We start from the raw sequence: 72,089 nt of genomic DNA, 5'->3' as shown, positions 1-72,089 counted from the left end.
TCACTCCCCAAGTATAGGGTTGTGATGTAGTAATAAACTCGGTGAGACCGAGGTCGAATCCCAAGTGACTGATACCTGTACGTTATCTGAAACTAAGTAGAACGAGAACTAGATTAAGATGAAATCTAAATCGAATGATTTTTGAGGAATAATAGTGAAATACTAAGCTAAAACTTAAGGAATTCAGAGGAAGGAAACTAGGGATTCAGAGGATCCACTTATAGAGATCAGGGAGATCTTATGCCTGCATCAAGAATCATGAAAATTAAACTGAACTTACTTGATCTAGTTTTCACGAGATGAAAGGTATATGAATTAGAATGGATTCCATTACCAAACTATGCCCAGGAGACAAAGCAAACAACAAAATTAAACTAATTACCAACCAATCAACAATGCATGAAGGTTAGGAAGGGTATCGTCATCCGACCATGCCCATGAGACGATGGTGAACAACAGGGCTTCCTGACGTCATAAACATCAAAAGGAGGAAGAAATACTCAAAGCCATCGCAGATCTATTGTAATTTCAGTCACAACAAACCATAAAAAAACTGAAAGTATTCCTTTTAATTGAACTAAAATCAACATCAGTCAGTCTAAACAAGAGGCACAAGCAAAGTCTCTCCCATCAGACTACAAGCTTCACCTCTTAGCCTTAGCTAAGAGGTTCAGCTACTCATAGACATGATTAACTAAATCTTAAAAAAGAAAAGGAAATAAACAAAAATAGGAAAGAAATACTCTTCTTCAACGGCCTCCACACTGCTCGTCCAAAGCTTCGATCCAGAATAATCTGCTCTCTCTCTTTCTCTTACTTTTATAGGCAATGAAGGCAATAGCTGCGTCAGATCCTTCTGGAGTCGAAGAACTTCCTACATGTATTTTTTTACACAACGCAGTAGGCATGCGTTTTCCTTACACAAAGCAACGTGCGTAAGAGAACCTACGCTGGTTGTTTGGTGGGACCCATTCCTGATATCGGTGGAAGAATCCAAGTTGTCCATTAGATGAAGAATGAAACATTAGTTAGAAATGACGTGGTATGGCTTGCATTCGGTGTGGCCCACAGAGATTTTTCTTGCACCGTTCGTCTTCTTTTAGACGGTTTGAAAACTGATCTTCATTATCTTCTGAAATTCGGTCACCTAGGCTTGGATGAGAGGGCACGTAGGCTCCTGATAGACGGTCCAGATTAGATCGTTGGTGTACGGTGGTGGCCCACAAGATTCGTCCGCAGGCTCTGTTGCAAAACAGAGCCTGCGCATTCAGCGCTCACTACGCCAAAACTGTGAAAAAAGGACGGTCCAAAATCGTCTCAAATGACCAAAAAGGATGGTCATGGACCGTCGCAAGGGCCGTCAAATTTCGACGTGTCGTATTACTTAAAGGACGGTCAAAAATCGTCATTTTTATTGACGAAAAAAGGACGGTCATGAACCGTCCTTAAAAAGGATGGTCTCGGACCATCTCTTATGAGCCTTTAAAGGACGGCCATCGACCGTCCTTAAAAAAGACCGTCGTAGACCGTCGTAGACCGTCTTTGATAAGCCTTCAAAGGACGGTCATGGATCGTCCTTAAAAAGGACTGTCATGGACCGTCTCTTATAGGCCTTCAAAGGACGGCCATAGACTGTCCTTTAAAAGGACGGTCATGGACCGTCTCTTATAGGCCTTCAAAGGACGGCCATAAACCGTCCTTTATAAGAGGGTCAATATATATATTTCATCGTATTCTTCCTGATATACACCTGTTAAATAATATATTTCATCATATTCACATTCACATGCATCTAAACAACCCAAACTACGTAAATCCAACATAAACTACATTCATCCAAATATAAACTACATCCATCCAAACACAAGCAATCTTATCCACATTACAATCATCCACACATAAATATATATAAGTTTAACATCATAAATAAAAAAAGTAAAAAAATCAGCAACAATTTTCTTAGTGTGTCTTTCACCTGAAAAAAAATATTAAACCAACAAAACATTATAATTCAGAATCATGAAGAATTGCATAAACTTCTTCCAAAAAAGCAAGCACTTTTTAAAAATAAAACTGATCATTAAAATAGGTTTAGGTTTAGGTTTTAGGTTTAGGTTTAGGTTTAGGATTAGGTTTTAGGTTATAGGTTATAAGTTTAGGTTATAGGTTATAGGTTATAGGTTATAGGTTAAGGTTTAGGTTATAGGTTTTGGTTTAGGTTTAGGTTAAGGTTTAGGCTTAGGTTATAGGTTTAAGTTAAGGTTTAGGTTTTAGTTATAGGTTATAGTATATAGGTTATAGCTTGAGGGAATTGAGAATAGGTTAAGGTTAAGGTTTAGGTTTAGGAAATCGGGTCCAAGTTCGGGATCAGGTTTAGGTTTCGGTTATCAAGTTTAAGTTTAAGTTTAGGTTAGGGAGTTGAGATTAGGATTATGTGTAGGTTTAGGTTCAAGGATTTGAGAATACATTTCGATTTTGGGTTTAGGTTTAGGTTTTAGGCTTATGTTTAGGTTATAAGTGCAGGTAATAGGTTTAGGTTTATGTTAGGTTATAGGTTAAGGTTTAGGTTTAGGAAATCGGGTTCGGGTTCGGGATCGGGTTTAGGTTTGGGTTTTCAAGTTTAGGTTTAGGTTTAGGTTAGGGAGTTGAGATTAGGATTAGGTATAGGTTTAGGTTTAGGGATTTGAGAATACATTTCGATTTTAGGTTTAGGTTTAAGTTTTAGGCTTATGTTTAGGTTATACGTTTAGGTTTATGTTAGGTTATAGGTTAAGGTTTAGGTTTAGGAAATTGGGTTCGGGTTCGGGATCGGGTTTAGGTTTGGGTTTTCAAGTTTAGGTTTAGGTTTAGGTTAGGGAGTTGAGATTAGGATTAGGTGTAGGTTTAGGTTTAAGGATTTGAGAATACATTTAGGTTTTAGGTTTAGGTTTAGGTTATAGGTTATAGGTTTAGGTTTAGGTTTAGGTTAAGCTTTAGGTTTAGGTTTAGGTTTAGGTCATAAGCTATAGGTTTAGGGAATTAAGAATATGTTAATGTTTAGGTTTAGGAAATTGGGTACGGGTTCGGGATCGGGTTTAGGTTTGGGTTTTCAAGTTTAGGTTTAGGTTTAGGTTAAGGAGTTGAAATTAGGATTAGATGTAGGTTTAGGTTTAGGGATTTGAGAATACATTTAGGTTTTAGGTGTAGGTTTAAATTTAAGTTATAGGTTATTGGTTTAGGTTAAAGTTTAAGTTTAGGTTTAGGTTATAAGCTATAGGTTTAGGGAATTGAGAATAGGTTAAGGTTTAGGTTTAGGAAATCGGGTTCGGGTTCGGGATCGAGTTTAGGTTTAGGTTTAGGTTAGGGAGTTGAGATTAAGATTAGGTGTAGGTTTAGGTTTAGGGATTTGAGAATATATTAGGTTTTAGGTTTAGGTTTAGGTTATATGTTATATGTTATAGGTTTAGGTTTAGGTTTAGGTATAGGTTATAAGCTATAAGTTTAGGGAATTGAGAATAGGTTAAGATTTAGGTTTAGGAAATCGGGTTCGGGTTCGAGATCGGGTTTAGGTTTGGGTTTTCAAGTTTAGGTTTAGGTTAGGGAGTTAAGATTAGGATTAGGTGTAGGTTTAGGTTTAGGGATTTGAGAATACATTGAGGTTTTAGGTTTAGGTTTAGGTTATAGGTTACAGGTTTAGGTTTAGGTTTAGGTTAAGGTTATAGGTTATAACTTTAGGTTTAGGTTTAGGTTTAGGTTTAGGTTTAGGTTATAAGCTATTGGTTTAGGGAATTGAGAATAGGTTAAGGTTTAGGATTAGGAAATCGGGTTCGGGTTCGGGATCGGGTTTTGGTTTAGGTTTTCAAGTTTAAGTTTAGGTTTAGGTTAGGGAGTTGAGATTAGGATTAGGTGTTGGTTTAGGTTTAGGGATTTGAGAATACATTTAGGTTTAGGTTTAAGAAATTGGGTTCGGGTTCGGGATCGGGTTTAGGTTTGGGTTTTCAAGTTTAGGTTTAGGTTTATGTTAAGGAGTTGAGATTAGGATTATGTGTAGGTTTAGGTTTAGGGATTTGAGAATACATTTAAGTTTTAGGTTTATGTTTAAGTTATATGTTATAGGTTTAGGTTTAGGTTTAAGTTAAGGTATAGGTTTAGGTTTCGGTTTAGGTTATAAGCAATAGGTTTAGGGAATTGAGAATAGGTTAAGGTTTAGGTTTAGGAAATCGGGTTCGGGTTCGGGATCGGGTTTAGGTTTAGGTTAGGGAGTTGAGATTAGGATTAGGTGTAGGTTTAGGTTTAGGGATTTGAGAATACATTTAGGTTTTATGTTTAGATTACAGGTTTAGGTTTTGGATTAGGTTTAGGTTAAGGTTTAGGTTTAGGTTATAAGCTATAGGTTTAGGGAATTGAGAAAAGGTTAAGGTATAGGTTTAGGAAATCGGGTTGGGGTTCGGGATCGGGTTTAGGTTTTGGTTTTCAAGTTTAGGTTTAGGTTTAGGTTTAGGTTAGGGAGTTAAGATTAGGATTAGGTGTAGGTTTAGGTTTAGGGATTTTAGAATACATTTAGGTTATAGGTTTAGGTTTAGGTTATAGGTTACAGGTTACAGGTTTAGGTTTAGGTGTAGGTTAAGGTTTAGGTTTAGGCTTAGGTTTAAGTTATAAGATATAGGTTAGGGAATTGAGAAAAGGTTAAGGTTTAAGTTTGGGAAATCGGGTTCGGGTTCGGGATCGGGTTTAGGTTTGGGTTTTCAAGTTTAAGTTTAGGTTTAAGTTAGGGAGTTGAGATTAGGATTAGGTATAGGTTTAGGTTTAAAGATTTGAGAATACATTTAGGTTTTAGGTTTAGGTTTAGGTTATAGGTTACAGGTTTAGGTTTAGGTTTAGGTTAAAGTTATAGGTTATAGGTTTAGGTTTAGGTTTAGGTTTAGGTTTAGGTTCAGGTTATAAGATATAGGTTAAGGGAATTGAGAATAGGTTAATGTTTAGGTTTAGAAAATTGGGTTCGGGTTCAGGATCGGGTTTAGGTTTGGGTTTTCAAGTTTAGGTTTAGGTTTAGGTTAGGGAGTTGAGATTAGGATTAGGTGTAGGTTTAGGTTTAAGGATTTGAGAATACACTTAGGTTTTAGGTTTAGGTTTAGGTTATAGATTTAGGTATAGGTTAGGTTATAGGTTAAGGTTTAGGGAATTGAGAATAGGTTAAGGTTTAGGTTTAGGAAATCGGGTTCGGGTTCAGGATCGGGTTTAGGTTTGGGTTATCAAGTTTAGGTTTATGTTTAGGTTAGGGAGTTGAGATTAGGATTAGGTGTAGGTTTAGGTTTAGGGATTTGAGAATATATTTAGGTTTTAGGTTTATGTTTAGGTTATAGGTTATAGGTTTAGGTTTAGGTTTAGGTATAGGTTTAGGTTTCGGTTTAGGTTATAAGCTATAGGTTTAGGGAATTGAGAACAGGTTAAGGTTTAGGTATAGGAAATCGGGTTCGGGATCGGGTTTAGGTTTTGGTTTTCAAGTTTAGGTTTAGGTTTAGGTTAGGGAGTTGAGATTAGGATTAGGTGTAGGTTTAGGTTTAGAGATTTGAGAATACATTTAGGTTTTAGGTTTAGGTTTAGGTTATCGGTTACAGGTTTAGGTCAAGGTTATAGGTTATAGGTTTAGGTTTAGGTTTCGGTTTAGGTTATAAGCTATAGGTTTAGGGAATTGAGAATAGGTTAAGGTTTAGGTTTAGGAAATCGGGTTCAGGTTCGGGATCGGGTTTAGGTTTGGGTTTTCAAGTTTAGGTTTAGGTTTAGGTTAGGGAGTTGAGATTAGGATTAGGTGTAGGTTTAGGTTTAGGAATTTGAGAATACATTTAGGTTTTAAGTTTAGGTTTAGGTTATAGGTTACAGGTTTAGGTTTAGGTTTAGGTTATGGTTTAGGTTTAGGTTTAGATTATAAGATATAGGTTTAGGGAATTGAGAATAGGTTAATGTTTAGGTTTAGGAAATTGGGATCGGGTTCGGGATTAGGTTTAGGTTTAGGTTAAAGAGTTGAGATTAGGATTAGGTGTAAGTTTAGGTCTAAGGATTTGAGAATACACTTAGGTTATAGGTTTAGGTTTAGGTTATAGATTTAGGTTTAGGTTAGGTTATAGGTTAAGGTTTCGGGAATTGAGAATAAGTTGTGGTTTAGGTTTAGGAAATCGGGTTCGGGTTCAGGATTAGGTTTAGGTTTGGGTTTTCAAGTTTAGGTTTAGGTTTAGGTTAGGGAGTTGAGATTATGATTAGGTGTAGGTTTAGGTTTAAGGATTTGAGAATACATTTAGGTTTTAAGTTTATGTTTAGGTTATAGGTTTAGGTTAAGGTATAGGTTTAGGTTATAAGCTATAGGTTTAGCGAATTGAGAATGGGTTAAGGTTTAGGTTTAGGAAATCGGGTTCGGGATTTGAGAATAGGTTTAGGTTATAGGTTTTGGTTAAAGTTATATGTTAAGGTTAAGGTTATAGGTTTAGGTTTATGTTAAGGTTATATGTTTAGGTTTAGGTTAGGTTATAGGTTTTTGGTTAAGGTTTAGGTTATAGTTATAGGTTTTGGGATTTGAGAATAGGTTTAGGTTATAAGTATAGGTTTAGGTTAGGTTATAGGTTAAGGTTTAGGTTTAGGAAATCGGGTTCGGGTTCAGGATCGGGTTTAGGTTTGGGTTTTCAAGTTTAGGTTTAAGTTTAGGTTAGGGAGTTGAGATTATGATTATGTGTAGGTTTAGGTTTAGGGATTTTAGAATACATTAGGTTTTAGGTTTAGGTTTAGGTTATAGGTTATAGGTTTAGGTTTAGGTTTAGGTTTGGTTTTGGTTTTGATTTAGGTTATAGGTTATAGGTTTAGGTTAAAGTTTAGGGAAAGGTAATAGGTTTTGCTTTAGGTTATAGGTTATAGGCTTAGGTTTTAGGTTTAGGTTTAGGTTTTGATTTATGTTATAGGTTATAGGTTTAGGTTAAGGTTTAGGTTTAGGTTATAGGTTTTGGGATTTGAGAATGGGTTCGGGTTTAGGTTATAGGTTTTGGTTATAGGTTATAGGTTTAGGTTAAGATTTATGTTTAGGTTATAGGTTTTGGGATTTGAGAATGGGTTCGGGTTTAGGTTATAGGTTTTGGTTTTAGTTTAGGTTATAGGTTTTGGGATTTGAGAATGGGTTCGGGTTTAGGTTATAAGTTTTGGTTTTGGTTTTGGTTTTGGTTATAGGTTTTTGGATTTGCGAAAGGGTTATGGTTTAGGTTTAGGAAATCGGGTTCAGGTTCGGGATTGGGTTTAAGTTTGAGTTTTCAAGTTTATGTTTAGGTTTAGGTTAGGGAGTTGAGATTAGGATTAGGTGTAGATTTTACTTTAGGGAATTGAGTTTAGCTTATAGGTTTAGGGAAAGCTTAGGTTTAAGTTATAGGTTTTGGGATTTGGGAATAGTTTTAGGTTATAAGTATAGGTTTAGGTTAGGTTATAGGTTGAGGTTTAGGGATTTGAGTTTAGGCTATAGGTTTTGGTTTAGGTCTAGGTTTAGGTTTAGGGAATTGAGTTTAGGTTATAGGTTTAGGGAAAGGTTAGGTTTAGGTTATAGGTTTTGGGATTTGAGAATAGTTTTAGGTTATAAGTATAGGTTTAGGTTAGGTTATAAGTTAAGGTTTAGGGATTTGAGTTTAAGTTATAGGATTAGGTTTAGGTTTGGGTTTAGATATTGGAGTTTAGGTATAGGTTTAGGTTTAGGTTTTAGGTTTAGGTTTAGGTTTAGGTTTAGGTTTAGGTTTTGGAATTTGGTTTTGATTATATGTTTTGATTTAGGTTATAGATTATAGGTTTATGTTTTAAGTTTTGGTTTTAGGTTTAGGTTTGGTTTAGGTTATAAGTTTTGATTTAGGTTATAGGTTAACGGTTTAGGTTATAGGTTTTTGGATTTGAGAATGGGTTCGGGTTTAGGCTATAGGTTTTGGCTTTGGTTTAGGTTATAGGTTTTGGTTTAGGTTATAGGTTTTGGTTTAGGTTTAGGTTTAGATTTAGATTATGGGTTATAAGATTTGAGAATGTGTTCGGGTTTAGGATATAGGTTTTGGTTTTGGTTTTGGTTATATGTTTTGATTTAGGTTTAGGTTATAGGTTTAGGTTTTAGGTTAAGGTTATAGGTTTAGGTTAAGGTTTAGGTTTAGGTTAAGGTTATAGGTATAGGTTAAGGTTTAGGTTTAGGTTATAAGATATAGGTTTAGGGAATTGAGAATAGGTTAAGGTTAAGGTTTAGGTTCGGGTTCTGGATTGGGTTTATGTTTGGGTTTTCAAGTTTAGGTATAAGTTTAGGCTAGGGAGTTAAGATTAGGATTAAGTGTAGGTTTAGGTTTAGGGATTTGAGAATACATTTAGGTTTTAGGTTTTAGGTTAAGGTTTAGGTTTAGGTTAAGGTTGAGGTTTAGGTTATAGGTTAAGGTTTTAGGTCATAGGTTTTGGTTTAGGTTAAGGGTATGGTCCCTGCAAATACAGATATAAACACGGCCATTCGGCGCAAATGGCCAGGCCCTTCCAATGCTGTCCATAAAAAACGGATAGCTTCATCATGGTCATAATAGCGGTTTCCTCTTTCCAGGAAACCCCGCTCTTTCGAATAGCTCCGACGCACATCCGAGTCTGATCCATTAATTTTGATCAAATACATAAACACGGCATGTCCAAATGGCCAGGCCCCTCCAATATTGTTCATAGAAAATAGACAGCTTCATCATGGTCATAACAGCGGTTCCTACCTTCCAGGGACCCCCGCTCAACATCCGGATTGTTCCGACGCACATCCGGGTCTGCTCCATCAATTTCGAGTTAATACATAAACATGGCCTGTCCAAATGGTCAGGCCACTCCAATGTTGTCCATAGGAAATGGATAGCTTCATCATAGTCATAACAGTGGTTCCCACCTTCCAGGGACCCCCGCTCAATATCCGAATAGCTCCGACGCACATCCGGGTCTGCTCCATCAATTTTGATCTAATATATTTAAAAACAACATAATTATATCTAAAAGCATTTGGATACCTGGGGAAGGCCTCCCATATTCGTATTGTTGGTTACTCATCCCTTTGTCTATAAGCCACAATCGACCAACACTTTCTATTGTTACCTGTACTCTGAAATCAACACAAATATAACTGGGAAACAATATAAGGAATAAAAAAATGAATTTACCTATACACATCATTAAATGTTTCCCTATAAGGAGGTGATATTATATCTTTAATAGCCACAACCTGTATGACACATCATTAAATGTTTCCCTATAATGCAACCTATATATAGATCCATGCAACCAATACATGGATCTATATATATATATCCGCAAATATATGCACATGATTAGGTGTAGGTTTTAGGTTATAGGTTATAGCTTTAGGGAATTGAGGATAAGTTAAGGTTTAGGTTTAGGAAACCGGGTTCGGGTTTGGGGTCGGGTTTAGGTTTGGGATCATGCATACATACATACATGCATACAAACATGCATGATGATACATCCATTCATCCATGCATGCATACATACATAAACACATACATGATGATCCATCCATCCATGATCTAACAATCCATCCATCTATCCATAAATGCATACACACATACACCCACATGCGTGATGATCCATCCATCCAGTCTTCCATCCATGCATGCATACATACATACATACACACACACATACATACATCCATGCATGTATGCATACACACATGCATAATCTGTCCATCCATGCATGCATGCATACGTTTCATCCATCCATGTGTGCATGTATACATATACATACATACATACATGTGTTTTATCATAAAACCATGCATGATGCATCCATACAAAAAAAATCAAATGAATCATTTTTTTTACAAAAAGATTTTTTTAATATTATTATAAACAAAAACAGATTTTTTTCATATTATTATAAACAACTATAAATGATTTATAGTTAACCCCAACAAAGAGTTTGAATTTCATTTGATAATACAATTGATGGTAAAGATGTAAATGATTTATAAAATGATCTGTAAAAATGTTTAAGATGTAATAAATTGCAGTCCAACTGGTTGGACTTGAGACTTCTTAATTCTAAATATTTAAGACGCATTAGATACTTTAGTATCTTTGGTTTTGGGATTTGAGAATAGGTTTAGGTTATAAGTATAGGTTTAGGTTATGTTATAGGTTAAGGTTTAGGGAATTGAGTTTAGGTTATAGGTTTAGGTTATTGGTTATAGGTTTAGGTTAAGGTTTAGGTTTAGATTATAAGTTTTGGGATTTGAGAATAGGCTTAGGTTATAAGTATAGGTTTAGGTTAGGTTGTAAGTTAGAATTTAGGGAATTGAGTTTAAGTTATAGGTTTAGGTTATAGGTTATAGGTTTAGGTTTAGGTTATAGGTTTTGGGATTTGAGAATAGGTTTAGGTTTTAAGTATAGGTTTAGGTTAGGTTGTAGGTTAGTGTTTAGGGAATTGAGTTTAGGTTATAGGTTTAGGTTATAGGTTATAGGTTTAGGTTAAGGTTTAGGTTGTAGTTATAGGTTCGGGTTCAGGATCGGGTTTAGGTTTGGGTTTTTAAGTTTAGGTTTAGGTTTAGGTTAAGGAGTTGAGATTAGGATTAGGTGTTCGTTTAGGTTTAGGGATTTGAGAATACATCTAGGTTTTAGGTTTACGTTTAGCTAGGTTTTAGGTTAAGATTAAGGTTATAGGTTTTATCTTCCAAGAATAAAAAAAACATAATAGTCCACAAAGCACTACATCAATACATTATTCTTGCCTATAAACCAAGAAAGCCTATATATAGCATCTGCCGAGCAAGTGAGTTTGCCTTGCACTTTAAACTTTCACTAAGATCATAGAGTATCAACACATGTTATATGTAAGTGTTTATGAAATTGGATAATAGAAGAAGATATAAGAGGAAGCCCAATTTCTCTAACAGTTCCCAATTGTCTAAAGAAAAAGGGAAAAAAGAGAAAGAATGAAAAAAAAAAAAAAAAAAAAAAAATCTAATATAAAAGAAACTGAAACTGCATGTCTCATCTTAGGCTGAAATTACTGCAATCAAAGTGGCCATCAAGAGGGAACTAAGAAGTAGGGAACATAGTCTCAAGTACTTAAAGAGTTTCACCACCAAAGAGATTCAATCATTGGATTGTACTCATCAGTAACTTAAGTTTTAGTAACAAGCATTGGCAAGTTTTCTGTGACAAACTTAAGCGAGCCAAGATCATTTGTGTGGGTTCCAAAAATGGTAAAATGAGCAGTAATTTACAGTAATGCAAACAATCACATACACCAAAAACTAAACAATGAAAGAAAATCAACATTTGATAGTCTAAGTAACTAATAGAGAAAAAGAAGAACACAGGATCTACCAAAAGCCAAATATATGGGAGTAAGATGACACCCCAGGTTAATTTATCAGCTACAGAAAAATTAGAATCAACAAAAACTGAAAGGAACCATAATATATTGTTTATTTGCTACTATTTAATACTATGCAACAGACTGACTTTCAACTCCAACCACAATTTTATACTGAGGCTAAAATTCCTGTCTGTGACAAACAAGGAACTTCCTTTGTTTTGCACCTTGTTGGTTTATGCGAACCTAAGAAAAACACGAAAAGAGAAGCAAAATTAGCCTGGTGATGGAGCCAACAGCAAGGGTAGGGGCCAGATATAATTGCATTTCAAGATGTAGCAAAATATAACAAATTAAGCATCCTTTACAGTTTCAATTAAGAAACTCTGATAAAAAATGATGTGAACTCTGTATTGCAGATAAAGCTAAACTTTGTGATGATGCTATTGTAAACTTAAGCAATAGTTACTATTTATAATCACCTCCTCATGCTAACCAACATAACTAAGCTTAAGCAATTGTCAAACAGATCAAAAGAAATAAATAATGTTGGGGACAACAACGAGATCTGCAGTGCCAGAGATCAAAGGATGTCAACAAGTGCTTCTTCATTCCCAAAAAAATGTTGGCCTCAAGACAATTGACATAGCAAACAGTGCTAAGGATTTTTATGGACGATTACAAAGCTTGTTTGAGCCTGATCTTCAAAAGAAAGAAAGAAAAATATAGAACCTCAAAAAAATCATGCTGGTCCACCGATGTTTATCAGCTTGATATCCCAGAAACCTTTTTAAAAAATACAAATCATTATAAAAACTAAATAAAGAAGAAAGAAAAAGCTACTTGGAATCAATAGTAAAGCAACATAGGAAGGGAAAAATTAGCTTTGTTTCATGCATAAAACCTTTGTGATTGTCCAATTTCAGGCTTGGATATCATCTCCTGCAGTCAAATAGAACAAATGAAAATAAGGTTAAATAGATGTATCTAAAGAATCTCTTAGTTCCAACACAATTCAAAGCAAATAGGAAAAGGAGTAGAAACTTTTGAGAGGTAGGATCTTTGGTAGGGAAAATTTTGGAAGCATGGTCCATCCACGATGAAAACCCATCTCAACAATCTAGATCACCAAGCAATGGGCCTTTCTAACTCATCGGCTATTTGAAAATCAAAGTGTAAATGTGTAGGAAATAGAAATGATCCTGTTAATCAGCAATATACTAAGATTTGGTATGAAGCCCCGTATACCATCCAATCAACATCCTCATTGACTCCAATTGTCCAATCAATGGGTTACCTCTATGATGGGTTAAAACACAAAAATCATGCACAAAGTTAATTGTGAAATTTCACTTTATTAATCTATAGGAATGGGCAAAAGTAATCGACATTTTCTAGAATTCATGATGAGGAAGCAACCCACAAAATTGGTAGTTATTTTTTATTCAAGTCCAACTTGGAAGCAACATAACCACAATTTGGAGCCCAAACAGTTGCTGAGGAAATCACAACTTGTCTAATTTCCACTCTATTAGACTAATAGCTGCAATTCAGTTCAATAATGCATCTAAACACACCTTATATGTTCCTAACCACAACGAATTATTTTATTTTATTTTAAAATGAAATACAGCACTTTGGAATTCTTATGATGTAATTGCTTCATCATGTTTCATGAAATTTCATTTCCAATCAGCTAAAGTATCACAATCTCTCTAAAGGAAGATAAATATTTTACCTGATCAATATATATCTGAAACTTTCTAAATGACATTTTCTTTTGGTTTTGCGTAAGAACACATCACAAAACACATTAGATAAGTTTAAATATTTGCAGCTTTCAGTGTATAACAAGCTTTGCCTGTCTGGCATCTATATTATGAACTAATACCAGAGAATCCACATGTCAATATTACATCAAAGATTACGACTAATTCAATGCATAAATACTGCTGATGTCCAAATCTCTGATCTTTACATTCCATCTTAAAGCCAGTGGCCACATCAACAGAGTTCTAAGAATTTTTAATTTCAGAAAAAATCTGCTACTTGAAAGATGTTTGTGTACATGTGTATCATTCACTAAACTCTGCCAGAGTATCAAACCCCTTTCGTGGAACAGGCCTGCAAAAGAGAAACTTTGATACTCTCATAAGCATGCATGGCCATCTCACACATCCTCCAAAAGGCTTTCTGAGTGAGATAAAGCCCTAAAATGATCTGTAAAAATAGATGAATGGCACGGATAAAATATATACATCATGGTGGGGCCATAGGTCATGGTGATGCTGCAGAGGAAATCGGATTGCATAGTGAGTTACTCAATACACTCTTATTGTACTGAGTAAACTACGTAGGGCCCACCTTAATCCCTAAATCCCTAAATCCCCAAATCCCTAAATCCCCAAATCCCCAAATCGTTTCAATCGGTATTGAGATTGAGAGAGATTGAGAGAGACAGAGAGTGAGTGAGAGAGAGAGAGAGAGATACCTCGTGTGGATGCGTGAGAGAGAGAGCACCGAGAGAGACAGAGAAACAGAGAGACGACGCGGTGAAGAGAGGACCGAGAGAGAGATAGAGAGGATGCGCGAGAGTGAGAGAGGGCGGCGAGGGAGGGTGGCGAGGGACAGCAGGGGTGAGAGAGAGAGAGAGAGAGAGAGAGAGAGAGAGAAGGGAGGGTGCCGAGTGAAATATGGGCGCGCACGGCTCTATTTTGAGCGCGCGCCCAATTTTGGGCTAGCTGCTGGTCGGTGCTATGTGGGCCCTACCATGATGTATGTGTTTCATCCATTCCGTTCATCCATTTTTAAAGATCATTTTAAAGCTTTATGCCAAAAATTAGAGGAATATGAATATCAGGTGGTCCACACCACATGAGAACAATAGTGATTGGATATCCACCATTAAAATCCTCCTAAGGCTCACTGTACTATTTGTTTGACATCCAATCTGTTGATTTGGTCATACAAGACCAGATGAAGGGGAAAAACAAAAATCAGCTTGATCCAAAACTTTTATGGCTGCCAAAATGTTTTTAATGGTCGACGCTCATTCAACACTGTTTCCTATAATGTGGTCCACTTGAGATTTGGATATATCTCATTTTTGGTCTCATATTGTAAAATTATCTGTAAAATTATATGGACGGCATGGATGAAACACATACATCATAGTGGGGCCACAAAGCACCCACCACCAGCCATCGGCTAGTGTCTGGGGGAGTAGCCAATCCGTTCGCAAGCATACTAAGTAAATCCTTTAGGGCCCACCATGATTTTTTCATTTTATCCACTCCATCCATCCATTTTAACATATAATTTTATTACATAAGCTCAAAATTGAAGCCTATAAAAATCTGAAGTGGACCACATCATAGGAAATAATATAAACTAAACGTCTACCATTGAAAATTTTTGGGAGGCCACTAAAGTTTTGGATCAAGTTGATATTTTAGTTTTTCCCTTCATCCATGTATTTGTAAAAATACAACATGGTTGGGCCCACACAGCACCAACCACAAGCCATTGGATGGTGTAGGGGAGGAGCCAATTCGTTCCCCTTATTTGTGGTGTGGTCCATTTAATCTTTGGATATGATTCATTTTTTAGATAATTTTATAAAATGATCTCGAAAAATAGATGAACGGTGTGTGTTGATCCCAAATTTTCGATAAATCCAAAATTCAAGTGGACCATGCCACACAAAACAGTGTGGAATAATGATTTCCACCATTGATACCTTCCTTGGGCCCACAGTAATGTTTATTTGTCATCCAACATGTTCATAATATCAAAAAAAATATGAATGAAGGGAAAACACAAACATCAGCCTAAATGTGGGCCACACCACATAATATAATGGAGGGGTTTCCTTAGAACATTCATAATCATATATTGGGCCTGCCTAAATGTGATTCACATATCCAACCCACTCATTATGTGTGTCCCACTTGGATGAGGGGTTAGACCAATTTTCAACTGCATCCATGTCTGTATTAACTTATAAACAGGTTGGATCTCAAATAAACATCGCGGCGGGCCCTAAGAAGGTTTCAATAGTGGGTGTCACTATCCCACTCTTTTCTATGGTGGGTCCACTTGAACTTTGGATTTGCCCCGTCAGTCAGATGCACCATTCCATGGTGGCCACGACCTTAAAAATAAAGTCAATCCATGACTTGGGTGGGCCACACCACATACTATAGTTGAGAGGGTTACCCCCCCATTAAAACATTCATAATCATTTATTGGGCCCACCTAGATGTGGTTCATAGATCCAGCTCATTCATTATATACGTGTGTCCCACTTGGATGAGGAGTCGGCCCAAGTTTCACACACATCCAAAACTCATGTGGGCCCCACCAATTGAATGCTTTTATATGTTTTAGGGATGTCTTCACATAGTTTTAGATGCTATGGTTCACCTGAGTTTTGTATACGACTGATTTTTGGACTTAAATGGGACACATCAAATGCATGGTGTTGATGTTCTACATACATCATGGTGGGGCGCGCACAGATTAACCTCATGGGAAGTTCCCAAGAGGTGACCTTATAGTACCATTTCACTATTTAGATAACTCCTTCATGGGTGTTACTCTAACCGTGTATGGCCCACCTTGATATATTTTATGTATATCGACATCGTCCATATATTTTTCCATCATATATTTAGGATGTGATTTCGAATCATAAGAACTCAATAATCTCAGGTGGGTCATGAAATCGCTCTTATAATGATTTTTTCACCTTTGGATTTTGCTGTTTTGATGAGGCTGTATGTTGAATTCCAGGGGTTGTAGGGTTTGATTTTGTTTTCATGTTAAAGATTGTTCGATTCTACTAGTGGTGTTTGGAAACTAACCTCTGATATTAATTTGATTCCATTTGGAAAAAATTCTGTCTGTGTCAATGTCTTGTGTTTCTGCAAGTTCTAGGGTTTCTAGTGAGACTTATGTGTTGTGTTTTACTATTTTGGAGTCATTGGAGCTAATATGTGGGGCCGACTGTGGATGGGTGGAGAGCTGGGAATGCCTTTCATGGAACAATCTCTACCACCTGATTGGTGGACTTGGTACGATTGGATGGATGTTGGTTGTCTTTTTTTTTTCTTTTTTTGAGATTCCATTTGGCTTAATTAACTATATTCCAGTTCCTTTTTAATTAACAAGCAGCTTAAACTATATCTAAGCTATGCAAGTTTACATCTCATTCCTTTGGAGACGAGTTAATAGCCGAAAAATGATAACATGAGAATGGCTTATACTAATGTATGCATTTGGTACCAATTCTTAATGTTGGCAACACCTGGCATACCTGTACCCTCTCCAAAGGTCACACTGATTGGATGATCTTAACTGTCTGAAATTGCCGTTGGATTAATTTAGACCATTTTCTTTTTTACTATCCTGAGAAACATTGACTTGTACTATTCTTTTTAAACATCTATATGCTTCAATCTTCTTTGGTCTGCACTTGGGTTGAAGGGCACATCTATTCTGTTGGGTAGAACACTTATTTTAATATCATAATGATTAGATAATCTCAACCATCTGATATTACCGTTGAATTTAGACCATTTTCTTTTTTACCAAAGTATTGAGGAACTTTGATTTGCACTCCTCTTTCTTAAACATGTATATTTTTTTTTTACATCGAGTTAACACTCTTCTTCTTCTTTTTCTTTTTCTTTTTTCCTTTCACGTTTACATGTTTTTAATCCCACCTTGTGTATTGTAGGCCACATCCATTCAATTTGGTATAGATCCCTTCTTTTTTTTTTCGATTTTTCTTGTCAAAATACAAAATCTAGTTTTCTTTTTAAAAAATATATATTTTTTTACATTTTTTCAATTTTTTCACAATTTTGTTTAATTTCTTTTTTTTTTCTTCAAAATATCATTTTTTAATCTCACTTTTGTTATATAACTTTTTAATTTTTGTTGTCAAAATACAAAATTTAGTTTTCTTTTTAAAAAAAAAATATATTTTTTTACAATTTGTCAATTTTTTCACAATTTCATTTCATTTTTTAAATTTTCTTTTTCAAAATATCATTTTTTTTATTGAAATCTTGTTATATAACTTTTTAATTTTTCTTTTCAAAATACAAAATCTAGTTTTCTTTTTTAATATATATATATATATATATATATATATATATATATATATAATTTACAATTTGTCAATTTTTTCACAATTTTGTTTAATTTTTTAAATTTTCTTTTTCAAAATATCATTTTTTAAATATCACTTTTGTTATATAACTTTTTAATTTTTCTTGTCAAAATACAAAATCTACTTTTCTTTTTCAAAATATATATTTTTTTTACAATTTGTAAATTTTTTCACAATTTTGTTTAATTTTTTAAATTTTCTTTTTCAAAATATCATTTTTTAAATATCATTTTTGTTATATAACTTTTTAATTTTTCTTTTCAAAATACAAAATCTAGTTTTCTTTTTTAAAATATATATTTTTTTACAATTTGTCAATTTTTTCACAATTTTGTTTAATTTTTTAAATTTTCTTTTTCAAAATATCATTTTCTAAATGTCACTTTTGTTATACAACTTTTAAAATTTTCTTTTCAAAATACAAAATCTAGTTTTATTTTTTAAAATATATATTTTTTGCAATTTGACAATTTTTTTACAATTTTGTTTAATTTTTTAAATTTTCTTCTTCAAAATATCTTTTTTTAAATATCACTTTTGTTATACAACTTTTTAATTTTTCTATTCAAAATACAAAATCTAATTTTATTTTTTAAAATATATATTTTTTTGCAATTTGACAATTTTTTTACAATTTTGTTTAATTTTTTAAATTTTCTTTTTCAAAATATCATTTTCTTATTGATTTTTTTTTTCAAAATTATCAACATTATTAACAGTTCTTAATTTTTATTTCAAAATCTAGATTTTTATAAAATTACATTTTTTTTCAAAATCTAAATTTTTTTCTTAAACATTGTTAGTCATTTTTCTAAGTTTTTTAACCTTTTTTTTTTTCGAAATTCATAATTTCTTTTATTCTTAATGTTTGACTTGAGCATTAGAGACGGTTTAGGACCGTCTCTAATGCAGACGGTCCTTGAGTGTCTCAAATAACCATAATAAGACGGTTAAGGACCGTCTCTAATAGAGACGGTCATAGACAGTCTCAAATAAAGGCTGCTAAGGACCGTCCCTAATACAGGCTCTCTTTGACAGTCCCAACTTACAGGAAAAGACGGCCAACGACCGTTTCTAATTGAGACGGTCCTTGACAGTCTTAAATTACCAATAACTAATAGGGACGGTCTTTGACCGTCTCAAATTCTACCATATAAGACGGTCAGAGACCGTCTCTTATTCCCGACAGTCAATGGCCGTCTTTTATCTGCAGTTAACGACGGTTTTTGACCGTCTTAAATGATTTGTCAACATTCAAATTTTTAAGACAATAATAAGGACGGTCAAGCGCCATCCAAAAATTTAGAGACGGTTTACGGCCGTCTCTAAAGCGTCTTTAAACTAAGCAATTTTAGAGACGGTCCAGAACCGTCTCTAAATCCATCATTTTTTTCATTTTTCACGAAGTGGCTGTGATGGCTGGTGGGTCCCAGATTGACCTCAGAAGGAAAATCCAATCCGTTCATTGCGTTCCTCTTGAAAAACTAACTGAAAAAGGATATTTCTGTATGTCTTTTGGTTCGGCGCATTAAATCTTTTCTTTCACCATCCATCCTGCGTTTGATCGCTATTTACACGTGTGTGCACGCATGGGAATAGAAGGACACCTAGGCGTGGGTTTTGGTTGCCCCACGGGACAAATGAACGGTCCAGATCATGGATTCGAATGAGTAGTGGGCCCTACTACTGAAAAAAGGACGGACAGCGTCCGTCCGCTATTGCTGCGGAAGAAGGAAACGGGTCAGCCCGTCTTTGACCAGGCTGACCGTCCAGTGCACGGCCAGTGCGTGTACACTATGTACATGCACTGTACATGTAGGGTCCACTGTGATGTTCGTGAGACATTTGCTCCATCCATTTGCTGTGTCACTCCATTTAAGGCGTTGAGAACAAAATTGAAGCATTTTCAGATACCAGGCGGGCCCCAAATCACTGATTTATGGGCTGATCTGTCCGTTGGGCCACTTCCAGAGGGATCCAATGGCTGAAATTTGACGTGTACGGTTAGTTTTTGGTCCTCGAGCCATGTATAAAGTTTCGAGCCGAACAGATGATGGAAACCCAGTGATCTTGCATTCTGGCTGACTTTCAGGCCGCTTGAGCTTCAGTTTCTCGATTTTCGCGGATCCCTGGCGTGTAATTCCGTCGATCTTGGTCCCCTGGAGTCCGTCCCTTGCCTTTAGTGTCATCAGAGCGTTAAATCCATGCTTTAAGCCTCCTTTTCAGTCCATGCTCGTAAATACACTGCATCACAAACATGATTAAAGCAGGCCATTAAACGGTATTATGTTCGTAAATCCAAGCGATAACTGGGATCTAATATGCAATATTTGACTCTCAACACAACCCCTAACTAGCATTTTGCTAGTCCCGAGCAAAATACGCGAAAATTAAGTTGAGAATCATAGGAGAGTTTCTAGAGTGATTTTTGAAAAACTATTCAAATTCTAGAATTCTAAGGTTCATGAATGTTAGGCATAACTTTCTCCTAGATTCAAGCACATGGTAAACGTCATAATCAAGTTCAAAGTATTAATCCATCAATTAGAATAATTCTAAACATTTAGTTTCATGAGTGTATAGTATAATCTCGGCTTATCAACATGAAACTCACTTCTCAATTTCAGGATATCATTGGTAGCCAACAAGAGAATTCATGATAACCAAAATTTGCCCCATAGATCGTCCTTTTATTCCTTCAGCTTTTAATTTTTTCAGTAAAAGTAATGCCAAGAAGGGGAATCAAATCCTCACCTACAGGGAGCAAACCTATGGTGAAGACTGTACATCCAACCCTTTTCGCATATCATCTATAGGAAATTAAATCTACACCTATAGGGAGCAAACCTATGGTGAAGATTATTTGCACAACCCTTTACAAAGGTATTTGGTTTTTTTTTATAGGTATTTTCTTTTTCTTCAATTGATCATGACGGGCAAATTTTTCAGGCTGGTTCCTTACATGCTCAGTGATTACCAAATTAACCCTTCCATATCAACCTGAAACCTTTATGTGAAAGCAAGATGTGTCTTGTGAAATCATGACTCAATCAATGTTTAAAACCTCTAATCATGGATTAACGATCCAAACTTAACTGTGAAATCTAAAAGATACTGAATCCAAAAGTCATAAATTACCAACATCACTTATCTTGTAATTCTAAATCCAAGATGGCCATCAAAATCACTTCGAATTCATACGAAATTCCAGAAAAATTTAAAAATTTTCACAATTTCTGCTCAAGACCAAGAAAACACTGATTAGGTAGCCTAATCTCCCACCCCCAACTAAAAATCTACAATGTCCTCAATGTAAAAGAAATGAGCATGCAATGCACATGGAACAACAAAAGTAAAGTGATGGGAAGATAGTACCTGGATAATGAATTAAGAGAAATACTTTCCAAAGATTTCTACATAAGAGCGGGTCAACACAAGAGAAAAACCAATAAGAATAAAATTCTACCTATACCACTTTCGCAGGTGCTCTCGATTGCATTTAGCGTATGTAACAAGCCTTTAAACTCCTAGGTTGCCCCTAGTGGACGAGTTGTAGTCTCGTGAGGGTTTGCAGTAATGTTACCCACAAATATTTAAACTAAGTAACTAAAATAAAATAAAATAAAATGAAAGGCTGGGTTGCCTCCCAGGAGCGCTAAGTTTACCGTCTTCAGCCAGACAAATAAAGCAAACTACCCTAGTCCTATGAAAGCGATAAACCTACCTATATCTCCATCAGATTAGGAGATCAATCCTGGTAAATAGGAGCAGTCAGAGGTATGGACATGTCCTCTGAATCAAATTTCTCGACAAATGGTTTTAATCGATGTCCATTTACTTTAAACTCCTTGCCATTGTCGAGATCTCTTATCTCAACGGCCCCATGCGGATAAGCAGTAACAACAATGTAAGGGCCGGTCCAATGAGATCGAAACTTACCTGGAAAGAGATGAAGTCAAGAGTCAGACAAAATGACTTTCTGACATGGCGTGAATGATTTTCGTAGAATATGTTGATCATGAAACGCCTTCATCCTATCCTTGTAAATTCTCGAGTTCTCATACGCATCGTTCCGGATTTCTTCAAGTTCATTTAATTGAAGTTTACGTAGCGAGCCAGCGTTGTCCAGATTGAAATTCAAATTTTTGATCGCCCAGTACGCTCTATGTTCCAACTCCACAGGCAAGTGACAAGCTTTCCCATAGACAAGTCTAAAGGGAGACATTCCAATAGGGGTTTTAAAAGCGGTACGGTATGCCCATAAGGCATCGGTCAATCGGATTGACCAATCCTTACAATCAGGGTTAACCGTTTTCTCTAGGATATGTTTGATCTCCCTATTGAAAATCTCAGCTTGTCCACTTGTCTTGGATGGTATGGGGTGCTCACCTTATAAGAGATACCATATTTCTTCATTAAGCTCTCGAATGGTCTATTACAAAAGTGTGAGCCCCCATCACTGATGATGGCTCGAGGCGTCCCGAACCACGAAAGAATGTTCTCTTTTAAGAATTTAATGACCATGCGATGGTCATTATTTCGGCACGGGATTGCTTCGACCCATTTAGTGACATAATCTATGGCGAGCAAAATATATAAATTTCCAAATGATTTGGGGAATGGTCCTATGAAATCGATGCCCCATCAGTCAAATGCTTCTATAATAAGGATGGGATTCAAAGGCATCATATTTCAACGGGACAATGCTCCCAATTTTTGACAACACTCACAAGCCTTGCAAAACTCATGAGTGTCTCTGAACATAGTGGGCCAATAAAAGCCACACTGTAAAATCTTGGCCGTGGTCTTTTTAGCAGAAAAGTGACCACCACAGGCCTGTGAATGACAGAAGGAGATGACACTCTAATACTCGTCATCTGGCACAAATCTCCTTGGAATTTGGTGTAGGCAATATTTGAATAAATATGGATCATCCCAGAAAAAGTTGCACACCTTGGTAAATAATTTCTTCTTATCTTGTGCAGTCCAATGCGTTGGTATGGAACCTGTGGCAATATAATTGGCAATATCAGCGAACCAAGGCGAATGGGAGACTCTGAACAGTTGTTCATCAGGGAACATGTCATTGATATGGGTCGCCTCAGGGGAATCAGAGGTATTAAGGCGAGACAGATGATCAGTCACTACGTTCTCTACTCCATTTTTATCTTTAATTTTCAAATCAAATTCTTGGAGTAGAAGGATCCATCGTATCAAACGGGGCTTAGAATCATTCTTAGAAAGAAGATACTTAAGTGCCGCAGATCTGTATAGATAATGATTTTGGATCCAATAAGGTAGGACCTAAATTTATCCAAAGCGAACACTACGGCCAGGAGCTCCTTTTTCGTAGTCGAGTAGTTTACTTGGGCAGAATTTAAAGTTCTACTTACGTAATGAATGACGTAGGGCCTCTTATCTTTTCTCTAGCCTAGAACCGCTCTAAGAGCATAATCAGAAGCGTCGCACATATGCTCAAAAGGAAGGCTCCAATCGGGTGATTGCATAATAGGTGCAGTAGTTAACATGCCCTTAAGCTTGGTGAAAGCTTCCTGGCATTGCTCAGTCCACTCGTATGGTGCATCCTTTTGCAGAAGATTACATAAGGGACGAGAGAGGAGACTAAAGTCATTAATGAATCGTCTGTAAAACCCTGCGTGTCCTAAGAAGGATCGTACATCTCTGATATTCTTGGGTGGAGGTAGGTTAGAGATAAGATCGATTTTTGTCTTATCTACCTCGATTCCCTTGGACGATATGATATGCCCGAGGACAATTCCCTTATGAACCATGAAATGACACTTCTCCCACTTAAGTACCAAGTTCTTTTCTTCACATCTTTTCAGCACACATTTAAGACTCTCTAAGCAGTCGCTGAAAGATGAACCGAAAACAGAGAAATCGTCCATAAAGACCTCTAGCCATGTGAGAAAAGATACTTATCATACATCGCTGAAAGGTGGCAGGGGCATTACATAATCTAAATGGCATCCTTCTGTAGGCAAAGGTGCCGTAGGGACATGTAAATGTGGTCTTTTCCTGATCCTTAGGAGCGATTTCAATCTGATTGTAGCCTGAATACCTGTCAAGGAAACAGTAATAGGAATGACCAGCTAGCCTTTCCAAGATTTGATCAATGAAGGGTAAAGGAAAGTGGTCCTTCCTCGTGACGGTATTCAGCTTCCTGTAGTCAATGCACATTCTCCAACCAGTAGTAACTCTTGTTGGTACGAGTTTATTATTGGCATTGGCTAGGATGGTGATCCCGGACTTCTTAGGAACCACCTGAGTTGGACTCACCCATTGACTATCGGATATGGGGTATATGATACCCACATCTAATAGTTTAAGAACCTCGGCCTTAACCACTTCCCTCATGTTTGGATTTAGTTTACGTTGTGATTGCCGAGCAGTCTTCGCATTATCCTCAAGATATATGTGGTGAGTACAAATCGAGGGGTCGATTCCCTTGAGGTCCGCTATCGTCCATCCAAGGGCTCTCTTATGCTCAATGAGAGTAGATATGAGCATACTCTCATGTTCTTTCTCCAGGTGGACAGAGATCACCACCGGGTATGTCTCATCTTGACCTAAATAGACATATTTTAAATCAGAGGGCAAAGGTTTTAGGTCAAGCTTCGGCGGCTTGAGGTTAGATGGTAGAGATACTACATCAATTTGGGGCAACTCTTCAAATTGTGGCCTCCACCGGTTAACTTCAAGTACCGGTGCATTATCCAGCAAGGCACACGTCTCCCTAATCATGTCATCATCAAAATCATGGGAGTAGGCCAGACACATCTCTAGAGGGTTAGAAGATAAGGTCAGAAGTGTCGTAACTTCCACTAAAGAGTCAATCATGTTAATGTCGTGGAAATCGTCATCATCCTCTAAGTTTCTGCCGTTATTGAAAAAGATGTTTGACTCCAATGTCATATTCCCAAAAGACATAGTCATGACACCATTCCTGCAATTGATAATTACGTTTGAAGTGGCAAGGAATGGGTGACCAAGAATGACGGGGATCTGAGCGCTCATGTTATTGATGGGTTCGGTGTCCAGGATGATAAAATCTACAGGGTAGTAAAATCTATCAACTTGGACCAACACATCCTCAATTATCCCTCTGGGTACACGAACAGAGCGATCAGCAAGTTGTAGTGTGGTTAGGGTGGGTTTTAATTCACCCAAACCTAACTATTTGTATACTAAATAGGGAATCAGATTGACGCTCGCTCCTAAGTCAAGAAGTGCATAATCATTTCAATGGTCCCCGATTACATATGATATGGTTAGGCTACCAGGATCTTTGAATTTCTGTGGCACGTTTTGCTTTAGGATGACACTCACTTTCTCAGTCAAGAAAATCTTTTTTTGAATACTCTGCCGTCGTTTGGTCGTGCATAAGTCTTTCAGAAATTTGGCATATGAAGGTATTTGTTTTACGACATCAAGCAGAGGAATGTTGACTTTCACTTGTTTCAACACCTCTAGGATATCCTGAGAGTTAGAGAGAGGTTTTGGTGCGACCAACCGTTGGGGAAATGGAGCAACTGGCTTTTCTAGAAGTTCCGGTTCTAATTTTTGTGGGGCCTCACTAGATCCATTATTATTGTCCTTTTCTGGTTTTTGAGGCTTTTCGGGCCTAACCGGGAGGGTTTTATCAATGATCTTCCCACTCCTAAGAGTGGTGATGGATTTAGCGTGCCTCATTTGATTTGAAGAGCTGGGATCACTTATCTCGTTTTGCGGTTTAGGATTGGGGAGCAGTTGTGCAGGAAGCATCCCCTTTTCTATAATCGTCATATGTGAATCCATCTTTTGCATAAAGTCTCGCATTGCCTGGGTCAGCTCTTGCATGGAATTTTGAACCGGTTCTTCTTGAGGTTTCCCCTGATTTGGATTTTGATTGAAGAAACCTTGAGGGGTAGCAGTTTGTCCATTTCTCCAACTCAAGTTTGGATGATTTTTCCAACCAGGATTATACGTATTAGAGGTTGGTCCATTGAAAGGTCTTTGATAATTATTTACGGCATTGGATTATTCATTCAACACTTCTCGAAAGGCGGGTATCGTAGGACAATTTTCAGTTGTATGAATATTGCAATCACATATACCGCAAGCACTTTCATTAACCTTATCCTTTTTTCCTTCCATGGCCTCAACTTTCCTTATGAGCGTAGTCACTTTACACTTGAGATCATCCTCTTCTTTCAAAAGATACAATCCACCTTTCATCTTTAATTGAGTCGGCCTAGACGTGGTGTTCGATTTTGGGTAATAATCCCATGATTGTGTTTTTTCAGCAAGACTATCGAGGTAATCCCATACCTCGTCGACATTTTTATTAATGAATTCTCCATTACACATTGTCTCGACCATTTGGCGCATGGAAGATGTCAGTCCATCGTAGAAAAAATTTGTAATGCGCCACGTTTCAAAGCTGTATTGTGGGCATGAACTGACCAAGTCCTTAAACCTTTCCCAACATTGGTAAAATATTTCATCCTCCTTTTGGGTAAGTTCATGATTGCTTTTTTTAAGGGTAATCGTTTTATGATGTGGAAAAAATTTCTTTATAAATTCCCTTTGCATATCATTCCATGTGCCAATGGATCTAGGACGCAGTGAATGTAACCACGTCTTAGCCTTCTCCTTTAAGGAAAAAGGAAAGAGTCTCAGCCTGACTGTGTCCTCAGACACATTTTGAAAATATAAAGTGGCTATGATCTCATCAAACTCTTTCAAATGTAGATATGGTTCTTCAAATTCAAGCCCATGAAACTCAGGAAGGAGTTGGATAACCCCTGGCTTGATGTCCATATATCCTGTATTTTCAGGAAAAATCATGCATGAGGGCATACTCACCCCCGCTGGTTGTAAATAATCTCGTAAAGTACGTGGCGGGGGTGCTTGATGCACCTCATTCTCATCCTGAATGTCCTCTACCTTAGGTTGGGGTAGAAGAGGTTGGCTTTCAGCCATCACTTCAATTAACTCAGGGGATTTCGAGTGGTGTTTAGTCCTGCGATGGATAGTTAACCCCTCAACCAATCCTCCTTCAGTCAAGAGATGTCGAGTGTTGTCACGAGCCCACTTGGGCATGAAACACTAGCAGTCCTCAATCAAAACTTAATCCTAAGAAAGGAAAAGAAAATCTAGAAAGAAAGAGAGGGTTGGAAAGAAGTTACCAAATTGCAAGCCCTAAGTTAAAAAAAAAAAAAAACCGAATTAGAAATTTCTATCTTAAAAGCCTACAAAATAGGAAAGTAAGTTTTTAAACAAAAAGTCTACAAGTAGAAAATTTTTAAAAATAAATTAGGAAACAAAGTTAGATTCTAAAAGAGTTAGAATTAGAAACTTGCTAAAATAAATCCTAATTTAGAAATAGCAAGGAAGAAATTAAGAAAGAAATTACCAATTTAGAAACATATCTCAGAATCCTACAAAACAGGAAAGTTGGGTTAGTTTCTAAAAAGGGAAGAATTTCTAAAAGAGGAAATAACTAACCTAGTTTCTAAAAACAAAAGAAGAAAGTTTCTAAAAATAAACTATTTCCTAAAAATAGAAAAATACTAGAATTAGAAAATTTCTAAAACTCAAACCCTAATTCTAAAAATAGAAAAATAGAGAAATTAGAAAAGGATTACCAATTTAGAAGTTTATGTCAGGATCCGACAAAACAGGAAACAAGTTAGTTCTAAAAATCAAATAATAAAATAATAATAAAAAATTAAAAAAATCTAAAACTAAAGTTAGTAAAATCTTAATCTCAAACTAATTCTAAAACTAATTAATTTCAGAGAATCGCAACCGCCAATCCCCGGCAACGGCGCCAAAAACTTGTTCACTCCCCAAGTATAGGGTTGTAATGTAGTAATAAACTCGGTGAGACCGAGGTCGAATCCCAAGGGACTGATACCTGTATGTTATCTGAAACTAAGTAGAACGAGAACTAGATTAAGATGAAATCTAAATCGAATGATTTTTGAGGAATAATAGTAAAATACTGATCTAAAACTTAAAGAATTCAGAGGAAGGAAACTAGGGATTCAGAGGATCCACTTATAGAGATCAGGGAGATCTTATGCCTGCATCAAGAATCATGGAAATTAAACTGAACTTACTTGATCTAGTTTTCACGAGATGAAAAGTATATGAATTAGAATGGATTCCATTACCAAACCATGCCCAGGAGACAAAGCAAACAACAGAATTAAACTAATTACCAACCAATCAACAATGCATGAAGGTTAGGAAGGGTACCGTCTTCCGACCATGCCCATGAGACGATGGTGAACAACAGGGCTTCCTGACGTCATAAACATCAAAAGGAGGAAGAAATACTCAAAGCCATCACAGATCTATTGTAATTTCAGTCACAACAAACCATAAAAAAACTGAAAGTATTCCTTTTAATTGAACTAAAATCAACATCAGTCAGTCTAAACAAGAGGCACAAGCAAAGTCTCTCCCATCAGACTACAAGCTTCACCTCTTAGCCCTAGCTAAGAGGTTTAGCTACTCATAGATATGATTAACTAAATCTAAAAAAAGAAAAGGAAATAAACAAAAATAGGAAAGAAATACTCTTCTTCAACGGCCTCCACACTGCTCGTCCAAAGCTTCGATCCAGAATAATCTGCTCTCTCTCTTTCTCTTACTTTTATAGGCAATGAAGGCAGTAGCTGCGTCAGATCCTGCTGGAGTCGGAGAACTTCCTACATGCATTTTTTTACGCAACGCAGTAGGCATGCGTTTTCCTTACGCAAAGCAACGTGCGTAAGAGAACCTACGCTGGTTGTTTGGTGGGGCCCATTCCTGATATCGGCAAAAGAATCCAAGCCGTCCATTAGATGAAGAACGAAACATTAGTTAGAAATGACGTGGTATGGCTTGCATTCAATGTGGCCCACAGAGATTTTTCTTGCACCGTTCGTCTTCTTTTAGACGGTTTGAAAACTGATCTTCATTGTCTTCTGAAATTCGGTCACCTAGGCTTGGATGAGAGGGCACGTAGGCTGCTAATAGACGGTCCAGATTAGATCGTTGGTGTACGATGGTGGCCCACAAGATTCGTCCGCAGGCTCTGTTGCGAAACAGAGCCTGCGCATTCAGCGCTATGATGGCTGGTGGGTCCCAGATTGACCTCAGAAGGAAAATTCAATCCGCTCATTGCGTTCCTCTCGAAAAACTAGCTAGAAAAGGATATTTCTGTATGTCTTTTGGTTCGGCCCATTGAATCTTTTCTTTCACCGTCTATCCTGCGTTTGATCGCTATTTACACGTGTGTGCACGCATGAGAATAGAAGGACACCTAGGTGTGGGTTTTGGTTGCCTCACGGGACAAATGAACGGTCCAGATCGTGGATTCGAATGAGTAGTGGGCCCCACTATTGAAAAACGAACGGACAGCGTCCGTCCGCTGTTGCTGCGGAAGAAGGAAACGGGTTAGCCCATCTTTGGCTAGGCTGACCGTCCAGTGCACGGCCGGTGCGTGTACACTATGTACACACAATGTACATGTAGGGTCCACTGTGATGTTCGTGAGACATCTGCTCCGTCCATTTACTGTGTCACTCCATTTAAGGCGTTGAGAACAAAATTGAAGCATTTTCAGATACCAGGCGGGCCCCAAATCACTGATTTATGGGCTGATCTGTCCGTTGAGCCACTTTCAAAGGGATCCAATGGCTGAAATTTGACGTGTACGGTTAGCTTTTGGTCCTCGAGCCATGTATAAAGTTTCGAGCCGAACAGATGATGGAAACCCAGTGATCTTGCATTCTGGCTGACTTTCAGGCCGCTTGAGCTTCAGTTTCTCGATTTTCGTGGATCCCTAGCATGTAATTCCGTCGATCTTGGTCCCCTGGAGTCCATCCCTTGCCTTTAGTGTCATCAGAGCGTTAAATCCATGCTTTAAGCCTCCTTTTCAGTCCATGCTCGTAAATACACTCTGCATCACAAACATGATTAAAGCAGGCCATTAAACGGTATCATGTTCGTAAATCCAAGCAATAACTGGGGTCTAATATGCAATATTTGACTCTCAACACAAGTGGTACTTTTAATGATTGTATCAAAATTTTGCAGTTTTTTTTTTCATCTAATATAAAAAAAATTTATTGACATTTCCAGCTATTGGCTACTCATAATCAACCAATTTAGTTCTTCATTTATTTATTCTTCAGTTTCATATTCTTTATGAGAATCGCTCTAATATTGCTTCATAACTTTCAGGGGCAGTCTTAAATTTCCATGGTCTCATAGGAGAGGAAATCATGCCCTTTTACTCCAACAATGGGAAAGTCTACTTTCACCAGATGGAAAGCTTTGAGATGGACTGAAGTTTTTGTAGAAAGTCTGCAGTCTCAGGTGAGAGACTCCTGATTTTACATGCCTGCACACTTCTTTGATCTATTTTCCCCCTTGCTTGTCATATAATAACCATGAACTATTTGCAGGTTCTCGACGAAGCTGATCAAATGCTTGACATGGGATTCAAGCAAGAAGTTCACTTCATATTGAGCTAGACATCCTCTAGTATGTGATTTGTACAAAAACCGTGAAAGAGTTTTGTAGGTTTTTGTTGTAGAATGAGATATTCATGGACATGAATCCAAATGAGCAATGTTGCAAAACAATCGATGGGAGGGACACATTTTCACTATTTTGTTTCTGTTGCAATGTATTTTCCTTTTGTTCTTAGACATGGATATATGGAAACAACTTTGAGTCTTTCCTCATCGCCGTTGTCAATCCCAACAAGCAAGCACTTGACTGTTGGGATGAGGAGAATGGGCTAAGTGGGGATTATGCCGCTCTCTGTGAGAATCCCAAGGCAAAAGAATACATTCTTGGGGAACTTACAAAGCATGCCAAAGCAAAGAAGGTAATTAGTAGCTAAACAGTCTGAAGTGATATTTGCTCATTCTTGGGTTTTCAATACCATTTGTCATGTTTTTGCTTATTTGGAAGCTGAAAGGTTTTTATAACTATCTCGTAGTCCACTCAAAGCTGAATCATAATTTATTTGTGCATTGGCAGTTAAAAGCTTTCGAAATCCCGAAAGTCATCCATCTTGACCCAGTACCGTTTGACAAGGAGCGAGACCTTCTCACCCAACCAAACCTATAAGAAAATGCGGCAACAGTTGCTCAAATATTACCTGGTTAGCCCTTCTTCACCCTTTCTGGGAGGTCTCTATGAGAAATAACTATAATTTCTCAATGTAGTAGCATTGCCTGACTTGAAGTATCAATTGATGATAGCTTTAAAATAATTTGCTAAAAATCATGCATAATTGCCTGTATGTTTTTGTGGACATAAAGGAGTGTTGTAGATTAAAGTATAGAAAAAATGAGAGTGCCAATATCTAGAAAATGGTTTGGTTTAGGTCTCAAAAGAAATCTCCACTGTCCATTCTGCTGTGGTGGTGATTGGAACTTTTCAAGAGTTGGGTGGGCACACTAGATGGGCCACGGGCCAAAGACTACACTGAGGAATCCTGTCTGATTAATGGTGTGATGTTTGTTTAGATTCAATGAATGATTAGGATGGCCAGTGTGTTTTTGTTTCATTTTGTTGTAATTCTAGGTGTAGCTTTGAAAGAAGCTTCTTTTAAATATATATATATATATATATATATATATATATATATATATATATATATATATAAAACTATTGTTACTTTGGCTAATGGCATGAGAACTATTTTTATTTTATTTTTCAACTAGAACAAATCATAAAAAAGCATCTGTTTTTGTTTCATTTTGTTGTAATTCCAGGTGTAGCTTTGAAAGAGGTTTCTTTTACATCTTTTTCTTTTTAAAAAATGTTGTTACTTTGGTTAATGGCATAAGTACTAATTCTTTTATTTAAGCAAGATGAAAAAAAATATTGTTTCATCTGCACTTTTCTTTTTCTTTTGGAATCTCTATGATTGTCAATCCGAGTTCATACTTATATGCAAGTTTGATTTACCATTCCTTTTTTGGTTGAAACTAATGGACAACCTTGATGCTATGGAAAAGCAGGTCTTTGAAACCAAGTTTGCCAAAATTGGAAAGAGATTTGCTAATTCCACACACGTGTGAGCCCTGCCATCCATGTGCATTCCAGGTTTGGACAGTTTAACTTAATTACTTGCATTCCAGGTAAGTAATTTTTTTAGCAATTTTTAAGTGCCTGCCTTCCATCCATCAACTTTGCCGGATTACTAACCTTTTTTCTCGTCTGAATGTATAAATAAAAGACAGTCCACTGCTAAATACACCCAAAGCACAAACCGAATGGTTAAGCTATGTTTTTTCATTGACAAAAAGAAATGTACAGTGGATCCACATGTTAAGCTATGTTTCTTCATTTCCTTTTGCTACTATCTTTTCTTCTTTTTTTTTTCTTTTTGGGAAAGACTACTGTCATTTCTGTTATATTATAATTATATAATATCTGTAGAATTTTGTGGGTTTTTTTTTTAATTTCTATTTTTTGAATACTCTCCTCTGTTTTTTCCCATGTAAAAAATTCATGGGTATTGTAATTTGATGGATTTCTTAGTTAAAATTACATGTTGGGAATCTAAGTCAGCTTTGATTTTGAATTGAGTATCCTTCTTTCTTCTCATTCCCGTATCTCCTTTTGGAGGAGATGCAGCTCATAGAGCTAGAAAGGCAGCTACAACTGGAGATGGAATCCTGGAACAGAGTGGAAAAGAAGTTGAAACTCACGACAAGAAAGCTACATATCTTGGGATGCAATGAAGTGCTAGGAGGTTGAACTCTTATTTAAGTCTATTCGGATTTTATGAGGAATTTTCGAGGCAGTTTCAGCGAGTAGCTTGGAGTCATCATAACAGTAAGATTTTTTTGTAGCTTGTGGACCCATCTGATGAGTGAACGATATAGGTTTTTCTACCGCCTTTTTTCTTTTATTAAAATGAACACCCGCAGGGAAATACTTGTCTTGTATTCTTTATAAGCTAGCATTATACCAAAGAAAGTTGTATAAACTTCTCGCAGAAGGTATGCCGATTCACTCTCACTTATCTCATGATTCTTGTTTTCTATGCCCTACAACTTTGCAGGTCTTACACCTTTGTATGATGGTTGTTCTTTCTTTCTTATTCTGAATCATTGCTGAGAAATGGCTGATGGTTATCATACACATTAATTTGACTTGAAGCTTACCGAAAGAGCTGAGGCTTTGGCGCAAAGCAAGAGTGCCATATAAAAAGGTTCAATTTTTTAACATTTTTTCATGCATAATTCTCTATTTTCATTGATAATTTCATTGAATTGAAGTTGGGTTTCTTTGTTGTATGGATTCCAAAGAACTCAAGTGGCAATTGGAATCTTTCATGATTGGAACTATTAAACATTTTGAATTTCAAGAATCAGAGGTAAACCATTTATGGCTTGTAACTTCAATATTGTATATAAACAAGTTACAGTTTTTTTTATAGCTATTTTGATTATCTGTTACTGTGAGTGATGAATTTCTAGCTTACTATGAAGCTTCTTGATCTACAACAATGCAAAGATATTGCCATTTTTGTTGTTTATATTTGTAGCAACCATAATCTATTTGTTTTTTTCCTTGTACTGATTGATTTAATATGGATTTCCTTCACCCTACAAATCAATCATCTGTCACTATGGGTTGGAAATTTCTTGGTAGCTTATAAGGTTTCTTGACGTGGAATGATTTGTAAAAGTTTGTCATTCAAATTCAATTTGTAGTCCATTTCAATTCTGCAACTAAGAAGATCATGATGTAATCTTGGAAATGGCATTAATTCATTCTCAACTATCTATTTCTAGCCTATAGTTTTAATGGAGAAAATTTTTGAGGTGGCATAGATTTTGGTAGCTTTATTTTCCTTTTCATGTCATTTTTTTTCTTTGTATTGCTCCATTTTTGGTCTGTTTTGCTAGAGCATAAAAGTTTTTGTCAGAGTTACAAATTGCATTTACATTCTCATTCCAATGGAGATGGAATTCTAATTTGTTTTTGGAGGTCTTTTGGAACATGGAACCTTGCACATCTTTTACATGTTCTACATAGAGATACACATGCACCTGATGTACCTGAGGCAGAACCTGTTACAATTGAGCTTTATTGGTATTGTGAATTGTTTTCTGTACAGGACAAATACATATGAATGAGCGCACTATTGAAAAAAAATGATTGGAATCTTATTGCAAATTCTTTGTTGTTGCCAACCAAGACTGCAAGGAATTGTAAATCAGGAAATGTTGCTGACTCTGAACAATTTATAGAGCCAATATTCAATTCTCTCGAAACGTTGATGACATTGAGAAAACCCTTAAATAAACTCATACTTAACTACATAGTTTTCCTCTATTGTATTTTAGAAATTCCAATCCTTGAATTGCTGGGATAATGATGATTACGGTGTCATAGTTCGTAGCTCATTCATGAGAAATTAGCATTAAGTACTGTTCAGCAGTTGTGATATTAACACTTATTTTCTTTTTGTTTATGTGAATTGAATCAACAGTTAATAGAACTAAGCAAATTTCATAGTATGAGAAAAAGGTTAAACGAAGATATCCACAGCTAAACAATAAATACAATGGTTGATCAATTCCTGTTTTCCTTTTATATTTACAGATTTCCCAACTAAAGTTTGGGAGTAGTGAAATCTTTTTCTGAGTTTTCTCATTGTCGAAATCATTCTTTTCATGTTTGAATTGGTTTTCTTTGTATTATCGCACTACTAGTCAATGCTGCTATATATATGTTTCCACTAATGTCCCCCACGGAAACCATTGCAGGTGATCAATTGGCAATTGCTAGGGAAACTGGGCGTCGGTTGGGAATGGGTACAAACATGTACCCATCTTCATCTCTTGGTTGTTCTTCAATCTATGCTGGTTATGTCCTCTCTACTGGCAGCAATAAATCTTGAAGGAAAAAGAATGGATAGATGGAAAGGTATTGCCTCCTGTAAAATAGAGAGAAATGCAGAGGAGATTGGTGCAAAGGGAAGATGATCTTTGTAGCGGGTGTCAGATCTGGGATATTCATCAGTTGGGGAAAAGATTCACCAAGAAAAGGATGATAACCTGATGACATTTTCTTTGTATTTTCAGTATATTATTGAATGAATGAATGATTATGCAGGTGGTAATTGAATGAATAATTATAAATTTTTTAATATAAGACATAGCAACGGATATTGACCGTAGCTGTTATTAAATACGACATATTGCTACGGATCCAGCACTACTTTTAGCTACAATACTATCCGTAACTGTATGTACTTTTCGCTACAGAATAATTGCTACGGATTATATCTGTAGCTATTTTTAATCTATAGCTATGGATTAAATCTGTAGCCATAGCTTTTAGACCATTATTACAACACCTACGACTACGGTCGTGCTACGGACGAAAACTGTAGCCATCAATCACGGCTTTTAGCCTTTGCCCATTTTTCTGGTAGTAGATGTACCTCATTTTTGGTTTCATACCATAAAATGATCTGAAAAATAGATGACATATATACATCATGGTAGGGCCCAGCCATTGGCTGGTGGCAGGGGGAGTAGCCAATAATGAGTTGCTAAGTAGACTCTGTGGTGCCCACCTCTGATGTATGGTCCACTTGAAACAATGGAGATAATAGCATCCATGTTGAAACCTTGGCTGATCACAGTGGTTTTTATTAAGATTGCAAGGACATGGATGAAGGAAAAACCCAAATGTCAACCCAAACTTTCAACTACGGGAGTTTACTTCCCCACATTTCATGTGGCGTGTGCTACGTTTGAGCTTTAGAATGTTGGGAAAAATGCATTAGATATTGCGAGAGGGTAAATCACGTACAAATATATATAATATCCCATCTGTTTTCAAACCGTCATGGTTTTCAAGGCAGCAAATTATATATCCAATTGTTCTTTGTATAAAGTGCAAAGTGCGTCAATTAGCGTGACTACAGTACTATCCGTGCACTGGAACGCAAACCAAATGTCTCAATTTTCTAAACTTCAAGTAACAATACTCCGCACGCATCCATATATAAACCCTAATCCTTTTATATCATTTTTTATGCAGGGTAAAAGCACCAAAATTCATTTTCGCGGCAAAATTCCAAAAATTTGAAATATTTAAAAATTTAAATTATTTTTTAAAATAACCACAAATTCCATGCTTCAATTATGGGATCTTGAACTAAAATGAGCTGAAAAGCTGAAAAACAGACGGCCGGCATGGATAAGACAGACATCACACTGGGCCCCACTGTTTACTTGATAAGTTATACGCATCCCAAGTAGGCCACGCTTGGCCAATCTTTTCAAGATCGGCCTCAATTTACGGACGCGGATTGTGACACCCTGTCACAAGGTCCTGCGGTCAGAAGGCAGGTGGGGCCCACCGTGGAAAAAGTGAGGATTTGACGTCTACCGTTCAAACATTCAAGTAGCCTATCCCAACAGGAGTTTTGGATCAATCCAACATACCTGTATTCCCAGTCTATCCCAATAGGAATGACCTTATCATGGACGGTTTGGATGGCATATAACCATGACAGTGGACCACTGTAGGTCTCCGCCTTAGCATTTACCTACTCACTTTTTCCTATCGTATGGCCCACTTAAGCTTTGGATATGCTTATGTCCTGACCTGATCTAGCAAAATGGACAGCCGGAGTAGATTTCTCACAAGCATCATGGTGGGCCCCACAGTTAATGGCGTCCTGAATTTAGAAGAGTGATCATGATCATGATCCAACCACCGTTGATTTGATCACCGGATCATTCTGATTCAGAGACACGTATAATCTACGGTGGAAACCTCGTTGGGCCCACAAGAGAACTTCACCAGAAATTAGGTGAGCCCTTATTAGATTATCTGAGAAAATACTGACGTTAGGTACACACGAAAAGATACACCACAATCTACCGTTCAAATGTAATCTCTTTCTCAGAGTTTGGAGTCAATGCTGAAATCTCTGTCACCAATTCGTCTAAATCCCTGAAAGAGCTACCGCCTTCTTTGACCGCATCCCATGCCGCTTTACTCATCTCCTTGGCTCGGGCCCTCGCAGACCCGGTCCCACCTACCGACTCAGCCAAGACCCGGGCCAACTCAACCGGGTCCGGAACCGAGTCCGATCCTTCTCCGACCCGAACCGCCAAGCCCGTCTCCTCAACCAACAGCCTCGCGTTCACGAACTGCTCGGCCCCCATAGGCCACGCAAGCAGTACCACGCCCGCGGATATCCCCTCCAGGGTCGAGTTCCACCCGCAGTGAGTCACGAAAGCGCCCGTGGCCGGGTGTTCCAGGATCTCCACCTGTGGAGCCCACCCCCTGATGACCCGACCCCTACCCGCTACCCGCTCCTCGAACCCACCAGGGATCGTACCGTAATCCCCCGCCACGTGTCCTGACGTGGGGATCTTAACGGTCCAGATGAACCGAGCCCCACTCGCCTCCAGTCCGGCTGCAATCGCATCCGTCTGCTGCTGATTCAGCAGCACCTCACTACCAAACGACACGTACACGACGGATCCCTCCGGGCACCCGCCGAGCCACGCCATCACGTCGCCAGCTGCCAGCGAGCTAGTCCCGCCGCGCCCGGCGGGGCCCACGCCATCTAAGATCAACGGTCCTACGGCCCACACGTGCCCTGCCCTCTTACTCGCGTGCTCGAGGTACGTGTGTTCCAGCGCGGCGAACGTGTTGTAAATGGCCCCCCAGCTGGTCGTATTTGCAATCATGCAATCCCGTACAAAAGCCCAGTCCTCGGACGCCGGTGCGAACTCCATGCTTCGGCGATAAATCGTGGGGAGGTGCAGGTACTTGAGGGCGGGCGAGCCCGGGACGTCCGGGAGCGACACGACCGTGCCCTCCCGGCGCATGTTAGCGGCGAACAGATCGTTGACGACAGCAACCGCGAGCGCGCCCGAGGAGTAGAATACGATCCTGGGGATGCCGAGCTGGCGGGCGAGGCCATCGGTCCAGCCCAGGAAGAAATCGGAGATGATAGCGACGGGTGGCGAGGGGTGGGATCGGAACCAGTGGATGATGGGATTGCGGAGTTCGCTGAGGGCGCGCACGATAGCGGCGGTGGAGGAGGTTGGGGGAAGGTCTTTGAGGTTTTCGACGCCGGGAGGAATGGTGGGGTGTGATGGGAGAGGGAAGATTAGGGTTTGGATGGAGGGGGATTTGGAGAGGAGAGGGTCGAGGATGGGGAGGTTCTTGGGAGTGACGAGGACGGTGATGGAGAGTCCTCGAGCAGAGAGCTGGTGCGCGTGGTCGAGGAGGGGTATCATGTGCCCCTGCGCAGGATGCGGGAAGACCAGGACGTGTGCGACGGGTGCGGACGACATGGCTTACAGGTGTGGGGCTGTTAGAGGGTTCTTGATTTTTATACTGTGTTTTGTGGCCTGCAGATGCTTGGTCGGAAAGTGAAGGAGGTGGATTTGTCTACTGACGCTGTCAACAGCGATTTGACCATTGAACGCTGCTATGTGGTCCCCACCATAATATATGTGTTTTATCCACGCCCTCCATTTTTTTTAAAATTTTTTTTTAAAAAGATCACTGTAGATAATGAGTCCATGATATTTGTGTTTTATCCACGCCCTCCAATTTTTTATTTTTATTTTTTTTTATTTTTTAAAGATCAATGTAGATAATGAGTCCAAGAACACGAGAAAGATCAAAATCTCAAAGTGGATAAAAGAAAAAAAAAAAACCATGATAATCGTTATGGGTAAAAATTAACTGGTCAGAGAGATGAGGTACTGACTAAATATTTACACCATCTGCTCATATATCCGGACTTGTCGCGGGTTGGCTGGCGTTAATCCTTACCAAGGAGCTTTTCAATGGCCGATACACTGCTAAAAGATTTGCCTACCCGATGGCCTCATCTGTTAGGAGATGAAGTACCTCTGTCCTTCTATTTTTTGTTTTTTATTATTAAATTTTTTATTATAAAGAGAACAAGGATTGAGCCTTTTCATGGTCTCATTTATTTCCAAGCTCATGCGAGTAGATCTGTCTATGATCTAGAAAGGGTTATGCGATCACGAATTTCTACATCGTATGATAAGATGAAGAGGATAGTTGTACCTGGTGTCTCCAAGACTCCTTTAAGGTCCCAAAGGAAGGGAGCCTGACTTCGGTGTTCAGACACAGCCTTCACAAGCAGATTGATAATCTGGTCAAGGTCAAATCTTTTTCGGGACGACCAGAAACTTTAAATCATGAACTCAGCTCAGATGGTTGACCTTGGCTATCAACTTTTATTGTTTTCAGAGCTCGAACACTTGATCTTATCAACATTGCGGATATTCGAAAGCAGCTGCTAAACGCACACCTATAATTTAGGGAGCGTTTCTATCCACATAATTCACTCTTAGGCCTATAAATAGAGGCCCCATCTACACTAAAAGGTAGGCATCAATAAATCAACTCTACTAGACCTAGATCGTTTGATTCTAACATAGGCATAAGAGGGTCTCCTTTGTCATCTTCATGTATAGGCACTCAGAGGTTCAATGAGGTTTAACTAGATTTCAGTATCAACAATGATTAAATAGCATCATTGCAAACTTTCTAAGGCTCAATGTAAGAAAGCACAAATATTAATTTCATGTAGAACTTATGGCCCTAATATGCTTTTAATGGCGAGCATTCAGTCTGCCCTATTTTCTATAGTGTGGTACACATGAGGTTTAGATTTGTCAATTTTCAGCTCATGCCTTAAAATGATATGAAAAAAATATGGATGGACAGGATGAATCATGGTGGGCCAGAGAGTACCCTCTAGTAGCTACTGATAGGTTGAGTAGCGTGACATCACCATGTTTTGTGGACCTGTTCGTGATATATGTGTTGTACCTACGCCATCTGTTCATACATCGGTTGAAATCTTTATAAGGCCCATGATTTTTATTTGAGATCTAACCTGCTCCCAAGTTAACACTAACACAAATATAAGCTTGATTGAAAAATTTAGTGGCCATTAGAAGTTTTTAAGGGTGGGCGTCACTTTCCACACTGTTTTGTGTGGTGGGTCCACTCGAGCTTTGGATCTGCTCATGTCCTAGAATGATCTCCTCAAATGGATGGACTGTGTGGATACAAAACATATATCATGGTGGGGCCACAAAACTTGGTGACATCACTTCAATAGCAAGTCTGGCAGCTCAACCCGTGAGTGAAAGATACCTCGTTTCAACATTGAGGTCCTGGTAACGGTTCCTTAGAGGTGGTAGCTAACAGTGAAGTATGAACTGACAGTGAATGTAGTAACAGGCTAACAAAAAAAAAAAAGGTCATCCCGCGAGTAGCTAATCCGTGTCCACGTAAGTTGGCAAATCGCATCCAAAAGTGAAAGGGTGGATGCTCTTAACTTTTAACCTTGTTGTTAGTATAAGTGGGGCCGGCGGTTCGGTGACCTTGATCGTTGGTGAGATGCACATGATGGCCGCCTTGCACGGACGAGGATGCAAATGGATGGGAGTGGATTAGGTGAGACCCTGGGTCCACCGGGGTGTGTGAGAGTCCAAACCGTGGGCTCGCATTGATGTATGTGCCTTAAATCCACACCGCCATTTTAAAGATCATAGGAAAGCATGATAAAAAAATAAATAAATAAATAAAGCTGACTCAAATCTTAGGTAGACCACACCATAGGAAACAGTTTTGATTGAATTCCCACCATTAAAAACTTCATGTATTCCACCGGAATATTTATTTTCCATCCCACCTGTTATATAAGGTCACTAACACGTAGATGAAGAGAACACAAATATCATCTTGGTCAAAAGCTTTTGTAGCCCACAAGAAGTTTTTAACGGTCAATCACCATTGTTTCCTGTACTATTGGTCCATCTTGGATCATTTTTTTGATCATGCTCTTAACAGAGCTTTCAATATGGATGGACCAGGTGGATGTAGTTACATACGTTGTAAGGAAAATTAACCGGTCTTCCACACAGAAAGCATAACCAACAATATGAGGAATGCCAGGATGAGCTTCCCAAACTAACAAGGTATAGAGCTCAGATAGCTCAGAAGATATGATTAATTATCCTTTCAACAAAGAGATCGGCCACGAACCGACCTTGAGCTTATCCCTAAAGGCAGGGCTCGGTTGTAAGAGTCATTTCCCGAGCTAAGCATTTCAACTGCCACCAAGGCGAGGCGAGGATCTCAAAGAATATTCTGCCCCAAATCAAGAGATCAGATCCGACATATCTGAATATCATGTTGACCGAGCCAAGCTCGATGATAAATCCGAGGGAGATCCATATCTAGATAAGATCTTCCAGCGTATCTTATGAATCCCACAAGATACGCGATCTCGACATTGCCTGATGGACCCTATAAATACTCCCACTGCGATTAAAGGGAGGTAAGCGACAAATACCCTAGCTCAAGCCTTTTTTTAACCTGAGTTTACATGCCTGACTTAGGCATCGAAGGGTTCATAGTCATTATCGACACCCCCATTGTCTTATCCGTCTTATCTTTTCAAGCTTATTGGTGAACTTGCTTCCGCAACCGATGGTATCCATTCATCTAAATTTTGGCAATAATAGATTGACACTGTCTTCGATGGCCAAGAAGAAGGGGAAAGCACTGGCTATGGCTGAATTTGCTCACAGGGAGCAGCTTGAAGATGCTCATGCTTAGCAGTTAGCTCCCCAATTCCAGCTACTGTCGCAAGCAATGGTGTAAAGATTTCGGAACTAGGGTAGCTAGCTCATCTCCCTCAACACATGCCTTCGCAGGTGTAAGCTCTATGACCCCCTTGTCAAACTTCCGCATAGAATAATGAAGACTGACTAGCCTGTTTTCTGTCTGTGAGCGGATTGGTGAGACCTAGACCAACCCAAGATGGTGCGGCCTTTACCGCAGGGCCCACCTTGATATATGTATTTTGTATCCACTCCATCCCTTCATTTTTCTAGATTATTTTAGGGCATTATTCAAAACATATGTAGATCCAATTATCCAAATATCCGATGGACCATACCATAGGAAACAATAGTGATTGAATGCCCTACCATTAAAATCTTCTCAAGGTCCACCTTAATGTCTATGTGATGTTTATCCACGGTCTAATCTTTTGATAAGCTCACATGAGCCTGAATAAGGTAAAATACAAATATGAGGAGCTTTTGTGACCCATTAATGGTCAATCATCATTTTTTCATATGGTATGGTCCACTTAATAATTGGATCTACTTTTTTTTTTTTTTTTTGGATAATACCCTAAAATGATATGAAAGAACGGATGGCCATTGTGGATACAAAATACATAAATCAAGGTGGGCCCATGGTAAGGGCCGCACCTTCTCGGGTGAGTATTCGCTCCCTTTGGGTCTGTTTCTTTGTCCTAACGTGGCAGGCTAAGTAGACGTAACTTAGCTGCCACCCCGTAGTCAGCATTGTGATTCTGATCACGTGGCCCACCTCCATATATGTTTGTATATCCACACCGTCCATCTATTTCTTCAGCTTTTTTTAAAGGTAGGGTCAAAAAAATAAAGCACATGCAAATCTCAGGTGGACAATGCCAAAGGAAACCGTGATCATTAACCATAAAAAAGTTTTTGTGAGCCACAAAAGTTTTGGATCAAGCTGATATTTGTGTCTTCACTTCATCAAGGTCAGCATGACCTTAACAACAAGTTGGATGGCAAATGACCATTATGATGGACCTTTGGAAGTTTTTAATGGTGGGCATTCAATGACTAAAATTTCCTATGATGTGGTTCACCTGAGATTTGTAACTGTTTAATATCCTAAAATTATGCCTTAAAATAAGCTACCAAAACAGATGGACAACATGGATATATAATGAACACATCTAGATGGGCCCCATGATCAAGGTCCCACCCAGCTATTTAGTTTCCAGTCGCTCGCCTTGTATATCTATGCCGTCTATCCATCTTGCCAAATTATTTTATGGCACGGCCCAAAAATGCCATAAAATAAAGCATATTCAATTCTCAAGTTAACCACACCACGAGAAATAATGCTGAATAATCTTTAAATGTTTTTCATAAGCTATAAAAGTTTTGTATCAAGTTATTTTCGTGTTTTAGTTCATCGTGGTCATTGTAAGCTTATCAATATATTGGATGAAAATAAACTTTAGTGTGGATCTTATGAAGTTTTTAATGGTGAGCACTTAATAACCATGATTTCCTTTATAGTGTGGTCTACTTGAAATTTATATTTGCTTAATTTTTTGGCCTATGTCATAAAATAACCCATAATCAGGTCCCACCCACACTGCTAAGATTTCTTAGCTAAGTGGCTCTGGCCAAGGTATTATCAACTTCCATCCAACTGTGATGTGGCATTATATCGTGGCCTTGCCACACGTTTGGAAGTGTAATCTCAGTAGTGTGTTGATGTCACCAAGTTCTGCAACCTTCACAATGATTTATTTGTTATATAAATATTTGGTGAGATTATTTTAGGGCATGAGCTCAAAAATAAGACATCCAAAGCTCTGTAATGTTCATTTGCCATCCAACTGTTCCTAAGCTCACGCAGACATAAATGAATGACCAAAAAAAAAAAAAACAAATATCACATTGATCAAAAACTTTCATGACCCGGAGCTTTGGATTTGTCTCATTTTTTGGCTCAAGGCCCCACGCAAACACATTAATATAACACATACATCATGGCAAGGTTCACGGGACTTGGTGATGTCGACACACCACTACGGTAGGTGGCGTGTGGCACACCAGGCAACCACCTTTTGTCCGTGAGCGCCCAGCAACTTTCAAAAATCCACGAAGATTGCCGGCAACAAGGACTTAGGAGTTGGGTAGGGCCCACCGAATGTTGGTTAGAAATCCACCCGTACATCAGTTTTGCCAACTGTTCAGGCAAAAAATAGGCAGATCTAAATACTAAGTTGACCATACAAGAAGTAAAAATTGGAAAAAGCTGAAATCTTAATGAATCACACTTGATATTTATATACCATCCAAACCGTCCCTCAGATCACTCTAACTATGATAGCTGAAAACACAAAAACTAACTGAAACAAAATTTTCAGGCCTCATAAATGTTTCAATGGTTGTCATTCAATCTGTAATTTTTCCTCTCGCGTGGCCCACCTGAAATTTTGGATCCAACTTTTTTTTTTTTTTCATGTCATAGAATCAGATGGCAAAACGTACGGTGGCTAGCAGAGGTTAAAAAAACGACATCATACGCAAACAATTGGAAATTGCATGCGTCATTGCATACGTAACCTACAAGACCTTTCAGTCCAATGGTGTTATCCTCACTGTGCATCAGATCCACGCACCTTTCCATTCTTGGGGCCAAAAATCAGACCGGGTGGGCCACACAAGGAACATTGGAGCAACCGTGGGGCCAACCGTAATTTGTCTTAAATCCATGACATCCATTTTTTATTTTTATTTTTTTTACAGCTGTAGATCCAAATCTTAGATAGACTACACCATATGATAAATTGATGATTGGCCGTTAAAAACCTTTTTGTGGACTACAGAAGTCTTAGATCAAGCTGATATTTGTATGGCCCCTTCATCCAGGTCATTATGACCTTATCAACGGGTTGGATGACAAACAAACATTCAGGTAGCCCCCTAACAGTTTTTAATGATTTGTATTTAATCACTACCGTATCATGTGGTGTGGTCCACCTAAGATTTGGATCTACTTCATTTTTTGGCAAAATTCTCTAACATAAACTTTCAAAATGGACGGATGGATGGCGTAGATGTAGGGAGATGGCCCCATGGTCGGTGTATCCGGGAATCTACCGAAGCCCCGGAGGAACAGTTGGGTGACTACGGGCGCCGACTGTGCTGGCGTCAATAAGCTTTGACGGGTATATGTTGCATTCAAACAGCCCATACCTCATCTTAAGGCTTTATACGAAAACTAAAAATCTAACTATCAAGTGAGCCACACGGCGAAAAGTAGGGGGGATCGAACGTCTACCATCTTTTTGGGGTTACATCAGTTTTGGATTAGCATGAAATTTGTTTTTCATCTTCATTTAAGTCTCTGTGACATAATGAACATATTGGAAGGAAAATAAACCTTACGGTGGGCTCTACAAATTTTTTAATGATGAAAATCATTATCTCTGCTCTACTATTTGCGGTGTGGTCAGATGATCTTTGGATATGATTCGGTTTTTTAGATAATGCTTTAAAATGACCTCTAGAAATAGATGAACAGTTTGGATATAATAAATACATCATTATGAACCATTCATATAACTCGGAGCTCGAGGAGCGCCAGTGCTCGTCTTCGAGCGACACGTACCCACAGCAGCAATATAGCTAGTGTGTGGTACACTAGCCAATCCGCTTCCCATCTAAAGAGGGTCAGTCCTATCAGGAATTCTTCTGTGGGGTGGATGGTGATTTATATGTTTTATCACTCCGTCTTTCCCTTCTGAAAATCATTTCACGGCATGATCTAAAAAGAAGGTAGATTGAAGGCCCAAATGGGCCACACCACAGCAATTAGTGGGGATTGAAAGATTACCGTTGAAAACTTCTCAAGGGCACGGAAGTTTTAGACAGCTGATATTTATGTTTTTACTATTACAGGTCTAAGTGACGTGATGAATAGGTTGGATGGCGAACAAACATCACGGTGGGCCTTGGAAGTGTTTAATGGTACGAATTCAATCCCCACTGCTTCCTGTGGTGTGGTACACTTGAGCCTTTGATCTGACACTACGCCAAAACTGTGAAAAAAGGACGGTCCAAAACCGTCTCAAATGACCAAAAAGGACGGTCATGGACCGTCGCAAGGGCCGTCAAAATTTGACGTGTTGTATTACTTAAAGGACGGTCGAAAACCATCATTTTTATTGACAAAAAAAAAACGGTCATGGACCGTCCTAAAAAAGGACGGTCGTGAACCGTCCTTAAAAAGGACAGTCTCGGACCGTCTCTTATAAGCCTTTAAAGGACGGCCATCGACCGTCCTTTAAAAGGACGGTCATGGACCGTCCTTAAAAAAGACTGTCGTAGACCGTTTCTGATAAGTCTTCAAAGGACGGCCAGTCTTGGACCGTCCTTAAAAAGGACTGTCATGGACCGTCCTTTATAAGACGGTCAATATACACTTGTTACAATATATTTCATCGTATTCTTCCTGATATACACCTGTTATATAATATATTTCATCATATTCACATTCACATCCATCTAAACAACCTAAACTACGTAAATCCAACATAAACTATATTCATCCAAACATAAACTACATCCATCCAAACACAAGCAATCTTATCCACATTACATTCATCTACACATAAATACATATGAGTTTAACATCATAAATAAAAAAAGAAAAAAAATCAGCAACAATTTTCTTTTTGTGTCTTTCACTTGAAAAAAATATTAAACCAACAAAACATTATAATTCAGAATCATGAAGAATTGCATAAACTTCTTCCAAAAAAGTGGGCACTTTTTAAAAATAAAACTGATCATTAAAATAGGTTTAGGTTTAGGTTTTAGGTTTAGGTTTAGGTTTAGGATTAGGTTTTAGGTTATAGGTTATAAGTTTAGGTTATAGGTTATAGGTTATAGGTTAAGGTTTAGGTTATAGGCTTTGGTGTAGGTTTAGGTTAAGGTTTAGACTTAGGTTATAGGTTTAAGTTAAGGTTTAGGTTTTAGTTATAGCATATAGGTTATAGCTTTAGGGAATTGAGAATAGGTTAAGGTTTAGGTTTAGGAAATCGGGTCCGAGTTCGGGATCAGGTTTAGGTTTGGGTTATCAAGTTTAGGTTTAAGTTTAGGTTAGAGAGTTGAGATTAGGATTAGATGTAGGTTTAGGTTCAAGGATTTGAGAATACATTTCGATTTTAGGTTTAGGTTTAGGTTTTAGGCTTATGTTTAGGTTATAGGTTTAGGTTATAAGTGCAGGTAATAGGTTTAGGTTTATGTTAGGTTATAGGTTGAGGTTTAGGTTTAGGAAATCGGGTTCGGGTTCGGGATCGGGTTTAGGTTTGGGTTTTCAAGTTTAGGTTTAGGTTTAGGTTAGGGAGTTGAGATTAGGATTAGGTGTAGGTTTAGGTTTAGGGATTTGAGAATATATTTCGATTTTAGGTTTAGGTTTAGGTTTAGGTTTTAGGCTTATGTTTAGGTTATAAGTTTAGGTTTAGGTTAGTTTATAGGTTAAGGTTTAGGTTTAGGAAATCGGGTTCGGGTTCGGGATCGGGTTTAGGTTTGGGTTTTCAAGTTTAGGTTTAGGTTTAGGTTAGGGAGTTGGGATTAGGATTAGGCGTAGGTTTAGGTTTATGGATTCGATAATACATTTAGGTTTTAGGTTTAGGTTTAGGTTATAGGTTATAGCTTTAGGTTTAGGTTTAGGTTAAGCTTTAGGTTTAGGTTTAGGTTTAGGTCATAAGCTATAGGTTTAGGGAATTGAGAATATGTTAATGTTTAGGTTTAGGAAATTGGGTACGGGTTCGGGATCGGGTTTAGGTTTGGGTTTTCAAGTTTAGGTTTAGGTTTAGGTTTAAGGAGTTGAGATTAGGATTAGGTGTAGGTTTAGGTTTAGGGATTTGAGAATACATTTAGGTTTTAGGTTTAGGTTATAAGTTATTGGTTTAGGTTAAAGTTTAAATTTAGGTTTAGGTTTAGGTTTAGGTTATAAGCTATAGGTTTAGGGAATTGAGAATAGGTTAAGGTTTAGGTTTAGGAAATCGGGTTCGGGTTCGGGATCGGGTTTAGGTTTGGATTTTCAAGTTTAGGTTTAGGTTTAGGTTAGGGAGTTGAGATTAGGATTAGGTGTAGGTTTAGGTTTAGGGATTTGAGAATATATTAGGTTTTAAGTTATATGTTATAGGTTTAGGTTTATGTTTAGGTATAGGTTATAAGCTATAGGTTTAAGGAATTGAGAATAGGTTAAGGTTTAGGTTTAGGAAATCGGGTTTGGGTTCGAGATCGGGTTTAGGTTTGGATTTTTAAGTTTAGGTTTAGGTTAGGGAGTTGAGATTAGGATTAGGTGTAGGTTTAGGTTTAGGGATTTGAGAATACATTTAGGTTTTAGGTTTAGGTTTAGGTTTAGGTTTAGGTTAAGGTTATAGGTTATAGGTTTAGGTTATAAGCTATAGGTTTAGGGAATTGAGAATAGGTTAAGGTTTAAGATTAGGAAATCAGATTCGGGTTCGGGATCGGGTTTTGGTTTGAGTTTTCAAGTTTAAGTTTAAGTTTAGGTTAGGGAGTTGAGATTAGGATGAGGTGTTGGTTTAGGTTTAAAGATTTGAGAATACATTTAGGTTTAGGTTTAAGAAATCAGGTTTGGGTTTGAGATCGGGTTTAGGTTTGGGTTTTCAAGTTTAGGTTTAGGTTTAGGTTAGGGAGTTGAGATTAGGATTATGTGTAGGTTTAGGTTTAGGGGTTTGAGAATATATTTAAGTTTTAGGTTTATGTTTAAGTTATATGTTATAGGTTTAGGTTATAAGCAATAGTTTAGGGAATTGAGAATAGGTTAAGGTTTAGGTTTAGGAATTCGGGTTCGAGTTCAGGATCGGGTTGAGGTTTATGTTAGGGAGTTGAGATTAGGATTAAGTGTAGGTTTAGGTTTAGGGATTTGAGAATACATTTAGGTTTTAGGTTTAGGTTACAGGTTTAGGTTTAGGTTTAGGAAATCGGGTTCGGGTTCGGGATCGGGTTGAGGTTTATGTTAAGGAGTTGAGATTAGGATTAGGTGTAGGTTTAGGTTTAGGGATTTGAGAATACATTTAGGTTTTAGGTTTAGGTTACAGGTTTAGGTTTAGGTTTAGGTTAAGGTTTAGGTTTAGGTTTAGGTTAGGGAGTTAAGATTAGGATTAGGTGTAGGTTTAGGTTTAGGGATTTCAGAATACATTTAGGTTTTAGGTTTAGATTTAGGTTATAGGTTACAGGTTTAGGTTTAGGTTTAGGTTAAGGTTTAGGTTCAGGCTTAGGTTTAGGTTATAAGATATAGGTTAGGGAATTGAGAAAAGGTTAAGGTTTAAGGTTTAAGTTTAGGAAATCGGGTTCAGATCAGGATCGGGTTTAGGTTTAGGTTAGGGAGTTGAGATTAAGATTAGGTGTAGGTTTAGGTTTAAAGATTTGAGAATACATTTAGGTTTTAAATTTAGGTTTAGGTTTAGGTTAAAGTTATAGGTAATAGGTTTAGGTTTAGGTTTAGGTTATAAGATATAGGTTTAGGGAATTGAGAATAGGTTAATGTTTAGGTTTACAAAATCGGGTTCGGGTTCGGGATTGGGTTTAGGTTTGGGTTTTCAAGTTTAGGTTTAGGTTTAGGTTAGGGAGTTGAGATTAGGATTAGGTATAGGTTTAGGTTTAAGGATTTGAGAATACACTTAGGTTTTAAGTTTAGATTTAGGTTATAGATTTAGGTATAGGTTAGGTTATAGGTTAAGGTTTAATTTTAGGAAATTGGGTTCGGGTTCAGGATCGGGTTTAGGTTTGGGTTATCAAGCTTAGGTTTAGGTTTAGGTTAAGGAGTTGAGATTAGGATTAGGCGTAGGTTTAGGTTTAGGGATTTGAGAATACATTTAGGTTTTAGGTTTATGTTTAGGTTATAAGTTATATGTTTAGGTTTAGGTTTAGGTATAGGTTTAGGTTTCGGTTTAGATTATAAGCTATAGGTTTAAGGAATTGAGAATGGGTTAAGGTTTAGGTTTAGAAAATCGGGTTCGGGTTCGGGATCGGGTTTAGGTTTTGGTTTTCATGTTTAGGTTTAGGTTTAGGTTAGGGAGTTGAGATTAGGATTAGGTGTAGGCTTACGTTTAGGGATTTGAGAATACATTTAGGTTTTAGGTTTAGGTTTAGGTTATAGGTTACAGGTTTAGGTTTACGTTTAGGTCAAGGTTATAGGTTATAGGTTTAGGTTTAGGTTTAGGTGATGGTTTAGGTTATAAGATATAGGTTTAGGGAATTCAAAATAGGTTAATGTTTAAGTTTAGGAAATCGGGTTCGGGTTCGGGATCGGGTTTAGGTTTTGGTTTTCAAGTTTAGGTTTAGGTTTAGCTTAGGGAGTCGAGATTAGGATTAGGTGTAGGTTTAAGTTTAGGGATTTGAGAATACATTTAGGTTTTAGGTTTAGGTTTAGGTTATAGGTTACAGGTTTAGGTTTAGGTTTAGGTCAAGGTTATAGGTTATAGGTTTAGGTTAAGGTTTAGGTTTTGGTGTAGGTTATAAGATATAGGTTTAGGGAATTGAGAATAGGTTAATGTTTAGGTTTAGGAAATCGGGTTCGGGTTCGGGATCGGGTTTAGGTTTGGGTTTTCAAATTTAGGTTTAAGTTTAGGTTAAGGAGTTGAGATTAGGATTAGGTGTAGGTTTAGGTTTAAGGATTTGAGAATACACTTAGGTTTTAGGTTTAGGTTTAGGTTATAGATTTAGGTTTAGGTTAGGTTATAAGTTAAGGTTTGGGGAATTGAGAATAGGTTAACGTTTAGGTTTAGGAAATCGGGTTCGGGTTCAAGATCGGGTTTAGGTTTGGGTTATCAAGTTTAGGTTTAGGTTTAGGTTAGGGAGTTGAGATTAGGATTAGGTGTAGGTTTAGGTTTAGGGATTTGAGAATACATTTAGCTTTTAGGTTTATGTTTAGGTTATAGGTTATAGGTTTAGGTTTAGGTTTAGTTTTAGGTATAGGTTTAGGTTTCGGTTTAGGTTATAAGATATAGGTTTAGGGAATTGAGAATAGGTTAATGTTTAGGTTTAGGAAATCGGGTTCGGGTTCGAGATCGGGTTTAGGTTTTGGTTTTGAAATTTTGGTTTAAGTTTAGGTTAAGGAGTTGAGATTAGGATTAGGTGTAGGTTTAGGTTTAAGAATTTGAGAATACACTTAGGTTTTAGGTTTAGGTTTAGGTTTATGTTAGGTTATAGGTTAAGGTTTAGGTTTCAGTTTAGGTTATAAGCTATAGGTTTAGGGAATTGAGAACAGGTTAAGGTTTAGGTTTAGGAAATCGGGTTCGGGTTCGGGATTGGGTTTAGGTTTTCGCTTTCAAGTTTAGGTTTAGGTTTAGGTTAGGGAGTTGTGATTAGGATTAGGTGTAGGTTTAGGTTTAAGGATTTGAGAATACACTTAGGTTTTAAGTTTAGGTTTAGGTTATAGGTTACAGGTTTAGGTTTTGGTTTAGGTCAAGGTTATACGTTATAGGTTTAGGTTTAGGTGATGGTTTAGGTGTAGGTTTAGGTTATAAGATATAGGTTTAGGGAATTGAGAATAGGTTAATGTTTAGGTTTAGGAAATCGGGTTCGGGTTCGGGATCAGGTTTAGGTTTTGGTTTTCAAGTTTAAGTTTAGGTTTAGGTTAGGGAGTTGAGATTAGGATTAGGTGTAGGTTTAGGTTTAGGGATTTGAGAATACATTTAGGTTTTAGGCTTAGGTTTAGGTTATAGGTTACAGGTTTAGGTTTAGTTTTAGGTCAAGGTTATAGGTTATAGGTTTAGGTTAAGGTTTAGGTTTAGGTATAGGTTATAAGATATAGGTTTAGGGAATTGAGAATAGGTTAATGTTTAGGTTTAGGAAATCGAGTTCGGGTTCGGGATCGGGTTTAGGTTTTAGTTTTTAAGTTTAGGTTTAGGTTTAGGTTAGGGAGTTGAGATTAGGATTAGGTGTAGGTTTAGGTTTAGGGATTTGAGAATACATTTAGGTTTTAGGTTTAGGTTTAGGTTATAGGTTACGAGTTTAGGTTTAGTTTTAGGTCAAGGTTATAGGTTATAGGTTTAGGTTAAGGTTTAGGTTTAGGTATAGGTTATAAGATATAGGTTTAGGGAATTGAGAATAGGTTAATGTTTAGGTTTAGAAAATCGGGTTCGGGTTCGGGATCGGGTTTAGGTTTGGGTTTTCAAATTTAGATTTAAGTTTAGGTTAAGGAGTTGAGATTATGATTGGGTGTAAGTTTAGGTTTAAGGATTTGAGAATACACTTAGGTTTTAGGTTTGGGTTTAGGTTATAGATTTAGGTTTAGTTTAGGTTATAGGTTAAGGTTTAGGGAATTGAGAATAGGATAAGGTTTAGGTTTAGAAAATCGGGTTCGGGTTCAGGATCGGGTTTAGGTTTGGGTTATCAAGTTTAGGTTTAGGTTTAGGTTAGGGAGTTGAGATTAGGATTAGGTGTAGGTTTAGGTTTGAGGATTTGAGAATACATTTAGGTTTTAGGTTTATGTTTAGGTTATAGGTTATAGGTTTAGGTTTCGGTTTAGGTTATAAGATATAGGTTTAGGGAATTGAGAACAGGTTAAGGTTTAGGTTTAGGAAATCGAGTTTGGGTTCGGGTTCGGGATCGGGTTTAGGTTTTGGTTTTCAAGTTTAGGTTTAGGTTAGGGAGTTGAGATTAGGATTAGGTGTAGGTTTAGGTTTAGGTTTAGGTTATAGGTTACAGGTTTAGGTTTAGGTTTAGGTGATGGTTTAGGTTTAGGTTTAGGTTATAAGATATAGGTTTAGGGAATTGAGAATAGGTTAATGTTTAGGTTTAGGAAATCGGGTTCGGGTTCGGGATCAGGTTTAGGTTTTGGTTTTCAAATTTAGGTTTAAGTTTAGGTTAAGGAGTTGAGATTAGGATTAGGTGTAGGTTTAGGTTTAAGGATTTGAGAATACACTTAGGTTTTAGGTTTAGGTTTAGGGTTATGTTAGGTTATAGGTTAAGGTTTAGGGAATTGAGAATAGGTTAAGGTTTAGGTTTAGAAAATCGGGTTCGGGTTCAGGATCGGGTTTAGGTTTGGGTTATCAAGTTTAGGTTTAGGTTTAGGTTAGGGAGTTGAGATTAGGATTAGGTGTAGGTTTAGGTTTGAGGATTTGAGAATACATTTAGGTTTTAGGTTTATGTTTAGGTTATAGGTTATAGGTTTAGGTTTAGGTATAGGTTTAGGTTATAAGATATAGGTTTAGGGAATTGAGAACAGGTTAAGGTTTAGGTTTAGGAAATCGGGTTTGGGTTCGGATCGGGTTTAGGTTTTGGTTTTCAAATTTAGTTAGTTTAGGTTAAGGAGTTGAGATTAGGATTAGGTGTAGGTTTAGGTTTAAGATTGATTTAGGTTTAGGTTAGGTTTAGGTTTAGTGTTTAGGTTAGGTTTAGGTTTGGTTTAGGTTATAAGTATAGGTTTAGGGAATTGAGAAAGTTAAGTTTAGGTTTAGGAAATCGGGTTCGGGTTCGGATCGGGTTTAGGTTTTCGTTTCAAGTTTAGGTTTAGGTTTAGGTTAGGGAGTTGGATTAGGATTAGGTGTAGGTTTAGGTTTAAGGATTTGAGAATACACTTAGGTTTTAGTTTTAAGTTTAGGTTATAGGTTTAGGTTTAGGTTAGGTTATAAATTTTTGGTTAAGGTTTAGGTTATAGTTATAGGTTTTGGGATTTGAGAATAGGTTTAGATTATAAGTATAGGTTTAGGTAAGGTTATAGGTTAAGGTTTAGGTTTAAGAAATTGGGTTTGGGTTCAGGATCAGGTTTAAGTTTGGATTTTCAAGTTTAAGTTTAGGTTTAGGTTAGGAGTTGAGATTAGGATTAGGTGTAGGTTTAGGTTTAGGGATTTAAGAATAAAGGTTATAAGTTATAGGTTTAGGTTTAGGTTTAAGTTAAGGTTTAGGTTTAGGTATAGGTTATAAGATATAGGTTTAGGGAATTGAGAATAGGTTAATGTTTAGGTTTAGGAAATCGAGTTCGGGTTCGGGATCGGGTTTAGGTTTTAGTTTTTAAGTTTAGGTTTAGGTTTAGGTTAGGGAGTTGAGATTAGGATTAGGTGTAGGTTTAGGTTTAGGGATTTGAGAATACATTTAGGTTTTAGGTTTAGGTTTAGGTTATAGGTTACAGGTTTAGGTTTAGTTTTAGGTCAAGGTTATAGGTTATAGGTTTAGGTTAAGGTTTAGGTTTAGGTATAGGTTATAAGATATAGGTTTAGGGAATTGAGAATAGGTTAATGTTTAGGTTTAGGAAATCGGGTTCGGGTTCGGGATCGGGTTTAGGTTTGGGTTTTCAAATTTAGATTTAAGTTTAGGTTAAGGAGTTGAGATTATGATTGGGTGTAAGTTTAGGTTTAAGGATTTGAGAATACACTTAGGTTTTAGGTTTGGGTTTAGGTTATAGATTTAGGTTTAGTTTAGGTTATAGGTTAAGGTTTAGGGAATTGAGAATAGGATAAGGTTTAGGTTTAGAAAATCGGGTTCGGGTTCAGGATCGGGTTTAGGTTTGGGTTATCAAGTTTAGGTTTAGGTTTAGGTTAGGGAGTTGAGATTAGGATTAGGTGTAGGTTTAGGTTTGAGGATTTGAGAATACATTTAGGTTTTAGGTTTATGTTTAGGTTATAGGTTATAGGTTTAGGTTTCGGTTTAGGTTATAAGATATAGGTTTAGGGAATTGAGAACAGGTTAAGGTTTAGGTTTAGGAAATCGAGTTTGGGTTCGGGTTCGGGATCGGGTTTAGGTTTTGGTTTTCAAGTTTAGGTTTAGGTTAGGGAGTTGAGATTAGGATTAGGTGTAGGTTTAGGTTTAGGTTTAGGTTATAGGTTACAGGTTTAGGTTTAGGTTTAGGTGATGGTTTAGGTTTAGGTTTAGGTTATAAGATATAGGTTTAGGGAATTGAGAATAGGTTAATGTTTAGGTTTAGGAAATCGGGTTCGGGTTCGGGATCAGGTTTAGGTTTTGGTTTTCAAATTTAGGTTTAAGTTTAGGTTAAGGAGTTGAGATTAGGATTAGGTGTAGGTTTAGGTTTAAGGATTTGAGAATACACTTAGGTTTTAGGTTTAGGTTTAGGGTTATGTTAGGTTATAGGTTAAGGTTTAGGGAATTGAGAATAGGTTAAGGTTTAGGTTTAGAAAATCGGGTTTGGGTTCAGGATCGGGTTTAGGTTTGGGTTATCAAGTTTAGGTTTAGGTTTAGGTTAGGGAGTTGAGATTAGGATTAGGTGTAGGTTTAGGTTTGAGGATTTGAGAATACATTTAGGTTTTAGGTTTATGTTTAGGTTATAGGTTATAGGTTTAGGTTTAGGTATAGGTTTAGGTTATAAGATATAGGTTTAGGGAATTGAGAACAGGTTAAGGTTTAGGTTTAGAAAATCGGGTTTGGGTTCGGGTTCTGGATCGGGTTTAGGTTTTGGTTTTCAAGTTTAGGTTTAGGTTAGGGAGTTGAGATTAGGATTAGGTGTAGGTTTAGGTTTAGGTTTAGGTTATAGGTTACAGGTTTAGGTTTAGGTTTAGGTGATGGTTTAGGTTTAGGTTTAGGTTATAAGATATAGGTTTAGGGAATTGAGAATAGGTTAATGTTTAGGTTTAGGAAATCGGGTTCGGGTTCGGGATCAGGTTTAGGTTTTGGTTTTCAAATTTAGGTTTAAGTTTAGGTTAAGGAGTTGAGATTAGGATTAGGTGTAGGTTTAGGTTTAAGGATTTGAGAATACACTTAGGTTTTAGGTTTAGGTTTAGGGAATTGAGAATAGGTTAAGGTTTGGGTTCAGGATCGGGTTTAGGTTTGGGTTATCAAGTTTAGGTTTAGGTTTAGGTTAGGGAGTTGAGATTAGGATTAGGTGTAGGTTTAGGTTTAGGGATTTGAGAATACATTTAGGTTTTAGGTTTATGTTTAGGTTATAGGTTCTAGGTTTAGGTTTAGGTTTAGGTTTAGATATAGGTTTAGGTTTCGGTTTAGGTTATAAGATATAGGTTTAGGGAATTGAGAATAGGTTAAGGTTTAGGTTTAGGAAATTGGGTTCGGGTTCGGGATCGGGTTTAGGTTTAGGTTTTCAAGTTTAGGTTTAGGTTTAGGTTAGGGAGTTGAGATTTAGATTAGGTGTAGGTTTAAGTTTAGGGATTTGAGAATACATTTAGGTTTTAGGTTTAGGTTTAGGTTATAGGTTACCGGTTTAAGTTTAGGTTTAGGTTAAGGTTGTAGGTTATAGGTTTAGGTTTAAGTTTAGGTTATGGTTTAGGTTATAAGATATAGGTTTAGGGAATTGAGAATATGTTAATGATTAGGTTTAGGAAATCGGGATCGGGTTCGGGATCGGTTTTAGGTTTAGGTGAAGGAGTTGAGATTAGGATTTGGTGTAGGTTTAGGTTTAGGGATTTGAGAATACACTTAGGTTATAGGTTTAGGTTTAGGTTATAGGTTATAGATTTAGGTTTAGGTTAGGTTATAGGTTAAGGTTTAGGGAATGAGAATAGGTTGAGGTTTAGGTTTAGGAAATCGGGTTCGGGTTCAGGATCAGGTTTAGGTTTTGGTTTTCAAGTTTAGGTTTAGGTTTAGGTTAGGGAGTTGAGATTAGGATTAGGTGTAGGTTTAGGTTTAGGGATTTGAGAATACATTTAGGTTTTAGGTTTATGTTTAGGTAATATGTAATAGGTTTAGGTTTAGGTGTAGGTTTAGGTTTCGATTTAGGTTATAGGCTATAGGTTTAGGGAATTGAGAATAGGTTGAGGTTTAGGTTTAGGAAATCGGGTTCGGGTTCGGGATCGGGTTTAGGTTTGAGTTTTCAAGTTTAGGTTTAGTTTTAGGTTAGAGAGTTGAGATTAGGATTAGGTGTAGGTTTAGTTTTAGGGATTTGAGAATACATTTAGGTTTTAGGTTTTGGTTTAGGTTATAGGTTACAGGTTTAAGTTTAGGTTTAGGTTAAGGTTATAGGTTATAGGTTTAGGTTTAGGTTTAGGTTATGGTTTAGGTTTACGTTTAGGTTATAAGATATAGGTTTAGGGAATTGGGAATAGGTTAATGTTTAGGTTTAGAAAATCGGGATCGGGTTCGGGATTGGGTTTAGGTTTAGGTTAAGGAGTTGAGATTAGGATCAGGTGTAGGTTTAGGTTTAAGGATTTGAGAATACACTTAGGTTATAGATTTAGGTTTAGGTTATAGATTTAGGTTTAGGTTAGGTTATAGGTTAAGATTTAGGGAATTGAGAATAGGTTGAGGTTTAGGTTTAAGAAATCGGGTTCGGGTTCAGGATCAGGTTTAGGTTTGGGTTTTCAAGTTTAGGTTTAGGTTTAGTTTAGGGAGTTGAGATTAGGATTAGGTGTAGGTTTAGGTTTAGAGATTTGAGAATACATTTAGGTTTTAGGTTTATGTTTAGGTTATAGTTTATAGGTTTAGGTTAAGGTATATGTTTAGATTTTGGTTTAGGCTATAAGCTATAGGTTTAGCGAATTGAGAATAGGTTAAGGTTTAGGTTTAGGAAATCGGGTTCGGGATTTGAGAGTAGGTTTAGGTTATAGGTTTTGGTTAAAGTTATATGTTAAGGTTATGGTTATAGGTTTAGGTTTAGGTTAAGGTTATATGTTTAGGTTTCGGTTAGGTTATAGGTTTTTGGTTAAGGTTTAGGTTATAGCTATAGGTTTTGGGATTTGAGAATAGGTTTAGGTTATAAGTATAGGTTTAGGTTAGGTTATAGGTTAATGTTTATGTTTAGGAAATCGTGTTCGGATTTAGGATCGGGTTTAGGTTTGGGTTTTCAAGCTTAGGTTTAAGTTTAGGTTAGGGAGTTGAGATTAGGATTAGGTGTAGGTTTAGGTTTAGGGATTTGAGAATACATTAGGTTTTAGGTTTAGGTTTAGGTTATAAGTTATAGGTTTAGGTTTAGGTTTAGGTTTGGTTTTGGTTTTGGTTTTGATTTAGGTTATTGGTTATAGGTTTAGGTTAAGGATTAGGGAAAGGTAATAGGTTTTGATTTAGGTTATATGTTATAGGTTTAGGTTTTAGGTTTAGGTTTTGGTTTTGATTTATATTATAGGTTATAGGTTTAGGTTTAGGTTTAGGTTATAGGTTTTGGGATTTGAGAATGGGTTCGGGTTTAGGTTATAGGTTTTGGTTATAGGTTATAGGTTTAGGTTAAGGTTTATGTTTAGGTTATAGATTTTGGTATTTGAGAATGGGTTCGGGTTTAGGTTATAGGTTTTGGTTTTGGTTTAGGTTATAGGTTTTGGGATTTGAGAATGGGTTCGGGTTTAGGTTATAAGTTTTGATTTTGGTTTAGGTTTAGGTTATAGATTTTTGGATTTGAGAATGGATTATGGTTTAGGTTTAAGAAATCGGGTTCAGGTTCGGGATTGGGTTTAAGTTTGAGTTTTCAAGTTTATGTTTAGGTTTAGGTTAGGGAGTTGAGATTAGGATTAAGTCTAGGTTTAACTTTAGGGAATTGAGTTTAGCTTATAGGTTTAGGGAAAGCTTAGGTTTAGGTTATAGGTTTTGGGATTTGGAAATAGTTTTAGGTTATAAGTATAGGTTTAGGTTAGGTTATAGGTTAAGGTTTAGGGATTTGAGTTTAGGTTATAGGTTTAGGTTTAGGTCTAGGTTTAGGTTTATGAAATTGAGTTTAGGTTATAGGTTTAGGGAAAGGTTAAGTTTAGGTTATAGGTTTTGGGATTTGAGAATAGTTTTAGGTTATAAGTATAGGTTTAGGTTAGGTTATAAGTTAAGGTTTAGGGATTTGAGTTTAGGTTATAGGATTACGTTTAGGTTTAGGTTTAGGGATTTGAGTTTAGGTTATAGGTTTAGGTTTAGGTTATAGGTTTAGGTTTAGGTTTAGGTTTGAGTTTTGGGATTTGGTTTTGATTATATGTTTTGATTTAGGTTATAGATTATAGGTTTAGGTTTGGTTTAGGTTATAGGTTTTGATTTAGGTTATAGGTTAACGGTTTAGGTTATAGGTTTTTGGATTTGAGAATGGGTTCGGGTTTAGGCTATATGTTTTGGCTTTGGTTTAGGTTATAGGTTTTGGTTTAGGTTATAGGTTACAAGATTAGGTTTAGGTTTAGGTTTAGATTTAGATTATGGGTTCTAGGATTTGAGAATGCATTCGGGTTTAGGATATAGGTTTTGGTTTTGGTTTTGGTTTTGTTTATATGTTTTGATTTAGGTTTAGGTTATAGGTTTAGGTTTTAGGTTAAGGTTATAGGTTTAGGTTAAGGTTATAAGTATAAGTTAAGGTTTAGGTTTAGGTTTAGGTTTAGGTTTAGGTTATAAGATATAGGTTTAGGGAATTGAGAATAGATTAAGGTTAAGGTTTAGGTTCGGGTTTGGGATTGAGTTTATGTTTGGGTTTTCAAGTTTAGGTATAGGTTTAGGTTAGGGAGTTAAGAGTAGGATTAAGTGTAGGTTTAGGTTTAGGGATTTGAGAATACATTTAGGTTTTAGGTTTAGGTTAAGGTTTAAGTTTAGGTTAAGGTTGAGGTTTAGGTTATAGGTTAAGGTTTTAGGTCATAGGTTTTGGTTTAGGTTAAGGGTATGGTCCGTGCAAATACAGATATAAACACGGCCATCTGGCGCAAATAGCCAGGCCCTTCCAATGTTGTCCATAAAAAATAGACAGCTTCATCATGGTCATAATAGCGGTTCCCTCTTTCCAGGGAACCCCGCTCTTCCGAATAGCTCCGATGCATATCTGGGTTTGCTCCATTAATTTCGATCAAATACATAAACACGGCATGTCCAAATGGCCAGGCCCCTCCAATGCTCTCCATAGGAAATGAACAACTTTATCATGGTCATAACAGTGGTTCCCACCTTTCAGGGACCCCCGCTTAACATCCGGATAGCTCCAACGCACATCCGGGTCTGCTCCATCAATTTTGAGTTAATACATAAACATGGCTTGTCCAAATGGTCAGGCTAATCCAATGTTGTCCATAGGAAATGAACAGCTTCATCATGGTCATAACAGCGGTTCCCACCTTCCAGGGACCCCCGCTCAACATCCGGATAGCTCCGACACACATCCGGGTCTACTCCATCAATTTCGATCTAATACATTTAAAAACAACATAATTATATCTAAAAGCATTTGGATACCTGGGGAAGGCTTCCCATATTCGTATTGTTGGTTACTCATCCCTTTGTCTATAAGCCACAATCGACCAACACTTTCTATTGCTACCTGTACTCTGAAACCAACACAAATATAACTAGGAAACAATATAAGGAATAAAAAAATGAATTTACCTGTACACATCATTAAATGTTTCCCTATAAGGAGGTGATATTATATCTTTGATAGCCACAACCTGTATGACATATCATTAAATGTTTCCCTATAATGCAACCTATATATAGATCCATGCAACCGATACATTTATAATCACTTGTATTGCAGATAAAGCTAAACTTTGTGATGATGCTATTGTAAACTTAAGCAATTGTTACTATTTATAATCACCTCCTCATGCTAACCAACATAACTAAGCTTAAGCAATTGTTAAACAGATCAAAAGAAATAGATAATGTTGGGGACAACAACGAGATCTGCAGTGCTAGAGATCAAAGGATGTCAACAAGTGCTTCTTCATTCCCAAAAGAACGTTGGCCTCAAGATAATCGACGTAGCAAACAGTGTTAAGGATTTTTATGGACGATTACAAAGCTTGTTCGAGCCTGATCTTCAACCTCAGTAGCCTACTTACCACAACAGATTGATGAAGTTTTTCAAATAAAAAAACTCCCCAATCCCCAGTTCGGGGTCCACATTGAAATCTGTAAGCCCTAAAATCCCCAAATCCCTAAACGAGGGTCCACATCGTGTCTATAATTATCAGATCACAATTTTCCTTCTTAAACCGTTCTACACCTTCTATTGCAATTTTTACAGGGTTCGACTCCATGTAGCAGTAGATATAACACAAATGATTTTTTATGTGAAAATGATGGGGAAAGCACAAAATGAAACAAGCAGTGTTATGTAGACATAAACATATTTTATCTGACCAAAAGACAAGCAACACTGGCAGCATTAACAAATTTGAAACTAATGTACAAATTTGGAACTCGTTCAGATATTCCAGGACCTAAATCGGGTTTCACTGTGATGACCCATTCTCTATGGTTGCTTTTGAACTCATACCTATGATTCAAAATTTTTGAGGCATCAGCACCGAAAAAAAAATTACATTCAATTTTTAAAACGGAGTCATGATAATAAATAATAATACCACACTGCCACTGCTGTGTATATTTCATGAAACAAAATAGATACACCTAGATAGGGGATGGCCCTAACTAACCCCTCAATACAAAGCTATATAATGAAAAAAATAGACCTCTATGCACAACCGCAACACTTGGATCCCCAAAAAATCAAACATCAAAGGATCAAGAGAATTGCAGCTTTACAAGGCCTACCCTATCAAGCGGAAGTCATGATAACGTACTTGCATACCAATCAAGCAACAACAATTAAAATTTTATGATTACAAATGCTACTCAAGAATCCTCAACAATGCAACTCAATTATTTCAAATACATGCATACACACACACACACACACACACACACACACACACACACACACACACACAGAGAGCAAAAGATTAGATCAGTGATATAGGAACATGCATTTGAAGGAGAACTAGGTATTTTGTAGATCTTGGCAAGCATGGACCTACACAAAGTATCAAAGAACATATTACCAAAAGGGTAAAAAAAGAAAAACAATAAGAATAACAACCAAATCGGAACTCAACTAGTGGTATTCTCCATTGTTTTATAGAAGATTTCCCTAAACCAAGTGAGTCATGGTACAAAGCTGCTAAACTGGTCCATGGAATGAAACCAAGGATCTAACCAAAGGGGAACAATATGTAGAGCATCATGTATCTAAAACATGCCAAAGGCGGCAATCAGCTATTAAAAAAAAAAGGCACCGGCAAAAAGGCCTTGTTAATGTTGGTATCTTCAAAATGATTAGAGTCAGCATTTTTTTTTCCTTTTTTGATGGATGATTAGAGTCAACAATATTATATTGGCATTTGACCTCACACCTCTCTCAAACTTCTAGGAAACAAAGCAGAATGGAAACTAACACGAATATGAAATGACTCAGATAAGATCCAGACATTGTACCTTCCATAAAAAGGAATCTTAGCTTTGGTTGCATTCTGCTTCAATTGATCAAAAGCACCAGCTCTAATTTTTGGGATAAAGCCCTAAAATGATCTGTAAAAATGGATGAATGGCATGGATAAAATATATACATCATGGTGGGGCCATAGATCATGGTGGTGCTGCAGACGAAATTGGATTGCATACTGAGTTACTCAGTACGCTCTTATTGTACTGAGTAAACTCAGTAGGGCCTACCTTAATCCCTAAATCCCTAAATCCCCAAATCCCAAAATCCCTAAACCCCCAATCCCCAAATCCCTAAATCCCTAAGTCGTTTCAATCGATATTGAGATAGAGAGAGAGAGAGATACCTCATGTGGATGCAGGAGAGAGAGCACCGAGAGAGACAGAAACAGAGAGAGGGCACGGTGGAGAGAGGACCGAGAGAGAGAGAGAGAGAGAGAGAGAGAGAGAGAGGATGCGCGAGAGTGAGAGAGGGCGGCGAGGGAGAGAGAGAGAGAGCCCTCGTCGAGGGAGGGCAGGGGTGAGAGAGAGAGAAGAGGGAGGGTGCTCGGGTGCGTGCGGCCAATTTTGGGCGAGATTGGACGGTGCTCTGTGGGCCCCACCATGATGTATGCCTTTCATCCATGCCGTCTATCCATTTTTACAAATCATATTAGGGCTTTAAGCCGAAAATTAAAGGGAAATAAATCTCAGGTGGTCCACACCACATGAGAAAAATAGTGATTGGATATCCACCATTAAAATCCTCCTAAGGCCCACTGTACTATTTATTTGACATCAAATCTGTTGATTTGGTCATCCAGGACCAGATGAAGGGAAAAAATAAAAAATAAGCTTGATCCAAAACTTTTATGGCTACTAATCATATTTTTAATGGTCGACGCTCATTCAACACTGTTTCCTGTAATGTGGTCCACTTGAGATTTGCATATATCTCATTTTTGGTCTCATATTGTAAAATTATCTGTAAAAATATATGGACGGCATGGATGAAACACATACATCGTGGTGGGATCCATAGAGTACTGACCACTAGTCATTGGTTGGTGTCGGGGGAGTAGTCAATCCGTTCCCAAGCGTACAGAGTAAATCCTATGGGGGCCACCATAATTTATTCATTTTATCCACTCCATCCATCCATTTTAACATATAATTTTATTACATAAGCTCAAAAATGAAGCCTATAAAAATTTGAAGTAGACCACATCATAGGAAATAGTATAAACTGAACGTCTACCATTAAAATAATTTGCAAGGCCACCGAAGTTTTGGATCAAGTTGATACTTTAGTTTTCCCTTCATCCATGTATTTGTGATCTATTGAACAGGTTGGATGACAAATAAAAATCATTATAGGCCATAGGAAGATTTCAACGGTGGAAATCATTATTCCTACTGTTTCCTGTGGTATGGTCCACTTTGTCCACGTCATCCATCTGAGAGAGAGAGAGAGAGAGAGAGAGAGAGAGAGAGGGTGCGAGAGTAAGAGTGAGAGAGGACAGAGAGCGAGAGAGACTTCAAGTCTCTCTCACGAGTGGTCATGGGTCACATGGTTGGTGCTCTGTGGGCCCCACCATGATGTATGTGCATGTTTCATCCTTGACATCCATCTATTTTTCATTTTATTTTATGGTATGAGACAAAAAATGAGGTATATCCCAATCTCAACTGGACCACATTATAAGAAACAGTGTTGAATAAGCGTCGACCATTAAAAACCTTTTGGGGGCCATATAAAGTTATGGATCAATCTGATATTTTTTTTCCCTTCATCTAGGCCTGTATGACCTAATCAATAGATATGATGTCAAATAAAAGGTACAGTGGACCTTAGGAGGGTTTTAATGGTGGATATCCAATCACTATTGTTTTCATGTGGTGTGGTCCACCTGAGATCTCATTTTTAGTATTTGGCCCTAATATGATTTGTAAAAATGGATAGACAGCATGGATGAAACACATACATCATGGTGGGACCCATAGAGCACCGACAACATCCAAAAACGGTTACTCACCTTGATCATACTTCGCATGAGAAAGATATTGGGCAAACAAGATTGATCAACAATTTGAGTGAATTTTGATTTAAACATCTGAAGTTATTTACTATTCATGTCTGGACTGATCAGATTGTCCAAAAACAGTTAAAGGTTGTTCATAATATCAAAAATATATAAATGAATAGAAAACACAAACATCAGCTTGATCTAAAACTTCTATGGCCTCCAAGAAATTTTAAATGGTAGAGGTTCAATCACACTATTTCCTGTGGTGTGGTCCACTTGAGCTTTGGATATGGTTCCTGTTTGTTCTTTAGACCTCAAATTATCTGTTAACATGGATGAATGGAGTGGATAAAATAAATAAATAACGGTGAACCCCACAGAGTTTACTCTGATAAAGGTAATGAGTAATTCACTTAAATGTAGTGGAGAAAGGTTTCCTTAAAACATTCATAATCATATATTGGGCCTGCTTAAATGTGATTCACATATCCAACCCACTCATTATGTGTGTCCCACTTGGATGAGGGGTCAGACCAAGTTTCAACCGCATCCAAAACTCATGTGGGCCCCACTAAGTGCTTTTATATTTTTTAGGATGTCTTCACATAGTTTTAAATGGTATGGCCCACTCGAGTTTCGTTTACCGATGATTTTTGAGATATCTCATAACTATAAATGAGACACATCAAATCCACGGTGTTGATGTTTGACACACACCATGATGAGGCCCACAAAACTTACTAACATCAATTCTTAGGTTCTCACAAGGTCAGTTATAATTTGGGTCACAATTTTAACAAGAATATTTGGCCCATTTTACGTGTCCAGTCCATTCACTCTATTTTACTAATCAATTCTCAATTTGACTAGTTACTCGCGTCAATCAGGCTACATATATATGAGAAAGATATTGGGTATACAAGATTGACCAACAATTTCAGTGAAATTTGATTTAAACATCTGAAGTTATTTACTCTTTAATTTGAACTGATTAGATTGTCCAAAAATGATTAAAGGTTCAATTAGTGGATGTGCTTAATAATTTAGTAATTTTATTTTTCACAAATAAATTTAACATTTTTTTTTTCAAAATGTATATATTTTTTTACTCTTTTAACTAAATATCATTTTATTATGAATAAATTTAACATTTTTTTTTTTACAAAATTTAGTTTTCTTTTTTAAAAAAATATATATATTTTACAATTTGTCAATTTTTTCACAATTTTGTTAATTTTTTAAAATTTCTTTTTCAAAATATCATTTTTTAAATCTCACTTTTGTTATATAACTTTTTAATTTTTCTTGTCAAAATACAAAATCTAGTTTTCTTTTTTAAAATATATATTTTTTTACAATTTGCCAATTTTTTCACAATTTTGTTTTATTTTTTAAATTTTCTTTTTCAAAATATTATTTTTTAAATCTCACTTTTGTTATATAACTTTTTAATTTTTCTTGTCAAAATACAAAATCTAGTTTTCTTTTTTAAAAAATATATATTTTTACAATTTTTCAATTTTTTCACTATTTTATTTTATTTTTTAAATTTTCTTTTTCAAAATATCATTATTTAAATCTCACTTTTGTTATATAACTTTTTAATTTTTCTTGTCAAAATACAAAATCTAGTTTTCTTTTTTAAAATATATATATTTTTTACAATTTGTCAATTTTTTCACAATTTTTTTTTTAATTTTTAAAATTTTCTTTTTAAAATTATCATTTTTTTATCGATTTTTTTTTTAAAAAAATTATCAACATTATTCAAAGTTTTTAATTTTTTTTTCAAAATCTAGATTTTTATAAAATTACAGTTTTTTTTTTCAAAATTTAAAATTTTCTTAAACATTGTTAATTATTTTTATAAGCTTCTCAAATAATTTTTTTCAAAATTCATAATTTTTTTGAGTTTCTTAATTTTTTACCTGAGCAGTAGAAAGAGAGAAGGTTTAGGACCGTCTCTATCAGAGACGGTTAAGGGCCGTCTCTATTAGAGATGGTCTTTGACAGTCTCTAATAGAGACGGTCCTTAACCGTCTCTAATAGAGACAGTCTTTGACGGTCTCTAACAGAGACGGTCTTTGGCAAGGATATAAGATGGCTAAGGACCATCTCTAATAGAGATGGTCTTTGACAGTCTCAAATAGCAAGTAAAAGACGGCCAATGACCGTCTCTAATGCAGATGGCCAATGACCTTCTCAGATGACTATATATAAGACGGTCAGTGACCGTCTGAAATGATTTATGGACGTTTAAATTTTTAAGACAATATTAAGGATGGTCAGGGGCTGTCTAAAATTTTAGAGACGGTTTATAGCCGTCTAAAATTTTAGAGACGGTTTATGGCCGTCTCTAAAGCGTCTTTAAACCAAGCAATTTTAGAGACGGTCCAGAACCGTCTCGAAATCCGTCTTTTTTTTTTTTTCCCATTTTTCACGTAGTGTGACTTCTTTTTAGGGTCATACTCTGTAACTATCTGTCAAAATAAACTGACGGCATAGATAAAACATATGGCCCACAAATCCCCTAATAGGACCGTCCATCACTGGGGGTTGTACCCAATCCGCGCCTGGAGGTGACGCCCAACCAATAAATTAAACTTCCCCACTGTTTGTGGGACGTATGTTACTTCACATAGGGTTGTACACGAGCAAGCTAGCTTGAAAGGTGGCTCAATCTAGCCTGACACTCGAGTCGAGCAATAACTCAATGGGAGCCGAGCTTTTTATGACTCCGCTTGTTTTGAAAATAAGCCAAGTTTAAACATGGTGGAGTTTGACTTGACTCGACTCGAACCCGACTCGACTCGACTCAAATATATTATTATTATTATTATTATTATTATTATATATGTTAATGTAGAAATCTGGCTCACCCTCGCCGACCTCCGAGCACTTGTGTTGAGCCTTGTAAGCCTGTACAAAAGGAAAGCAAATGAGACCCTGACTAGAGCAGTGGATCCTTCGATGCTAAAGTCAGGCTAAGAATCTAGGTCTAAGTAGTATAGATGGGTTTCAGGTGAGAGATTTTGTGTACCTGTTCCTGTAAATGAGTCTCTAATTTATACCATTTGATTGGAGTGAATGTGTCTGTCATTCTCGGCACGATCTCTGCCATTAAACGGTAACTGCATGTGCACTGATGTAGTCAGTTACTTTGTGGTTGTGGAGCGGCAGTTAATGCTATCGTGGGTTACTAGAATCAGTTCCCGGGTGTGATTGTGGGTCACATCTTGTCTGAGTCAATACTATAGTATGAGTCCTACCTAAAACGGTCTGAGTTGATAAGTGGGCCGAGCTCAGTCGCTTGCTGACGAGGTTTCGGTTAGGGTCAATGGTTGAAATGTGTAATGGTTTCTTCTGAGTTCCATGCCGATGTGAAAGCTCTACAAAAGAACTTGGTAGCTAGGCACTATCTCAACTGATCGTCTGGACTCAGGCAGAGTAGACGAGTTGATACCATGCTGCGGGTCGGCTTTTGTAGCTTCACCATCTTCCCTGTCAAAGTACTTGATGTGGCTGCTTGTTTGGTCGAGCAAACCTTGAATGAAGCTCGATTGACTCATTCAGAGATGTAGCCGAGCTGAGCTGACATCAATTTTGGTCAGGTCAAATTCTCCCATAATAGAAGCCCCCTACTCTCTTAATCCAATAATTGTGTAGGGAATAGTTCCATAATAAATGACTTCATTATCGATGCGTCAGGCTCCTAATGGCAGGCGGCTTGCTTTCATCGAGTGGCAAGGAGATACGTGTCATGGGTTGAAGAAACGAGGCGACCAAATCGTCTGGGAATCTGTTGCGAGCATTACAATCAAGAAAAAGGTGGGTGCCTCTTCGCATACCTCATTAATTACCATTAGCTGTAATCGGGGCTCGGACAGGGAAGATGTGTTGTTCGGACTAATGAGGCTCTGCCACGTGTGGATTAGTGCATGGCGACGACTGTCCGTCTTTAGCAATAAATGCTTGTCATGATTACTTTGCGGCTGGGAATAGTATAAGAACCACCGCTCCACTCATTTACTTCATCATTTGTTAGCTATCATTTTGCCGCTGAGACTTTTAGAGTGAGTGAAAGCAGCCTTGTAAGTCTCCCCATCCTTTACTCTTTATTTTCTCAATTTCTCTTTTTGCATATTTTCCGATTCCAATGCCGAACAATTTAGACGATGCCCGCGAGGGCTGTTAAGATGCAGAGCCACATCTGGGACCATCCTCGACCGGTCGTGAGCCATGCTTGACCGGTCGTAGGGTCCGGCTCGACCGGTCGTGGACCGGCTCGACTCAAAGTCCAGCGAGCACTGTTTTTTTATCACGAGGTGTTCGACCGGTCGTGGGGTCCTCTCGACCGGTCGTGCAGGATGCTCGACCAGTCGAGGTTACGACCAGTCTAGGTTACACAGATTCGTTCTGCAATTTTGCACGGATTTTGTGTCGCAAGTCCTTTCGCAACTGGGATGCGGAAAGGGGAGTTTCCTAAACTATAAACAGGGGTTCCTAGGGTTTTTCAGATTGAGAAAAAGTAAGGAAAAATTATTCTAAGGTGTGGGCAAAGGGTTTTCTATGTGCTTCCAAGGGAGAGGTTAGTATATTGCTTTGTAATCTTTGCTCTTCATAGTGGAAGTTTGCATCTGTGGTTTTTTACCCTAGTTTGGAGTTTTTCCATGTATATCTTGTCTTGTGGTTTGTTTTCAATGCTTTGATCTATTTTTAGTTTATATTTCTTCCTGTTTATCGTTTGTGGGTGAGGCCTGAGATTGGATCTAGGCTCACTGCGTTGTTGGCGTACTGCGCAACAACTGGTATCAAAGCTATTGGTTTAGTTCTATTGGGAGTAATGACGGAAGAAGAGAAAACTAGAATTGAGAAGTTTGATGGTTCAAACTTTGCCTTCTGGAAGATGCAGATGGAAGATTATCTGTATCAGAAGGACCTTTATATTCTTTTAGGAGGAAAAGAGAAGAAACCAGAAAAGATGACAGATGATGAATGGTTTTTACTGGATTCGAAGGCTTTAGGAACGATCTGACTCTCTTTGTCTAAGAGCATCGCCTTCAATATATCCAAGGTAAAAATGACAAAAGAATTAATGGAAGCCCTAGCTACCATGTATGAAAAACCCTCAGCATCCAACAAGGTTCATCTTATGAAACAGTTATTCAACATGAAGATGTCAGATGGTGGGAGCGTGGCTGAACATCTAAATGAGTTCAATATAGTCATGAGCCAGTTGGAATCCGTTGGCATTGTTTTTTAGGACAAGGTAAGGGCGTTATTGATCTTATCCAGTTTACCAGACAGATGGGATGGTTTGGTGATTGTTGTGAGTAATTCTTCAGGGTTGACAAAGTTAAAATTTGATGATGTGGCTAGTCTAATTCTCAGCGAAGAATCTAGAAGAAATGCATCAGGAGTTTCAGGGGATTCAGGGAATGTTCTAAATGTTAAAGAAAGGGGAAGATCGTTGAATAAAGGAGGCAATAAACATGGGCGTTCTAAGTTAATGAAGAAGTCCAAGGGATCGAAAGACAAAGACGGGTGTTGACATTGCGGCAAGAAGGGGCACATGAAACATGATTACAAGACGCTCAAAAAATAAGAAGGAAGCTCTCAAGGCAAGAAGGATTCAGTGAATCTATCTGAGGAGAGTGACACAAAGGCCTTAATCTTGTCTCTTGATGCGAGAAATGAGTCTTGGGTTATAGATTCGGGTGCTTCGTTTCATGTCACTTCATGTAAGGTAGTTCTGCGTGATTATGTGTCAGGTGACTTTGGGATAGTCTACCTGGGTGATGATGATCCGTGCAGTATTGTTGGAAAGGGAGACGTTCAGTCAATCAGAAAGACAACGGTTTTGAAATTGAAGGATGTTAGACATGTACCGAGTTTGAAACGTAACTTGATCTCAGTGGGGCAATTGGCCAATACCGGTTATGTGATGACATTCACTAGTGATTCGTGGAAGATCACAAAAGGTGCCTTGGTGATATCTCGAGGGAAAAAGGAATGTACTTTATACATGACTTCAGGATCGTATTGTTCACTCTCAGTCGCATCAACTGGAGTGAATGAGCAATTATGGCATCAGAGGTTGGGACATATGAGTGAAAAAGGGATGAAAGTGCTATTGTCAAAAGGGAAGTTACCAGGGCTGAAGTCTATTGACTTGGAATTCTACAAGGACTGCGTATATGGCAAGCAGAAGAGGGTAAGTTTCAAGAAGATAGGATGCACTCCAAAGATACATCTGTTGGAGCTTGTACACACTGATGTGTGGGGACCGGCACAGGTATCATCTCTTGGTGGCTCACGTTATTTTCTTTCCTTTATTAATGATGCTAGTAGAAAACTGTGGGTCTATTTCTTAAAGTACAAATCTGATGTATTCGACGTATTTAAGAAGTGGAATGTCACGCCCCAAAATCAAAAATCGGATTCACAGGAATCTCGATCGCCGAATTCAGTGCCGACAGCCTCCGCAGTACCCCATTCTTGGCTCCTAGCGTCCATACGCCAGATTCCGATCCTGGGATCCTACAAGGAGAATTTTCCAACGTACTTTTAACTCGTAATAAGCATAACCACAAGATTACCCAATTCACAAAGGCAACATCATCATCACATATCCACTAATATAAACATTTGAGTACAATGCAAAAAGGAAATACATAAATCGAAAATCAAGCTCCAGAAGGTCGTTGCACGCTCCAAGCTCAACACTGCTGCAACCTAACATCACCTGCACGCATCTATCGTGCATAAGCTTATAGAAAGCTTAGAGGGTAGTGTAAGTGTGTGCATAAGGAATTAGAGAAATGCGAAAACATACAGATATGCCCATAAATACCATCAGCCTTATCCAGGCTATGCAACACAGAAATATAATAAAAACAATATCATATACTGATGAAGTAATGTAGATCAACTATGCAATGCGGAGACAACAAGCCAAATGTCAGATGCCGCTGATGCAATGCAATATACAAATCCTGATGAGTCCACGAATACCGTCAGTTGTGTCTAGGTCATATAAATGCATAAGCATAGTAACCCGAAATGCCATATGCGGCGGATGTAATGCGATATGTGGTGCGAATGGAATGACCATGCTGGAGTGTGAAGTCGGGATGATAGTACGTAGTATCGCAGGTCACGGGGTCCATCACAAGGGACTTCTATCCAAACCAGTCCCATACCTAAATTTGGATAGTCAGACTCAATGTGGTAAACCTCTGGTCTCAGGTTAGTCGCGCGCCCAACCGAAATCTTATTCATGCGAATGTACACGTAACAGATAGTTGCGCACCACCAGCCCGAGTGGATAGTGAATGAATGAATGAATGAGTATGCAACGCCTACTCAATAAGTCCACATATCAGTACGGTTTCTCTATAGGAAAATCACCGGGGTCTATTACACTCCAAACCAGATTGCCGCCTTATCACGCGCAACAAGGTGAGTGGAAGAGACCTCACTATCCGCCTGCCAATATCAGGCTCGGCTCGTCGATAGCGGACCCATTCCTCGAGCTGGTCAAACTCAGCCTAGCTTTGCCCCCTCCTCTCGGGCAGGTAAGGCCGCACCCCCTTCCAACCGACCACGACACAGTGAGAGACACGGCCTAACGGTATACGGCCCTCATGCGCTCATGCATCCACTCGGTCTAGACGTTGGAGCAACCTTTGGAACCAAGAGGGTTTAAGAACTTTCACCCAGGGATATCTATAGCACCCCATGTAGAACAGATTTTCGGTGTTCCATCTGGCCATCCACAAAATACTTGTGGAGGCTACGACCCTGATGTCGCTAAGGCGTACAGTGATCACAATGCAAGATGCATGAGTCATACAATCCAATCATGCATCACTCCTACGCATACCATGCGGTCAGGTGAGACAATCTCTGCCTATCAGGGAGTCTCATAACAACCTATCCAATGACATATGCAATGGTCAACCACATCTCATAACAAACATGCAGAAGATGCATATGGGTAAGTATCATGATGCTATGCTGTCAAATACTCATAATCGATATCAATAATCGGCATCGACAATCGACCTCTACAATGTGGACATTTAACCAACATTGCCCCCAAGGAATGACCCACATAGAGCCTAATATATAGTGGACCCATGGCCTCATACAAGGACCTAATATACAACACCATGGGCCTCGCTCAAGAGTTTAATACACATCATGATAAGCCTTTCACATGGGCCTAACATACATCATAATAGGCTTCATCGCCTGACCCTCAAATGCATCACAATGGGCCTCATCACATAGGCCTCGATAATCGGCCTCGACAATCGGAATCGGCTTATACAATCGGAATAAGCAAATCGGTCACGGCAATCGGTCACGACAATCGAAATCGATCGATAATCAGAACCGGCAAATCGGTCTCGTCAATCAGAATCGGCAATCGGTCACAACAATCGGAATCGATCGATAATCAGAATCGGCAAATTGGTCACGACAATCGGGATCGATCGAAAATCAGAGTCGGCAGATCAGTCACGACACTCGAAATTGACAATCGGGATCGATCGATAATCAGAGTCGGCAAATCGGTCACGATACTCGAAATCGACAATCGGCCATGACAATCGAAATCAATCAGAATCGACAAATCGGTCATGACAATCGGGATCGATCAATAATCAGAATCGGTAAGTTGGTCACGACAATCGGGATCGATCGATAATCAAAATTGAAAAATCGGTCACGACAATCAGAATC

The 72,089-nt window shown here is 37.7% G+C and overlaps 1 protein-coding gene and 1 long non-coding RNA gene across 2 annotated transcripts; one reads left to right on the top strand and one right to left on the bottom strand.

Annotated features, from left to right (window-relative positions):
* The first annotated feature begins 29,649 nt into the window (after positions 1–29,649).
* LOC131258114 (uncharacterized) lies at positions 29,650–30,725 on the top strand. Its single transcript, XR_009177887.1, has 3 exons — positions 29,650–29,887; positions 29,977–30,404; positions 30,560–30,725. It is a non-coding gene; the product is annotated as an uncharacterized LOC131258114 (long non-coding RNA).
* A 5,634-nt stretch (positions 30,726–36,359) lies between these two features.
* LOC131258113 (flavonol 3-O-glucosyltransferase UGT89B1-like) lies at positions 36,360–37,943 on the bottom strand. Its single transcript, XM_058259183.1, has one exon. It carries the CDS (start codon positions 37,873–37,875, stop codon positions 36,442–36,444), a length of 1,434 nt encoding a protein of 477 aa, XP_058115166.1. The 5' UTR covers positions 37,876–37,943; the 3' UTR covers positions 36,360–36,441.
* Between the last annotated feature and the right edge of the window lie 34,146 nt (positions 37,944–72,089).

This window comes from Magnolia sinica, chromosome 10 (assembly GCF_029962835.1).
Source record: "Magnolia sinica isolate HGM2019 chromosome 10, MsV1, whole genome shotgun sequence".
Taxonomy (NCBI): Eukaryota; Viridiplantae; Streptophyta; class Magnoliopsida; order Magnoliales; family Magnoliaceae; genus Magnolia; species Magnolia sinica.
This window is presented reverse-complemented; position numbering and strand designations above follow the sequence as displayed.

Excerpts from the sequence above, each read along its gene's own strand:
- LOC131258113 (XM_058259183.1), bottom strand. The coding sequence starts at position 37,875 with ATGTCGTCCGCACCCGTCGCACACGTCCTGGTCTTCCCGCATCCTGCG.